This window comes from Rattus rattus, chromosome 5, assembly GCF_011064425.1.
Source record: "Rattus rattus isolate New Zealand chromosome 5, Rrattus_CSIRO_v1, whole genome shotgun sequence".
NCBI lineage: Eukaryota > Metazoa > Chordata > Mammalia > Rodentia > Muridae > Rattus > Rattus rattus.
The window spans coordinates 96734041-96806129 of record NC_046158.1 but is presented as its reverse complement, the minus strand read 5'-3'; the positions used below and the strand labels follow the sequence as shown (position 1 = coordinate 96806129).

The 72089-nt window shown below is 43.9% G+C and overlaps 1 protein-coding gene and 1 pseudogene across 2 annotated transcripts; both read right to left on the bottom strand.

Moving 5' to 3' along the window:
- Window positions 1-12231: 12231 nt before the first annotated feature.
- On the bottom strand, window positions 12232-59881 carry Bub1b (BUB1 mitotic checkpoint serine/threonine kinase B). 2 transcript variants are annotated; one of them, XM_032903923.1, is made up of 23 exons: window positions 59663-59881; window positions 58135-58281; window positions 53213-53272; window positions 52014-52158; window positions 45352-45548; window positions 42959-43125; window positions 40805-41019; window positions 40438-40529; window positions 38376-38605; window positions 34713-34825; window positions 33869-33984; window positions 32607-32656; window positions 30908-30965; window positions 29505-29613; window positions 25783-26045; window positions 24745-24878; window positions 23950-24090; window positions 23351-23451; window positions 18668-18817; window positions 17119-17261; window positions 15138-15312; window positions 14091-14197; window positions 12232-12725 (listed from the first exon to the last, which is right to left on the bottom strand). In XM_032903923.1, the coding sequence occupies exons 1-23, from the start codon at window positions 59674-59676 to the stop codon at window positions 12494-12496; spliced, it is 3159 nt and encodes a 1052-aa protein (XP_032759814.1). In that variant the 5' UTR covers window positions 59677-59881; the 3' UTR covers window positions 12232-12493. The 2 variants fall into 2 exon arrangements, with proteins under 2 accessions (XP_032759814.1, XP_032759813.1); XM_032903922.1 differs by lacking the exon at window positions 12232-12725 and having other exon boundaries at window positions 14068-14197.
- A 5543-nt stretch (window positions 59882-65424) lies between these two features.
- LOC116900958 lies at window positions 65425-67955 on the bottom strand (annotated as a pseudogene).
- Window positions 67956-72089: the final 4134 nt, after the last annotated feature.

Sequence of the window (72089 nt, the reverse complement as noted above, 5' to 3'; positions counted from 1 at the left end):
GGAACCAGCGGCCCTTTAGGATCCTTCCAGGCTTACAGTGGCCAGGTAGGAACCAGCAAAGCACCCATGCTACGGACTCAGTAACTGTTGGTTGCCCCACCACCCCAGTGAGCCAGCCACGGTGAGACTCCTACACTCGAGGCAGCCGGCTTCCATCACCGAGGAACTACCAGGTTCTCAGCACCACAGGTGTGATTCTGCTGCAGCCATTATTTGAAAGGTCACTTAATACATTTATTCATTCCCTTGGTTCTTGGTTCCTTGGTTTTCTGTAGAGAACACTGGCTAATGCACCCTCCTTTCTGGTTTGCTTCAAGGACATTTCCACACCCCTATACCGAAACGGCCAACACCTGGACCAGCGCTCCTCACTTTAGGAAACTTGACCATGCTCAGGTCATGTACACACGGCATAGCTGTTCTGCAGAAGGCAGTTTGGAGAATGTGTTCAGTGCAGAGCTCTGCCTCAGTTTCCCCTGGCTCTTCCATAACATCTGTTCCCATGCAGAGCCTCTTGAGCTTTGTCTGGACCATTTACGAGTGTTCTGCTATCCATGGGGAGCTTTGTCCCCGGCTCCCTTTATTGCTCCCCATAGCCCACACCAACTGATCCCTATCTGTGTCCAGGGCACCTCTGTACTTCTGTGGCTCCAGTTTGCCATGTTGAAGCGCTGGCGGCAAGAGCAGGTCTGTTCTTGAGATGAGATTCTACAGGGGTTCATCTCTGGGTGCTTGCACTATGGCTGCTGCTGGCCTTTGGGTGCTTAAATTCCATAGCATGTATTTTCTGGAAGATGTGACACCAAGTTCCAAAGCTCACCTGATTCTCCATATCCTACTGTTGGCAAGAGCATTTGTTCTAACCTTCAGGAATCCCAGTGAGCCAGGTGGTGGCTGCCCTGATGGCCCCTTGCCACCCGTGAGCTGGAGGAACAACTCCCCCAGCTGTTGTATTTTGCTTTCCTGCTGCTGGGATTGAAGTCAGCACCTGATGTATCTAGTCTTTGCTACTTTGTGGGTCTTTTCCCACGCTTTATCCCTTCTCCTACCCCTATTTCTTCCCCTAACACTAGTGAAGAAAGAAAGGATTTAGTGAAGAAAGAAAGGATAGAGGGAGTGGAGAGAGAGGGAGACAGAGAGAAACAGAGAAAGAGATCCCTGAATCTAATTTCTTTCTTTTTGTTTCTTCTTTGAGCACCAACTAGCAAACAACAAACAACTCCTCTGTGATGTCTGTATATGCTTGGCCTGGGAGTGGCACTATGAGGAGGTGAGGCCATATTGGAGTTGATGTGTTACTGCGAGTGTGGGCTTTGAGACCCTCTCTCAGCTACCCGGAAGCCATTCTTCTGTTTGCCTTCAGAACAAGATATAGAACTCCCAGCTCCTCCTGCACCATGCCTGCCTGTACATTGCCATGCTCCCGCCTTGATGATGATGAACTGAACCTCTGAACCTGTAGGCCAGCCCCAGTTAAATGCTGTCCTTGTAAGAGTTGCCTTGGCCATGGTGATGTTTAAAGCAGTGAAACCATAACTAAGACACCTTCTGAACGAACAATCGCTGACCCCGCCTTTTGTGAAACCATAACTAAGACACATTCTGAATGAACAATCACTGATCCCGCCTTTGGCATTTATATACCCTCTGAAGAGTTTCCAGAATTCTAAAATTAAGTTACACAATTGCAGAAACTATTTGCAGCTGGCAAAACCATGCTTGTGCTAGAGCATGAGGCAAATCATAGTCAGCTGCTTCAGACAGTCCAAAGCAGCCCACCATTCCTATACCTGGGATTAATATTTATGTGATTTTTAAAAGAAACTACATTTTCCCCCTTCTGTTGTCATGAGTTGTACTGTCGTCTGTGGCAGGAAGTTATAAACAGACATTTTTCAATGAAATCAGTACTTTCCAGGTCACAGCCAAGGTTTTCAGGAGGCCTCTCCTGCTCTTTTCTAATCCTTTCATCAGCTTTGATGGTGTGGTGGTTTGAATAGGTTTGGCCTCCATAGATTCATGTGTTCCAATGCTTGGTCCTAGGGAGTGGCAGTATTAAGAGGTGTGGCCTTTGGAGGCAGTGTGTCTCTGTGAAGGTTTTGAGGTCTTCGAAGCTCGGGCTTCCCCCAGTGTGGAGTAGAGCATCCTCTGGCTGCCTGTGGTGGACCGTCTCCTCTTGGCTGCCTTCAGATCAAGATGAAGCTCAGCTGCTTCTTCAGCACCATGCCTGCCTGAAGGCTGCCATGTTTCCTGCAGTAACAGACTGAACTTGTAAACTTCTGAAACCATGAGCCAGCCCCAATTAAATGTCTTCTTTGTAAGAGCTGCCTTGGTCATAGTGTCTCTTCACAACAACACAACCCTAAGAGAGCCGGTATCCACAGCAGCTGGCAAAAGCACACTTCTGCTAGAGCATGAGGCAAATCAGGGTCAGCTGGTGTGGACGGTGCGCAACAGCCCTGTAGCCCACACATGGGATTAAAACAAAAGCATGATCTTATACTATTTCTGCGTTTTTAAAAGAAACGAAACTCCAGCATTCTCAGTGCAGTCTGACTCATGCGTGCAAAGCAAGCACTGTGCTACTGAGTCACACCCTGCTCCCAATCTTCTTAAAAATTAATCATTTCTCTCCATTATGCTAGTGATGGATCCTAAGGTTGCAAATGTTAGACAAACACTGACACCGAGCTATGTCTCCTGTTCCCAAAGTGCTTTTAAACTCACCTCACTGAAGTGGGAGGAGGAGGAGGTGTAGAATTTGGTGCCAATCAAAGCCCTAGGAACTGCCCTTATCACTTCCGTTGCTTGGATACGGAGTGGAGGTATCAAACCCTCACAAACCCCTCCACCGCAAGACAAGCACTGGCCTCAGAGCGGCCCTCAGGAAGTCCAGTGTGATCTCCCCCTCCCAGTCACTGTCCTTTCTTCCTTACCCATCTTGTAATAATCCACTCACTCTCTGAGACACGGTAATAAATACTGTACACAGTACATCTCTTTTTTTTTTTTTTTTTTTTTTTTTTTTGGTTCTTTTTTTTCGGAGCTGGGGACCGAACCCAGGGCCTTGTGCTTCCTAGGCAAGCGCTCTACCACTGAGCTAAATCCCCAACCCCGTACATCTCCTTTTAAACTGTGTTACAATTGCTTTTGAAAAGTGTGTTATGTGTGTGACCCGGGAGCACGCAACCCCGGGTTCCATCTTCAGTGCCTCAGGAGACAGACTTGTGAACGGTGCGCTGTAAGAGGGTGGACAAAGGTGTGTGGTGTCGCACACTTTTAATCCCAGCACTCGGGTGGCAGAGGCAGTAGTAGGGTCTCTGTGAGTGAAGGTTGGCCTGGTTTACATATTAAGTTCCAGGAGGGCCAGGGGTACATAGACTGTCTGAAGACCAGACTCAGACAGACAGACAGACAGACACACGCAGGCACGCACACTAGGGTTTAGTAGGTGAAAGCATTTGCTGCCAATCCTATTTGAGTTCCATCCTCTGAACCCACATAGTAGGAAAGAACGGACTCCTGTAAGTTGTCCTCTGATCTCAACATGTGCACAGCATGCCCCCCCCTCTCTCTCTCACACACACAGAGAGAGAGAGAGAGAGAGAGAGAGAGAGAGAAAGAGAGAGAGAGAGAGAGAGAGACAGATAGACAGAGATATAATAATGTAGTAATAGAACCCCGCTAGCACAGTGGTTTATCCTGAGATAAAGGCTGCGGTGAAGCACTGAAGACCACTGGTGTGCACATGTGTGAGAGACCACTGGTGTGCACATGTGTGAGAGACCACTGGTGTGCACATGTGTGAGAGACCACTGGTGTGCACAAGTGTGAGAGACCACTGGTGTGCACATATGTGAGAGACCACTGGTGTGCACATATGTGAGAGACCACTGGTGTGCACATGTGTGAGAGACCACTGGTGTGCACAAGTGTGAGAGACAACTGGTGTGCACAAGTGTGAGAGACCACTGGTGTGCACATGTGTGAGAGACCACTGGTGTGGACATGTGTGAGAGACCACTGGTGTGCACATGTGTGAGAGACCACTGGTGTGCACATGTGTGAGAGACCACTGGTGTGCACATGTGTGAGAGACCACTGGTGTGCACATGTGTGAGAGACCACTGGTGTGCACAAGTGTGAGAGACCACTGGTGTGCACAAGTGTGAGAGACCACTGGTGTGCACATATGTGAGAGACCACTGGTGTGCACATGTGTGAGAGACCACTGGTGTGCACATGTGTGAGACACCACTGGTGTGCACAAGTGTGAGAGACCACTGACATGTGTGAGACACCACTGGTGTGCACATGTGTGAGAGACCACTGGTGTGCACATGTGTGAGAGACCACTGGTGTGCACATGTGTGAGAGACCACTGGTGTGCACATGTGTGAAGAGACAGCAAGGCTCCAATCAAACAGCCGGGATCCTGATCTTGAGAGATCTTCACAGAGCCTTAGATCAGTAAACACTAGAACTAAATCAACACACATGCTTATGAGGAGACCATCAGCTTTCAACACTGTAAAGCAGGGCCTTGGGGTAGTGTCATTTAGAGGATGGCACTGGCTCAGGGAAGCTAAGGTCACAGTTAAAAGACAGGTCCAGGGGTTGGGGATTTGGCTCAGTGGTAGAGCGCTTGCCTAGGAAGCGCAAGGTCCTGGGTTCGGTCCCCAGCCCCGGAAAAAAAAAAGACAGGTCCAATTATCCTGGCTTCAAAGGAAGCATTTCTAGGCCTAGTGAGGTGGTATACATTTATAATTCCAGCCTTAGGAGGCAGAAGCAGGGCGACACCGTAAGTTTAAGGCCAGCTTGGTCCTCACAGCGAGTTCAAGGCCACTGATGCTATACAGTGAGGCCGTCCTGAAAACAAACAAAAGTCAGCCTTCTGACCTCGCACTTTCCTGTCTGGCAGGAGTCACACCCTGAGAACTTCTGGGCAGGTGCAGACCTGTAAAGTCGATCCCTAAGATGTAAATTCTAACCGGATGTTAACAGAATCCATTTCCACCTCCACAGAGCTCACCTGAACCAGGAATGCAAAGCAAGCACAAGGCAAATGCAAGAGTCATTCAGCCTGTGAAAGCGCTGGCCGGCGTTCCACACCCTGGGACAGGGCATGACAGTCTGCATCCTGAGCAATGACTTTCTTATCTACGTGGTGATGGCATACCCTAGATCTGGAAGAAGTTAGTGGAAGTTACCTATTTTCTGTGCCCAGCGTATGTTTCTGACCCCTGTACTTAATGCATGGCAGCCACTCACCCTTGGCGTTATCTGGAGCCAACCTTGGTGAAACTTCATGTGCTTCTTTTTCTGCCTTTACTAGCACCTTAGTGTAGTACTACGTTTTTCAGTTTTAAAATAGAAAAGCTAAATACATATTCATCTCTCGTTTACAGGTTTTAAGTAGTTTTATTTTGTTCATAGCTGGGGTCTCACTATGTAACCTTGGCTGGGCTGGAACTCACAGATAAGAAGTATATGCCACCAAGTAGGGCGCCATTGATTTATTCTGCGACATCTAGTCCAGGCAGAATCCTGTTTAGAGATGGACCTGTATAGAAAGGTTCTTTGGAACAACTCCCATCTGTGTTGTCTGGAAATCAACAGTTCAGTTCGCAGGTCAGAAGGCAGTGGCAGCTTGATCCACTCACCAACACTTCACGGATATGTAAGCAGTCCAGTTCAGAAGAGTCGTTAGCAACAGTGGTGACAGGACCTAGCAGAGACAGCCAGGCCTCAGCCTCGGCTCCAGTCAGCAGGATAGACCCAGAAGGACACCAGGAGAAGATCTCAGCTGTGCCTCTCTCAGGGAAGTGAAAATCAGCAAAGACTCAAGACCCATAAGTGTTGCACAAACTAGCTGTATCAGCAGGCCAAGCTCTCTGTCACTCTGTCGAGTCCTATTTATACCCTCCAAACATCACGTGTCCTCCATGTGCCTTGCCTCAGCAGGTGCATCCAGTCGGCCTGAGCCCGAGGAGTCCTGACAAATGCAGCTCAAAGTGTAAGGCAGACCAACATTCCTGCCGTTAGCAAAGAATCCTTTACCATGTGTCCTTTCAATGTGTTTGCTTTAGCAGAACATCCTCTCTCCTGTGTCTGCTTCAGCTAAATGTTCCCTCACATGTTTGCCCCAGGAAAACACCATCCAACTGACTTTCCAAAGAACCCTCAAGTTTCCCCTTCGGTATGCGGTGCTGGGAATCAAACCCAGGATGTGGAGCATGTCAGGACAAGGACTGCCAAGTGAGTCGCATCCCTAGTAGTTGTTTCATGAAGTACAAGCCTTGCTTTGCAAATCTTAGGAAGAGCAGCAATTAGATGAGAAGCACCACAGGACCAAGCCGGCAAGTTAAAATGACTGACGCTGCAGCACACAGAGGCAACCAACTCAGCTGAGCATGCACCCGAATTAATTCTACATGGAGATAAAAAGTCCACGCCGCTGAGAACACTGTTCAGAGATAACTTTTTAAAAGGAGATAGTCTCTATATGCAGCTCTGGCTGCCCTCAACCTCTCTGCCCTGCTGTGCCCTACCACACCTGGCATTAACATAGCCTAGACAGTAAAGACATCGTAATGTGAGCTCCAGTCACTTAGCATGTTACGTCAGCGTAATAAGATGGTGTGCTGAAAGTGAGACCTAGCACTAAGGATAGAGATTAACCACAGAACCAGTATAATTTGTGTCTAAATTTGTAGCTGGACCCCTCCCAGGATTTCCAGTTTTGAGAATTATCCACATTGCTGGACACAGAGTGATAGCAGATACGCAGTTCCTTGCTTACAAGAGCTCTGCAAACTAGCGGTCTGCACAATGTCGCAGGAGAGGTCGACGTGAACTTGTGGAACAATCACTGCTCAGCTTCAAGCCAGCGCAGGAGGCCCTCAGGAGCAATGGCAGAAGCAGATGCTTCGGTGCAGGAAATGGCATGTTTACAGATGTTCATCCATCTCATCATCATACGAAGCCAGCTTATGAAAACGCAGGCTTTCATTGCAAAGTAGTGTTCTTAGATTACATTGTTTGTGTGTGTGCACGCACGCACAAGGACAACGTGTAAGAGGTGGTTCTGTCCTCCTACACTGTATGGGGCCCAAGAACCCAACTCCAGTCATCACCACCCCACACACATGCACACATGCACATGCCATAGCACACGTGTGGAGGGCTGAGAACAACGCTCTAGAGGTCTATTTTATCATGTGGGGAAGGTTCCAGAGATCAAACTCAGGTTGTCAGGCTTGGTGCTAAGCGCCTCTACTCACTGAATCATTTCAAGGGCCACTTAAGTATTCTGAGAAAAACTGGACTGTATGTCATTCAGTCCCTTGTTCGCAGACATAAGGAAATGTAATAGTAACAGAAACTGTGATTTTAGAAACAGCTAACAGGTCATAAAACATTTAGACACAAATGAATTTTCACCATACCGTGAATAGACATTCAGATGCATTCTCTTTAATGATTTTAAAATGAAGAGCTGAGGGCTGGCTCAGTGGTTAAGAGCACTCACTGCTCTCACAGAGAACCTGAGTTTCCAGCACCCACCCACATGGCGGCTCACAACCATCCATAACTCCAGTTCCAAGGGATTCAACAGCCTCTCTGACTCCCAGACACCAGGCATGCATGTTGTGCACAGACATACATGCAGGAAACCCATCTTAGGGTTCTATTGCTGCAAAGAGTCACCATAACCAAGGCAACTCTTATAGAGGCAAATGTTTAATCGGGGCTGGCTTAGTTTAGAGGTTCAGTCCAGGATCATCATGGTGGGAGCGTGCCAGCGTCCAGGCAGACATGCTGCTGGAGAAGGAGCTGAGAGTTCTGCATCTGGATCTGCAAGCAGCAGGAAGAGACTTCGTGCCACACTGGGCACAGCTTGAGCACAGATATCAAAGCGCCCCACAGTGACACGCTTCCTCCAACAAGGCCACACGTCCTAATCGTGCCACTCCCTATGGGCTAAGCATTCAAACTCACACGTCTATGGGGGCCATTCCTATTCAAACCACCACATACCCACACATATAAAATAAACAAATCCTTAATAATAAACAAGTGATAAAGCTTCCACAGTTCCCAGCCTTTTAACTTTTCTTTCTCTTTTCCTATTTTTGAGCTCGAGCCCTATGTAGTCCAAGCTAGTTTGAGCTCACAGAAACCCACCTGCTTCTGCCTCCGGAGTGCTGGGATTAAAGTAGGGCAAGCACACTTGGCAGCCTAGCTTTTAAAACCACACGCTGGAAGTGACTACTCGCCCTAGGTTCTGTCCTCCTTGAGGAGGCCTCCTGGAAAACTGGTGCCTGCTCATGGTGAGATGTCTGGATGTCACATGGGTCACCCCACTGGTGACAAAGAATCTGAGAAGCAGTGAGAGCAGTTGTGGTGGATCGAATATGCTTCGCCCATACAGAGTGGCACTGTTGGGAGGTGTAGCCTCGCTGGAGGATGTCACTGTGGGGTTGGACGCTGAGACCCTCCTCCTAGCTGCTTCCAAGCCAGTCTTCTCCTGTTTGCCTTCAGAATAAGATGTAGAACTTTCAATTCCTCCAGTGCCACACTTCCTGACATGATGCTAATGGACCGAACCTCAGAGCCAGTTGGCCAGCCTCAACTAAATGTCCTATGAGTTCCCTTAGTCATGGTGTCTCTTCTCAGCAATAGAAACCCTAAGACAGCAGTGTTCATCCACTATAGCAATGCTTTAGTAATACAAATTCTTAGAGAAATTTCTCAGCTGGAGAATACTTCTATTTAGAAAAGATCACCAAATTGGCTTCTAAGGATGAACCAATGTACAACTCACATGCTAGTGAGTGATCACTTTCTTAATCTCACTGTTATCTTTGCTTTAAAAATATATACACACACATATATTACATATATATTTAAAACATACATATTAGATTTTGAGCGTTTTGCCTACATGTATATATGTGTACCATATTCATGCCTGATATTCTCAGAGGTCAGAAGAGGGTGCTGAATGCCCTGGAACTGGAGTTTGATAGTTGTGAGCCACCATGTGGGGCCTGGGACCAAACCTATGTCCTCTGGAAGAGCTCTTAACCTCTGAGTCTCTCCAGCCTCTCACCAACAGTTTTCATTCTTGTAAATGATGATGTGGTTTCATTGTATGCATGAGAGTGACAAACTTCTCACTTAAATGCATTAGTAGGCTCTTCATTTCCTACTTCTATTCTGGTTTTCTTTTGTTTTTGAGTACTTTGGTAAAAGGTCTTACTTACAACTAGGTATTAGAGTTGAGAACGTAAATTCCTACCTTAGTTTAAGTAGTAATGAGACACAGAAAAGGGTTTGTATATACAAGCATACACAGGATCCCTCTGATATGTACAAGATAGTGAAAGGAGCTATGAAAAAACTACAAAGAGCAAAAAGGACAGGAAGTAGCAGTGAACCCATGGGATGCTACGGTGCACAAGGAGGCAGTGAGGACCTCTCTGGTCAAGAGATTTGAGAAAGCACCTTCTCAAAGAGAATAAGTCATCCACAGAACTGGGGAAGAATTCCAGGCAGAAAAAAGTACCCAGAGAGACACCAGTTGACATAGAATAAGGAAGCAGAGGCATCAGGGAAGAGACGTGGGGCCATGTGAGATGGGAAACTGAGTTCTGAGATGGCTGGAGGATAGAGGAGAAGCAAGTCACTAGAACCTGAGATAAGGCAGAGTACAGGTGATGCAAACACCCGCAAAGAACAGAAGACGCTCCACGGTTCCACACTCAGCCAGTACTGCACTGGAAAAACAAGGAACCAGGCAGAGCACTGCAAAATTGTCTCAAGCTGGCTGTAGTAGAACATGCCAGTAACTCTAGCAATTGGGAGAGGGAGGCAGGAGTTCAAGGCCACCCTGGGCTATATACTAGATTCAAGCCTGACCTACATGAGCTGTTATCTTTTATTCTTTTCTTAAGTTGATCTATCCAAATTGGTTTGGAAAACAAGAAGAACAAGAGGTTAGACCACAACATACGGATATAAAATAAAAGGTTAGACCACAGCAGAAGGATATAAAGTATATTCTTTGCACAAGGCACCAGAGGGGGTTGGAGGGGCTGAAATGGAGTTGAGCTGTGTCTGGGAAACACTGGAGCAGTCTTAGCTCACACTAAGGCACGATCTGAGCTGACTGACTCGGGACAGAGTTTGAGCTTTAGGTCACGGTTTCAGACTGGATGCTGTGCTGTCAGTCCGTCCTTTCTCACACTGATCTGGAAAAGGGCTTGTTTATCGTGGGTATGTGTGCATTTGTGCGGGCTCGTGTGACATGCTCAGGTAGGAGTCAGAACTTGGAGGAGTCTGTTCTCTCTTCCACCATGTTGAGGCTAGGACTCTGGTCATCAGGCTTAGTGGCAAGGGCTTTTACCCAGAATCATCTGTGTCTTGGTAAACACTCGGCTCCCATGCCTCTGACCTCATCAGATCAGTCTGTCACGTTAAAAACATGCTCAGTCGGGAGCTGTGTCTGAAGTCAGAATAGAGCAACTCTTGGCAGAGCATGAATGAATTCCTTGTTTTCTGTTGCAATGAAGAACACACCTTCACCGTTCTTGACATCAACACATTATTCTGAAGGTCCGTGCTACGCTGAAAGGCTTTCCTACCTACCTGAGATCACAGCTCAAGAAATAGGCCACAACTTCCTTCTGCAGGAGGGAAGGAAGGAGTTCACTTGCAGACTCGGGTCTGGCATCAATTAGGATGCTCTGACTTGTGGGGAGGGCACCTCTAACAGGGCCCCAAGTGAGGGCACAGAGTGCTTTGTCAATGGGGAGACCTTATTCCACAAGTCTTCCTCCAAGCAAGCAAGAGTCCTGTCCATCCCCGCGGAGCGCCCTTCTCCCAGGCCCAGCATGCTGCTCTTCATGCTGTGAGACCAGACAAGAGCCACCTGAAGCCTTTGCACAAAAACAAAGGTTTCTGTCTCCCAAGACAACGGGCATCAAACACAAGGCAGTCTGGTGGGCGGGCACCTGAAATCCCAGCCCTCTGGGGACTGTGACCAGAGTACTTGGAGTTTGAGGTCAGCCTGTGCCATGCAGTGATCCTAGCTCAAAAACAACAAAAGTAAAAGGGAAATGGACTCTGTGTTGGTTTCATGCTTTTGTAAAGAAAACTGAGGCAACGGCAGACATTGTTGACGACAGCACTGTTGGCAAGGTGACATTCTCTCCTCTCCTCAAAGGCTGGAATTGGCTGAGGTCGGAAAGCAGAGGGTGGGGATGGGAACAAACTGCAGGGTGTCCTGACTCCCCCACTCGTGCTTGTACTTTTAGAAACAAGGTTTGTCCATACAGCAACGTGGCTGCCTAGACTGAAGAGCTCACCAGGAAGAAGCTTACTGAAGGTAAAGTCCCTCAATTCCTGGGCAACGCAGGGCCCTGGGGCTAAGGAGAACGTGATTACAGAAAGGCAGTTACGGCATTTAGTATCTTCAGTATACGAAGCAAACTCAAGGTGCTTGGACTTATATTTTGGTTAAAGAAAATATTTATTTTCTTTTGATGTCTTTTAGATACAAAACATTTTTTTCTGGCTTAACCTGTCAAGTTTGTTTAATTGTTTCAGTTGAGAGATTTACTTAGGGAATCCACTGTCTAACAAACTTGGAGCAACAAGAGTGACAAGTAGAGGGGACTCAGACGCCAGCATGGATGGCTATCAGGTGACTGATATTTTAGCATGAAATAAACACATGACTTTCATTATCATTAGAAGCACAAGGCCTCGTGGAGCTGGAGCTCCCCTGGGTGTCCAGTGTCCCATCAGATTTACCATTCTCTAAATCAGTCCCCACCTCAGAGACCGCTTTCTGTTCTGACCCCTGCTTTCCTCACATCTTTTGTCCCCTCTGCAACCCTGTGTCCTGCATAAAATGACAGGCCGTTGAGTACTCTGTCCCAAATGGTTGGTAAGCACTTTAAGAAAACACTCTAGTGTGAGTATGAAACGCACCTTTGAAACGTAAGGAAAGTTGGCCTGTGTACATCACTTTACCTGCTTTCCTTCTGGACACCTGCTAGAAGGCCAGAGAGACCTGAAGAAACCGCCAGCCAGCTGACTGCTTATAACCCAAAGGCTCTACACCTAGGATACTTAAGTTTCCGCCGTAGAGTAATTCCTCTCCAAAATGAAAACATTTATCACATTAGTTTGCAACAGTGGACAGAATGCCTGCAGCAGAAATGTAACAAAAACTATTTTATTATAAAATACATGCTGAGAGGGAGAGTACATGTTACAAAATTACAAAAGAGAAAAGGCAGAAACCAGAGGGTTAAGAAGTAGCAATTTGTATGGAATCGCTCTGGAATAAACCAGATGAGGCTGCCAGAGCACAACCATCTGTTAAAATCTGTGCTACTGAGAGTAACCTCTGGTAAAGGACCAGCTCTAAGTAAATCAAATTACAGCAGCTCCAGACCAGTTTCCACAATACAGCCCTGGCTTAGGCAGGGTTCTGTAAGAGACTTGACTGCTTGTCTTGCTGAATGAGCCAAGCTTCCAGACTAATTACCTTCCCCAACTTCCACAAGGCTTTGTTGAGGTGGCTGTGGAATGTGGTGTCAAAAGCCCCACTCATTTCTGCTGCAAGTTCCCTCAGAATGAACACCGTGGACTTGTCTCTGGCATTCAGAATCTGCACAAAGAATTTATTCCACAATTCACTGTCCTTTAGCCTAAGAAAATAGAAAAAAAATTTTCTATCATGATCGGGCATGTAAAAATTAGAATTCTTTCTCAGTTCAACATAGCAGAACATTAACGCGCCAAAGTGATACAGGATAATACCAAGAGATCTAAGGTTGGAGATCATTCAAACACTCTTGAAAGGACAAGGAAGAACTACAAAGTAAGTCTACCATAGTGGCCCTGGACACACACAGAGGGAAATCCACTCTCTCCCGAGCCCACAGATCTCCTCTGGCCCTAAGGTGCAGTGACACGTGCTAGCACTTCTTCTCCACAATGTTTCCCTGCCAGCTTTCTCACTGCCGGTCATGAGGACATCACGCCCACCTCAGGCTCTGTCCTCCTCAGTTCTCTGAATCCTGAACTTGATTATGACTTGTTCTTACTCTCCTTGTCTCTTATCTGAAACATCTGTTGCAGAGAGCAGGGTTGACAAAGGCTAGCACACCCTGTCTATTTCTGCTTGTCTTAATTAACTACACCTAGCAGGTCCACAGTTAGCCTAAGATACCTGTTAACCCTGCACATCTCAAAGTATGCCTCAAGTAATTTCATTAACTTATTTATTTATTTTTGTTGTCTGAACCAATGTCTCACTGTGGAGCTCTGGCTGGCCTTGGGCCTCTGCCTTCCATGTGCTGGGGTTAAAGTCCTCAGCCACCATGTCAGGATCAAACCTATTTTTAGAATATATGCAAAAGACAAATGCGATTGGCCAAGTTCCAAATCAAATGAAGAAGAAAATACAACTTAATGTTTGGGAGAGGAAAGCAGGGAAGGGACATTAAATTTTTGACACTGATAAAAATTACTTGGTGAACGTCTGCTGGGAAGCCACTGGCAAAGCTGAGTTAAGGCGGTACCTAAGATACCGAACAAGTTCCCCAACAGGCCTGAGAGATCACTTATTCCGCACCCGGACACCGCTCCATGTCTTGGCTCTACCTAATCATTAAATAATAATCTAAAGTCAGCATACATTTGAAAACTTAACTCTCTTCAAAAGACAGTTGACTTTTGATAAATACAGCTATTAAAAAGACTAACACTAATTGGTTAGAAAACTCAACTTTCTAAAATGTTTCTAATATTTCTAAGCTAAGAAACATCCATACTCCTATATGACACGGTATACTCCTGAATGCCCCAAAGTCAGAGCAATCTGTGTCTTGTCTAATTGGTCATCCCTTCCCCTGTTCTAGGTGCTCTGCAGACACTAAAGTGAACACAGAGACATCACTGGAACCACAGTACTTGGTTTAAAAAACTCAGGTTGCCCTGCCACAGCAGAGACTGCTGAAGAGAGGGGCAGAGTATTGGGATGGCAGAAAGCCCGTAGGAGCGGTACTTACTCAGCGGTATTTTGGCTAAGTCTCCAGAGGAGTCCGTCCCAGAAGACGTGCAGGTGCTCCTTGAACAACAGTAAGTGTGCTAGGTCCGCTATACCCAACAGGTCTACCTGAAACCACAAAGCGCTCTGTGAGTGCTCTCTGCGTCCCCCACAAACCTATTTACACAGGGCTGAAAGGCACTGGCAGAGCTCAACTGTGTAGTTCGTGGCATCTGCTTTAGGAGATGCTCCTTATCCTTACAGGACAGGGAGAAGCTCCCCAAAGAAATGATCAGAGATAATTTAAGGGATTATTATCATGACTTTGCATTTTTGAGACAGAACTTTTCTGTGTAGTCCTGGCTGTCCTGGAACTCACTCTGTAGACCAGGCTGGCCCCCAAGTCAGAAATCTGCCTGCCTCTGCCTCCCAAGTGCTGGGATTAAAGGCCTGCTCTACCACTGCCCAGTTTAAGGGGTTATTTTTAAGAGCCAATGACAACAGATGGTCTTTGTAGATTACCTGGATCACCAATCACATCAGGACAATGAGTTCATTTGCATGGATGGACCCCAGCTGTGATTTCCTGTGGCCCACATGACCACTTCAGCTACACCATGTATCCAGTCAACAGATACCCTATGTCTAAAGCTAAGTCAGAAGATGTTTGCACATGATACAATCGTGAGGCACTGCATATCCAGCCCAGTGTCCTCATACACACACAGCACTGCATTCAATCCTCCCACATCTCTTGGACAAGGAGCACAGGCTGCTGCTTACTGTACAGTGAGGAGCCAAGAGAATGATTGACAGATGACACGGATGTCGAGGAACAGAAATGGCTGGAGCACTTAAGCCACTCAGCTATGTATTTACATGTGTATGTTTATATCCCTGAGCACTGTGACAGAAAAACGGTTAACTTCAAGTTGCACAGTGATACAGTATTTGAAAACTGGGTCACCTAAGCGAGTCAGTGCCAGTCAGTACCAGCGCTCACACCTTATCTAGACAGGAGAAGGTTAAGAATGCTCTCCATGCCTGTCCAGGCTTGTCTTCCACCTACCTGGTAGGGAGAAGAACAGTTAGCCAGGATCTTTTGTCCTTCCAGGACCTGTGCAGTCCGAAAGCCGCTATAGGCAAATGCATCCAGCTGCACCCTCATGTCAACACTGTAGGAAAAGTCCACTATCCTCACAGCATGGTCGTCCTTATTTGTGTAGTCATAGGGGTCGTGGATTCTGAGGAGATTTAAAAGGAGATTACAGAAACAGGCTGTGAAAGCAGCTGCATACGCCGGTCTTTTTTTCTTTTTGAAAGGACCGCAGGTGTATCTTAGCCTTGCCAACAGTGCCTTCCAGTGGTTAGTTATGAAAATGCATGCATAGACGTAATAGTGAGTCCAGCCCAAAGGGTTAAGACTGCTTTGGTCACAAGGAATCTAGTCTAACCCATGGTGCATGGCCACCTCAGAGCATTCTCAAGCTTACAGTATGCAGTGAGGATGGGCATTAGAAGTGAGCTCTAGGGGTTGGGGATTTAGCTCAGTGGTAGAGCGCTTGCCTAGCAAGAGCAAGGCCCTAGCAAGGCCCTGGGTTCGGTCCCCAGCTCCGAAAAAAAGAACAGAAAAAAAAAAAAAAAAAAGAAGTGAGCTCTGCCCCACTCAGGGGTCATAGCCCTTCTTGTCTACTGCAGCTGGTGGGTTTTCAAGGATCTACCTCTGAAGGTTAATAAACTTATAAACTTATAAGATTATTTTCTAGTGAACTGCTATCTATAGTGTAAAATTTCCTGTTTTGATTAAACCATCACCATGTTTTTACCTTTTGTTGTAACCTTATCTTTTACTTCATTAGAAAATACTTCAGAACACAAACTTACTATCCAGTAAGCGTATTTCAAGCATTAGTTACTTGCTATGACTCTCTAGAAACAATGAACCTGAGGGGACACTCTTCATGCCACCGACCTCTACAGCAGGAGGAATTTTTACAGCAGCTCCCACTTTTCCTTGGCATAGATCCAACTTAAACTATGGTTACTTAAAACATTTTTTTCTGAGCTTGAGAGTATTTCACAAATTAATAAGGAATCATGACCTTTCTCTGGTCCTCTACTCAGCTACTAGTATTGCCATGGGCAAAACCTCTCTTCCTCCTCTCCAGAGACCAAATCCAGGCTAGCTTCTCTCCCTCCCTGGGGATCAAACCCAGGCTAGTAATCACTTTACCACTGAGCCATATTCCTACCTTACATCCTCATTTTCCTCACAAGTTATATATGCAATAAACTAACTGACTTCAAAAGTCGCTTTTTCAGGGGCTGAAGATGTCTCAGAGGTTAAGAGCATTAATTGTTCTTGCAAGAAGCAGAGCTCAATTTCTATAATCCACATGGTAGTTTACAACCATCTGTAACTCCAGTTATACACGTTAAAGAAAAAAATATTTTTTTCCCCAAAAGTAACAAAAGGCTTTCTGGTTTTTAGTACTTATACTCTACATAATATTTCCTGTTGATTTTGTTAAATAAAAGATAACGTCCTTTTGCATTTTTCCTGGTGTTCGATTGGAGCCCAGGGCTGTACACATGCAAGGCAAGCACCCCCTCACCTATCTGTTCACACACACAGCACCTCTGTGCTCCCAGTACCCACACGGCAGCTTCACGTCCATCTGTCATTCCAGTTTCAGAGGTGCTGACTGCTGTCCTTGGTGGGTACCGGGCATGCGGACACATACAAGCAGGGAAAACCCCCTCACAGGCCTTCTTTTTTTTTTTTTTTAAGATTTATTCATTTATTATATATAAGTACACTGTAGCTGTCTTCAGACACACCAGAAGAGGGCATCGGATCTCTTCACAGATGGTTGTGAGCCACCATGTGGTTGCTGGGAATTGAACTCAGGACCTCTGGAAGAGCAGTCGGGTGCTCTTAACTGCTGAGCCATCTCTCCAGCCCCTCACAGGCCTTTTTATAAGGCATATGAGAATTATTCGTGTTTTTCTAAAAAAGCGGCCAATGAAGGAAAATAGAAAGAACCAACCTGTTTCGTAGAATCAGACTCCTTGGACTCAAGTCTCCATGCACTATCTCAGCTTTGTGCAGCTTCTCCACTATTGTCAAAAGGTTACAAATAATCAACACTATTATTTCATGAGTAACAAATTCGCTGTGTTGGAGAAGGTCCTGGAAACAGAAGAGAGAAAACTGTTTCCCAGGCTGTTGCATCTGTAGCATGCGCCCCATGACTGCTGCTGTGTTTCCTGCTGAGATGCAGTCAAGACCCCTGACCAGCAGTAACACTGAGGCCTCCTTAAGACAATAAGGATTTAGTCAGACCGTGGACAGAGAGCTAAAGAAAGGGAAGACGCTTGCTGCCAAGCTGGAAATCCTTGTTGATCCATGAAATTTATATGGTGGACAGAGAAAAAGGACTCCTGCAAGCTGTTCTAATAGCCACATGCATGTCCACCTACATGTGCACATGCACACACCTAAAGCAGAACATTAAAAAATTCTGTTGGTAGCAAAACTTGAAGAACACAGCAAAGAATAAAATGCTATATTGTGTTTATATTTTTAAAGGTTTCAGGGGACGCAGTAGAGGGAAGACCCAGATTTTATTTTGCTTTAAATGAGTTGATAATTATTCTAGTTAGGTGACCCATTCATTTCTCCTCCCTGTCCCTCTTCTCCATCTCTCAAGATAAAATGCTAGAAAATATCAAATAGGTACTTGATGGGAATACAGCTCAGGGGTTGTCTAGGCTGCATTGGGCTCTTGCCAATCCTCAACACTAGAAAGCAAGCAAGCATGCATACCCAAGAAAAGAGTCATCAATGCTTTTAGACTGCAATTGAACTTGTCTGTCTCTACAGATGGTATGTTGAGATACATCTGTAATCCTAGCACTTGGAAGCCTGAGGTAGAAAAACATCCATTAATTCCAGGCCAGCCAGGTCTAGGCACTTACCACCAGGCCTGCTGACTTAAGTTTGATCTCTAGAACCTATGCATCAGAAGAACTGACTTTATCCTCAAATCTCCATTTACATCTCACACACACACACACACACACACACACACACACACACACACACACACACACACACAAGTAAATAAAAATTAAAACTGAACTACTTCTTTTCTTTTTTTCTGAGACAAGGTTTCTCTTTGTGTAGCTCTGGCTGTCCTGGAACTGAATCTGTAGACCAGGCTTGCCTTGAACTCAGAGATCCACCTGCCTCTGCCTTCCCAGTGCTGGCATTAAAGGTGTGCGCCAACACTGCATGGCTGGTCTATTTCTAGATGATTGAAAGGAATTTCGCATTAAGTATCTTAAAATTTTAATTATATTTCTCTCTCTCTCTCTCTCTCTCTCTCTCTCTCTCTCTCTCTCTCTCTGTGTGTGTGTGTGTGTGTGTGTGACCACATGCTGTGTGTCTTGCATGCCATAGTGTGGGAGTAGGAAGCAGAGAACGATTTACAGGATTTAATCCTGGTACCATTCGGGATCACGCTCGGCCGTTAGACTTGGCATCCAGGGCCACACCTGCTGAGCCATCAGTATGTGCTTGATATTCTCACAAACCTGAAGGGTGGAGCAGTTTATATACTGGTACCACACAACATGGCCATCTTGATACTGACAGCAGCTGCAAAGCTGGTCGCAGTCCTCATTCAGACGCTCCTTTAACTTGAGGTTGATATAAAAATCCCACGGGAGAGGCTGAGAAGATGCCTGGAAGTCAGAAAACAGAAGGGCACTCAGAGCGTGCTGAGGGCTGGCCGACTGAAAACAGTTGGAGACAAGATCTCACAGAGTGGCCCAGGATGGCCTAGAGCTCTTCCTACAGTACAGTTAGGGGAGGTCCTGATACTAGGGTTTAGTTCCCTAATTGTTCTCGGTTTGTCAATAAAGAAGGCCAGGGTCAATTGCTGGGTGGAAGGTAAAGGCGGAACTTCCAGGTGCCAGGAGGAAAAGGCAGAAGCAAGGAAGGGGGGTGGGGCACGGGGATGGGACTTTTCTGTCATGCTCGGGAACAAGAAACACGCAGCAATCGTGTAAAATCATGTAAGCTGGGGCCTATAGCCCCCACTACAGGCGGATGGCCATGGCGGTTGGCAGGGGCTGGCTGATACAAACCACTACGTTTAGGGCAGGAGGAGAAGCAGAGATGAGAAGTGATGAGGGCACACCTTTCTTTCCAGGAAGGAAATCTGTGTTCAGCAACTGTGCCTAGTCGGCCAGCTCTAAAACAATAAAGCTGTCTGTGTGTTCTCTTCATGAGTGGATTCTAGGGTCTCGGGAATGGGTTGGTAACAAACCCCTCCTGGAGCAAAGGCAGGTAGAGAAAGAAGAAGCTGGGATGGGGCTGGCAGCAGCCAATCCTGGAGCCAAGCCAGAGCCAAGCAGGAGCAAAGCAGTCAGGAAAGGAAGCTGGGAGAGGGGTTGGGGGACGCTCGTGATAGCCAGGAGGGGCTGGTAGCACAGCTGCAGCTTTTAAAACTATAGGCAGCACAGTACAGCCTGGCCTTGAGCTTCCTGTCTGCCTCCTAAGATGAAAAGTGTATGCTAGCATGGCCAGCTGGAAAACACCGCTTAGTCATAAAGAATAAAATCATATTAATTGTAAGAAAGTGATAGAAATGGAGACTATGTTAAATAAAATGAGCCAGACACACAGACACACAGTCTGCTAGGATACGGAGAATCTCAATTCTACATGAAGGCAGGAGGGACCTATAAGGAGGGCAGCAATGAGGAGGCCAGGGAGAGTGGCAGAGGGGAGGAAGTAAAAGTGCAATCACACACACCCCAATATATGTTACAATAAAAGCCACTATTTTGTGTGCTAACTAAAACCAACTAACCAACCCAAAAGAAAAAAATAACAAAAACCTTAGAACTTAGGAGGCACAGGTAGGAAGACTAACACAAGTTTTGGCTAGCCTGGTCTATATATTCAGTTCCAGACTAACTTCAGAATGAGACCCTGTCTAAAACAAACCAACAAAACCCTTCGCATTTTTTCCAGCCTGTTTGAGTCACTGTTTCATTGCTGTGAAGAGATACCATGACCAATGAATGCAACTCTTATAACAGAAGGCATTTGCTTCGGGTGTGCTTACAGTTTCAGAGCTCAGTCCATTATCGTCATGGCAGCATGCAGACAGATCTGGTAGTGCTGGAAAACATCCTGATGCTCAGACAGAAAGAGACGCTGGGCCTGGCATGGGCTTTTGAAACCTCAAATCCCACTTCAAGTGACACCCTTCTTCCAACAAGGCCACACTTAATCTTTCTAATCTTACCAAAGAGTTGCACTCCTTGGTGACTGAGCAAATACATAAACCTATGAGCCATCCTTACTGAAGCTACCACACAGCCCCTCTCACACTCCAGTGAATGTGGAGTAAAAGATAATTTAAAAGCATAATCTGGCCAGGCGGAGTGGTGCATCCTTTAATCCTAGCACTCTGCACTGTGAGTTCCAGGCCAGCCAAAACTACATAATAAGATCGAGTCTAAAATGCCAAAAACATACGACCATCAACAAACACTAAAGCATGGTCTGTAAGAAAGGAGGACAGAGGGGCAATCCAGGTCTGCAAGCTCCAAAGTTAATGCACTCAGAAGACACAAGAAACACTGTCCTAGCAGCGGCGGGAACTACACGTCAGTCATGGCACACAGGTGCTATCGAGGAAAACCAGCAGCAGCTCTGAGTAAGGCTGTGTAGCTGCAAGAGTGCCTGAACCCCACTTAAGACTCAGTCTCCAGATTCTCCTCCTCTTCCTGTCATTTCCAGGTGTAAAACAACAGGCCTAGACTAGAAGACACCAAGTGCTGTGGGGGATGGGATGGGAGCTAGGAAGGAGCTTTTCTGACACACACGGGCCTTCCATGTTGCTTCTCTCCTACATTACCTCCTTACACCAGCAGTTGGGCATATTCTCTGGGCAGGAAATGAGAAGCCCTCTTTCAGAGACCCAGTTCACTCGAGGGAAGAGACTTTACAGTTGGTGGGTTTGCCAATCAAATGCCAGAACGACCTCATCTACAGTGAAGCCCCGTGGCTATCAAGGCCTCTCTCTATACACACAAGGCTTTCAGTTGGCTTTTAGTCACATGCCTAACTCTGAAGAGAGTCAAACAAAGTTGCTAACATGAAAAGACAGAATTTTAAACAGAAAAAAAGAAAATGGATAGGAAGGGAGGCAGATCAGGGACATGAGGGGGACATGGGGGGAACACAGGGGAGGGCATGAGGGGGACAGGACAAGGACATGAAGAGGACATGAGAGGGATAGGATAGGGACAAGACACAGACTGCTTTTCTCCTCTCTCTCTTTTAAAAGAACATCTTATGCTGGGTGGCAGTGGCAGCAGCCACACCTTAAATCCCACACTCAGGAGGCAGATCTCTGAGTTTAATGTCAGTCTGATCTACAGACTGAGTTCCAGGACAGAGACAAAGACAGACAGACAGACAGACAGAGAGGGGGAGGGGAGGGGGGAGAGGGAGAGGGGAGAGGGAGCACTGGTTGGTCTTGGTGCTCACAACCATCTATAATGGGATTTGATTTCCTCCTTTGGTGTGCATGAAGACAGAACACTCCTCTATATGAAATGGGTATGAACGTGACAGGACAACTTGTGGGAGCTGGCAATATTCTTCCCTGCTGGTTTCAGGGATTGAACTCAGGTTGTCAGGTTTGGTGGAAAGCACCTTTATCCACCGGGCCATCCTGCTATACCAAGAAAAACAATTTAAAACTTCATTAATATCACAGCAAAATAAAAAATATTCCCTCTATGAAAGAAATGTAAAAGCCTATAAAAAGAATAGGACTGTGGGGATAAGAGTCTGAGCCTGCAGGGTGTACAGTGCAGAACTCAGCTGTGGGCAGGGTGCAGGGTAACACACAGTATGTATATTATGTCAGTATTATAAGTGACACGACAGTGTTTTAAAGTCTATGGGAAGGTGTGTGTATGTTATCTGCAAAGACTATGTCAGTCTACACAAAGGACTTGAGGACACTCAGGTTTGGGTGCCTCGCACAAGTAGGGGACGCTTTAGAAGCAGTCACCTGTAGCTAAGAGACAATCAACTGCAACTACAGAAGAAAAAAGACAAAGAAGAAGCTAGAGGAGGAATAAAAATATTTTACTTTTAATTTTGTCTGTCTGTGGTGGGTAAGTACACTCAAGTGCAGGTTCCCTCAGAAGAGGGTTTCAGATCCCAGGGCACAGGTGGTTGTGAGCTGCCCACTGTTGGTGTGATGGATCAGGGGTAAAGGTGTTCTTCACCAACCCATATGATAAGAGAGAAACTGTCCTCTGATCTATATACACAGACACAAATAAATGCTAAACAAAGATATAACCGTACAGGGAAATCTATACCCTAATATGAGAAATTACGAATTGAGAAAGCAGAAAATTGAAAGAAACATGTTTTTCTTCAAAGAAAATGTCAAGACTGAAAATGTCAGACTGAGATGTGTACTGATTATGTGCCTAGCACACAGATGATAATAGACTTATATCAAAGCGCGGCCACATGCTGGCCACAAACAAGACTTCCAGGATCTAAAGACAGGGAGAAATTTCACACAAAGTTACTAGAATAAAAATGTGTCACCATGCCCATAATCCAGGTACACAGGAGGCAGAGACAGGATTATTACTGGTTTGAAGCCAACCAGGCCTACTTATAATGTCCTTTATCTTACAATACCAACTCCCACCGGGGTAAACTGTTCATATGAAAGCCCCACCGTACTTGTATAACTTGATGGCAGAGAGGCTGACTCCTGACCCCTTTTCCTTCATCCCTTCATACTGGTTCTTTTAATACTAGCCAAAAGCTAAAGGCTGTGAGGCTGGACCCCACCAATTGGGAAAAGACACAGTCACCACACACATAAGAATAAAAACCCAGTGAGCACTGTCTCTAGGTGTGCTTGGTCGAGGATCTAGCACATCCTTTTGTCAAGACCAGAATACAAGCTGCCCGGAGGGTGGCAGTCCACACACCCCAGGGCATGTTTCCTCAGAAAGATAAAGTCAAGAGAACACTTACTTAGTATGCTTAACACAAGAGTCTCTACACAACTTTCCCTCATTTCTTAGCTCTGATCTTGACCTAGAACAGTGACTAAGCCGACTTCTTGGTGTCTCTGATTCCAGGTTTTACAGTACCATAAGGGACACATTGTCTTCTTTGCTTATTTACAAGGTGATGAAATCAGAGAGTCATCTCACCTTTATCATGATCAGCTCTGCAGAGTTCCTTGGTGCCACCCAGAATAACCTGTAATCTTCACATGTTAGGTGCTCTTGTTTGATGCAGTAATCTTCGTGACCTGTGGAAAGGTTTGGTACCATCTTGAAGTCACTGTGAATATATGTAGATCCTTACACTTTACCTCCAGGCTTATGTGTGAGAGGTGCTAGTGTTTTTGCCATTAAGTGGCATCTAGAATACTTCTTGAAGTCATTTATATAAAAATCCAAAGGGGCCCCAAACAGATGGCATGGCAGTCAGAGGACTCATCACTCTTGTAGAGGACCCAGGTTTAATTCCCAGTACCCGCATGCTGGCTCACAACCATCTGTGACCCCAGTTCTGAGGGATCCAACAGGCATCACACGCATGCAGGCAAAACATTCATTAAATAAAATACATAAATATAAGAAAAATATTAAAAGAGGCAAATAAAAGTACAAATTTACAATGTGTTAACGTCTCTCATGCTATTTACTACAACCTAGGAACATTTAGTGTTCAGGGCCTGTGGCATTCAAGTCACTTATTTGTAAATGCTGTCACAGCAAAAGGACAGGTACTCAACACTACTTACCTAACTCAATTTCTTTCCCTAGTTCCAGCATAGGCATCGGCCTGTCTTCCACAGAAAACTCTGCAAAAGCACTTAGCTCTGGTAGGGATTTTAACAGTTGTAGGCGATAATGTGAACACCAGGGTGACTGAATAGCATTTTCTGGGAGAAAAGAAGTTGAAAAATATAAAAATTAATGTTTAATATACAGTAGTAAAGGAGCTGGACAGATAGCTTGGTAGTTAAGAGCACTTCTTGGATCTTCCAGAGGATCTGAGTTTCGCTTAATCTCACAGCTCACAACTGACTATAACTCCAGCTCCAGGATTCCTGATGCCCTTTTTTAGCCTTTGTATGATCTGTCTGTCTGCCTGTCTGTCTGTCTGTCTGACTCTCTTTCACACACACAAATATATAAAACAGATTGGGATTTGGGGGGTGGTGGAACACATTTTTAATCCCAACACCTGGGAGGCAGAGGCAGGCAGATCTCTGATTTCAAGGCCAGTCCGGTCTACAGAGTGAGTTGAGTTCCAGGACAGTCTGGGCTACACAGAGAAACCCTGTCTCAGAAAAACAAAACAAAAATAAAAACAGAGAAGATGGAGGGGAGGGGAACTCCAACATGACAAAGTGAACACTAGTGACCTGACGACATTCATTTGCCTTGGGCATATGAAATTATGCTAAGTTAGTGCTGGTTTCTTTGGGAAATAGCACAATTGGAGCAGTGTCAGTAGTTACAGGCCAGCCTGCGGAGGGATGGAAATGTTCACCAAGCAGACTCGGAAGCTGGCCTACTGGCTGGGTGGTTACCTGCTGCATCAGTAGTCAGCTCCAGCTTTTCCAGAATCTGAAAGCCTTTGATAGAGGATGTACTGGTAACTGAAGAAGAGGATCTGGAGAAGCCAGATGAGTGGGTGGCCTCACGGCTGTCTTCAATAATTGGGCTGCAAGAAACAAGAGTGAAACTGTCGTCAGGGACAGTATACACCAACTGTCAGAACTTTATATATTTCTTAATAAAGACCCATCTCCTTTTACAAGTGTTTTGCCTGCATGCATGTCAGTGCACCAGTCTGGGGACAGCACCCACAGAGCCAGAAGAGGATGTCAAATCCCTGTAAATGGAGTTACAGAGGGTTGGGAGGTACCATTGTAGGTGCCAAGAACTGAGCCTGGGACCTCTGCTGGAGCAGCCAATGCTTTTAACCACTATCTCTTTAGAGCCCAACTTTATACATTTTAAATTATAAATTTTAAACTGAACTCATCTTGTAATAGAATTTATTTTTATTAGTTTTGCTTTTAAAGCACATAATTTTTCCCAAATCAGAAATAGATAAAAAAAAGTTTTAGATCTATTATATGTATGCAAGCATTCATTCTGCTCACAACTCTGTGCACCATGCATGTGTCTGGTCCATGCAGAGGTCAGAAAAGGGCACTGGATACCCTACAACTGGAGTTACAGAGTTGAGAGTTACCATGTGAGTGCTGGATCAAACCCAGGTCCTCTATAAGAAAGTGCTCTTTTTTTCTTTTTTTTCTTTTTTCTTTTTTTCGGAGCTGGGGACCGAACCCAGGGCCTTGCACTTGCTAGGCAAGCGCTCTACCACTGAGCTAAATCCCCAACCCCAAGAAAGTGCTCTTAACTGCGGAGCCATCTCTCCTTCCGTCCTGAGTCTCATAACCATCATGAGCATGGGCAAACAGTGAAAGCTGACACCTGGTCACTGTGACTGACACTACACTGCACACTCACTCTTACTGAGCATGGGCAAACAGTGAAAGCTGACACCTAGTCACTGTGACTGATGAGCACACAGACCAAGAGAGCAAACGTGCAGTCACCTCAGCTTCTTTATGCTGAGAGTCTGGAGATGAACAATGTGCTGACCCTCAGTGGCCTTCCCATCCAGATCCTCTTCCTGCAACCCTTCCTTGGGATCAGAGGCGATGCTTTTCGAGGGCAGTATCTCATGGAACGGAGTAGAAGCAAAACGAGCTGCTCTAGCAAAGTCACAAGTGTCCTCAGGGTTGGGACAAAGAATTCCATTCCTGAAACCGGTGATGATGGCATCTTCACTCAAAGGTTCAATTTCTGTAAGTTCATCCTAAAATAAAACAAATGCACTTTAGCTAGCACAGTTTACAAACATGATACCACACACACGCACACACACACACACACACAGAGTTTTTAAAAAATGTAAGACATCGGATCATTGACATGGGATTTAGAAATAACAAACCAGGACCTCTAGTTGAAGACACTTTAAAAAGCACAGGACAGGGGTTGGGGATTTAGCTCAGTAGCGCAAGGCCCTGGGTTTGGTCCCCAGCTCCGAAAAAAAGAAGAAAAAAAAAAAAAGAAAAAGAAAAAGAAAAAAAGCACAGGACAGAATTGAGGAAAATGATTTTGTTAATGAAGAAAACTATTACTTCATCAAAAAATATACCTGGAGGACTCAACGATAGAAAAACTGCTTAATGTCCTCTCCCAAATAATTTTATCTGAGAGCTGAAGAACTGAGACTACTTTTCTCACTTAAAAAGTATTCCAGGAACTGGAGAGATGGCTCAAAGAGTACTTGCTGCCTCTCCAGAGGACCCAGGTTCAGGTCCTAGCACCTGTCAGGATAGCTTAGCTCTAAGGGGCTTGGTATCCTCTTCTGGTTTCCACTGATACCTCAACACACACAGACAGACACAGACACAGACACAGACACACAGACGCACAGATGCACGCGTGCGCATAAGTAAATAAATAAATAAATAAATAAAAAGCATTTAAAGTAAAATAAAATACTACTTATGGATCTATCTACCAGTTTAGACCTTTAGGATATAACTTGGGGAAGGGATGGTTAAAATATTCAGGTAATTACTTCTTTTAAAAATCTAGGAAGACATTACAAAGGGATAAGAAAGGAGGGGGAGAAAGAGGAAAGGAAAAGGGAGAGAAGGAAGAGGAGGCAGAGAGAGTGAACGAGGAAACCACGTTAACAGTCCGGCCCACCATGCACTGGGCGGCTTCTCCAGAGCACAGCATGTACTGCTTGCTCTTTTCAGTCACTGTGCTGTCCACAGCAACTGGGGACCAACAGTCAGAATTTCAGAATTACAGGATGACTTTCCCAAATTATTTAAAACAAAGGGGAACATAATGTGTGGATTCGTCTCTGGAAATTTAAATTTCACAAAACTAGAGTGGGGCCTGAGTATCTTTTTTCAGTCCAAGTCTCCTAGGCTCTTCTGAGTCAGTAGAAATTCTACATTTTGGATACAAAATAGCATTGACATTCACATCTAGCTACAAAATCCTGTGTACTTTATCAGATATAAAATTATCGAAAAGGTAAACAAAGAGAAAACTGTATTAAAGCCACGGTCTCATTTCCTTGGATGTGGAGAGGAAGTGCAGTCGCTGAAGCTCCTCAGCCACTTCCTTCTCCCCCTCCCCCTCCAGCAATGCCTGGGGCTCATCTGCAGGGTTTTCCTTCCCCACGGTTCCAACAAAGTGCATGTCAGTGCCAGTGCCTAAGGTCTTTTTATCTGACTTGAAGGCCTACATCCTGTCTTTCTACCCCTGGTTATTATTAAGTCTCTATGACAGTAGATAGAACAGAATAGGAGGGACATGAGGCAGCTCAGTGAGTAAAGCCACCTACAGCCAGCCTGGTGACTCAAGCTCAATCCCGAGACTCACATGGTGTAGAGAACTTCTGCCCTCATGCACACAAGCACTCCCTACACATAAACACAACAATGACATGTAAATAAAAAGAGAATAGAGGAAAAAATGGTTGGTCTACATAATGTTTCCATTGTCACAAAAGGCATGTTACCTGTATGTTGGGAAAAAAAATAATTCCAAGTATAAAAAGGCTGTCAAGGGCTGGAGAGATGGCTCAGCGGTTAAGAGCACTGACTGCTCTTCCAGAGGTCCTGAGTTCAAATCCCAGCAACCACATGGTGGCTCACAACCATTTGTAATGAGATCTGATGCCCTCTTCTGGTGTGTCTGAAGACAGCTACAGTGTACTTATATATAATAAATGAATAAATGTTAAAAAAAAAAAAAAAAAAAAAGGCTGTCAAATCAGTGACCCCCTCCCCCCTTAAGACTCTGAGATATACTTCATCACTTCACAGTGTGCATCTCAGTGTTCTAGTGTGTTCACATCAGTGTACTACTTTGGTAGAAAGTACAGAGCACTACCCGTGCCTCGCCTGCTATCACCCTCTCCATAATTCCTATCTATTCTGTTTTCTTATGGACACTCCGTGTAAATGGGAAATATTTACCATACGTTTCTTAATATCATACCAGATCCACACACTCAGTTTATGTTTCTGAGTGGAGAAAGTGATATTATTTGTACCAGGGAAGGAGAGCATGGAAGTCACTTTCAAAGCATTGCTCTCTCCAGACACATGATTTCACTTTCTCGAAATGCCTAGTTTCCTGCACTTACTGTGAGGGTCAACCGTGCTGTAACAAATATCAGTCTTCCACTCATTCCTTTGACTTGTCAAGTAATATGCCACCGTGTGGACATATATCTTACTTATTCATTAGTTCATCACATGCAGGTTGCTTTCTCTATCATGAATAATATTTCTATACTATCTGTGTATGAGTTTAGTTATCATGGGTATGTCATGGATGGGATATGCTGTGGCTTATAGTAACTATGTTTAACTAGTAAAAGAATTTATTCCCCAGACAGGGTTTCTCTGCGTAGCCCTGGCTGTCCAAGAACTTGCTTTGCCAGACTGGCCTCAAATTCAGAGATTCACTGTCTCTGCCTCCCCAGGGCTGGGATTAAAAGTGTGCACCACCACCACCACCTGTCTAGTAATTATTTTATGTGTATGGATGCTTCTCCTACATGTATGTTAGCATATGTGTGCAGTACCCATGGAAGCCACAAGATGGCTGTGGAATCAAACCCAGATTGGTCCTCTGGGAGAGCAAGTCCTCTTAACTGCCCCAGGTTCAACATTTTAAGGAATGACCAACGTGTTTTCCAAAAGGACTGTTGGTGCAATGTATGAAGGTTCTAATGTTTTTACATCTTTGCCTCCAAACATTTGTTATTATCTGTCTCTTAATTATAAACATTACAGTGGGTACAACATAGTATCTCACTGTGCCTCTAATTTGCATTTCCCTGGTGACATAATTATGAATATCTTTTCACGTGCCCTGGTCACATTGTGATTCTAATGTGGTTCATCTAAATCTCTGAAACAAGATCTAGCCATGTACTCAAGGCCTAAAACTCACTGCACAGCCTAGGCTGACTGTGAGATTCTCTTCCACTCCACTGCCCACTGAGGTTTCAACATCTGCTGAATGTCTAACATTTGTTTGAATTTTATTTTGTCCGCCTGTGTGTCAGGGAGAGTTATGCGTTGGTCAGAAGATAATTTGTGGGAGTCAGTTCTCATTTCACCGTGTGGGACCCAGAGACCAATCTCAGGTATCAGGTGTATCTACCCAGCCAAACGTAAACTTCTGAGCTATTGAGTGAGATAACTCACTAAGTCCACTTATGTTAACTTACACAAACATCAGGAGATATGTCCTCATTTGCAGGGATGACTTCTGTAGTTTTGAGAACTGTAAGGGGTCTTCGCTGGGCATTGAGAACCTGTGGACCATCTGTAGCAGGACTGGGAAAATAACATATTCCAGTTAGCACTCCCAGCTATTGCATATAGAATAACAGTAAACTTCTGATTTATGCTTTTTTGGGTTTTTTTTTTTTTTTGAGATAAAGTTGTATTATGTATCCCAGTTTGGCCTTGAACTCATGATCTTCCTATCTCAATCCCTTCTTCCCTTCCCTTAATGTGTACACCAAAGTACCTAGCCACCCTCACTCACAAGTCTAAGATATTGGGGAACAACATGGTTCAGTGGGTTCAATGCTTTGTAGTAGAAGCCTGCTAACTTGAGTTGTATCTGAGAGACCCAACGGTAGAGAGAGAGATGCAATTCAAAGCTGTCCTCTGACTTCCATATGTATAGACTGGCAAGGACACCCCCCATATATATATATGTGTGTGTGTGTATATATATATAATATATATATATACACATACACACATACACATACATATGTATATATACACACATGTATATAATATACATATGTATTAATAAATACATACAAAATATTTTTACAAATATTTTTACAAAATATTTATATAAAAGAATTTAAGATAAAGGGCTAGAGATATGGGTTAGTGTTAAGTACTGGCTGCCCTCACAGAGGACCTGGATTCGACTACTAGCACCCACACGGAGACTTATAGCGCTGCTTGGTAACTCTAGTTCCAGGGGTCCCAACACTCTTTTCTGGCCACCTTGGTCACACAAATTATGTACAGATATACACATGGACAAATACCCACACACGTTACTTTTTTTTTTAATTTAAATTTTTTAAAAATCTAATTTTTTTAAAGAGGACCACCTTCCTCCTCCTTTTAATTTTTTTTTTTTTTTTTTTTTTTTTTGGTTTTTTTTTTGGGAGCTGGGGACCAACCCAGGGCCTTGGCGCCCTAGGCAAGCGCTCTACCACTGAGCTAAATCCCCAACCCTTAAATTTTTTTATTTATTTAATGTAGGAGTGTTCTGCCGCATGCCAGCCTGCAGGCCAGAAGGTTCCAGATGCCCTTATAGATGGTTGTGACCTATCACATGGTTGCAGGGATTTGAACTCAGGTCCTTTGGAAGAACAGTCAGACACACTAGAAGAGGGCATTGGATCCCCATTACAGATGGTTGTGAGCCACCATATGATGGTTGGGAATTGAACTCAGGACCTCTGGAAGAACAGTCAGTGCTCTTAACCTCTGAGCCATCTCTCCAGCCTGAAAAATCTAAAATTTTAAGTTAAAAAAGTGTACATATATAGGAAGATCTATTTCTTTATAACAAACAAATACAATAAAACCAAACCTTTTGTCCTTTTTGTCTGAAAGAGACTCATCAAAAATGGAAAACGGCATACTGGGACCTATAGAAAGAGAAAAAAAGTTTTAGGAGTATTTAATTCTTCAAGAAAACTATAGAAAGTAATTAATTCTGTGCTGTTTTAAAAGAAAATCTATAACTAAAAATCGATTTTATTTTAACTATGTATGTATGTGTCTTGTATGTGGGTACATTACATACTGATCAGTGAGTTCAGATGTTTGAAGAGGTCAGAAAAAGGGTACAGCTTCCCAAAGCCACAGTGCATGTGTGGGGAACCAGACATGGGTCCTCCACTGCAGCACGTACTCCTAACCACTAAGCCATTTTTCAGCCTCAAATTGGTTTTTATAAGAGAAAAGGCCTATAAAGTAAAGTTCATTTCATAATAATTATCTAACCATGTGTCTACTTCTTCTTTGCTCCCAGCCTTGTTACCAACTCCAAATCCAGCCCGACATGGCTCTGACAGATTCAGAACACTTCATTTCATCTGCAAATGTTCTGGTATGTTTTCTAAGATTTATAAAAGGCTCTTTTATTATTTAAGACATAATATCTATATAACTAACAATCTCTGAATATCTAGCCGCTAGTTCTACATTTTAGAAACTGTTTCCAATGTTTTTTTTTTTTAAATGTGTCTGAATTGGAAATGCGTAATCTGCTCCGTATGCTGTCAGAGTCAAACGCCTGCCGTCTGAGACTGGTGAGGAGGCTCTGTCCATGAACCTGACAACCTGAGCTCCACATGCGCCATGACACGCAAGCGTACATACACAAATAAATAAGTGTACAGATAAATATGAGAATGAAGCCCAAATCTTCTAGTTTTCTATTTATTTTTGATCTTTCCGTGCTATCACGGGTCTTGCAGGCTATCATCCGTCCCTCTGTATTGAACATGCGTCTCCCTGCTTAGTGATCCTTAGATATTATAGGACAGACTTAGAGGACACTAGATTTATGTTTTACAAAAACTACTTTTTAGTGGCTGTTCATGTTTTTACCACTTAAAACATTTTAGTATGCTTTACGTGTTTCTGTTTAATATCACTGCTGAGCCGTCTTACCGTCCTTAGGCCTCCTTTTACTTATATTTTTCATAGCTTGAAGGTTTTTTCTTTAGTAGCTTTTATACAACAATCATTGATGAAGAAAAAAAATGAGAGGAAAAATGTGAAATCTTTTTCAACTGAGATTAACAGATGGGAAGCCTAATACTTTTAACATATTGTTAGCAGATAAGAAAACCAATCTGAATATAAAATCGTTTAAGACATTCCCCTCTCCAAGAGCTGCTTTCCTTACAGAGCTGACTGCTAAATACTCCTGCTACGTTTGCTTAAGTGCAAAATAAAATAATTACTTATTTTGCATATGTGTGAGCATTATTTGTGTAGTCACAGTGACTGTGTGAAGGTTGGTGGGTTCTGAGGATAAAAACCTAGGTGATTTGGGCTCTACAAGTGCCTTAACCTGTCAGCACATTCTGCTGGCCCTAAACTAAGTATTTTCAAAGAGTTGCAAAATCTTATGAAAATATTCTCTCAAACCACATGTAATAAACACTATATGACCATTGTCTTCTTATAATTATTTTATTATAATTAAGCAAAGCACACATTGTTACTATGTAATACATTTGCTGCATTTCTCAAAAACGCTGTCAAATACAACTTACCTTTGGTCTCAGGTTGTTCTTGCAAAATGTTCTCAGCAGGTGAGATTTCCCTGTGAAGAAATTTGTTAAAAAGAAAAATAAATGTGCTCAATACCCATAAGAAGAACCTTCTGTTTTAGAGAGAAGCTCACATTGTCCAGGGCAAGCTCCAGCTAACACAGTGGACAAGGGTCTGAACTGCCACACAACCAGCCATGTGCTTTTACAGTTTGAGGATTTTCTATTACATGGCCTTGCTCCTCATATTGAAGAGGAACCGTTACACACTGAAAATGCTATCAATATACTTGATAACACAAGAACAGTTAAGGCAGATTACAGTAAGTTAAGCCACCAATTTTATAAAACAGAAAAAACAGCACCACAGAAGGCACATATTAGAGTGAACAACAGATTTTTTTGTGTGGTAATTATTTGAGTTTTATTTTATTTTTTTTTAAGACAGGGTTTCTCTATGTAACCTTGGCTGTTCTGGAACTCACTCTGTAGAGCAGGCTGGCCTAAAACTCAGAGATCCACCTGCCTCTGCCTCCCTGAGCGCTGGGATTAAAAGCATGTGTTACCATGCCCGTCTTTGAGTTTTGATTTTAATTAGTATATATTCAGTGTACACAGCACTGGACTGGGGTTGATGAGGACATTTCATTCAAGTATGGAATGCACTTTAAGTATATGTCCTTATCCCACACTTTGCTTTCCTGAGACATTGTCTTATCAGACTTTATCAGTCAGATGGGCTTTCATCATTTTGTCTTGATCAGCTGAGTACTAGAGTTACAGGACACACACCAGCACATTTCTCCTTTTGGGGGTGGGGACAGGGCCTCATGTATTCCAGGCTGGGCTTCTGGCCTTGAATTCTTTTTTTTTTTTTTTTTTTTTTTTTTTTTTTTTTCGAGCTGGGGACCCAACCCAGGGCCTTATGCTTCCTAGGCAAGCACTCTACCACTGAGCTAAATCCCCAACCCCTGGCCTTGAATTCTTAATTTAATCCTCCTGCCTCCAACACCCCCACCCACCCCCACCCCCGGCCAAGTGCTAGGTTTACAGGTGTGTACCACTGTTGGCTCAATAAATAAAAATTTTTTACTTTTACCTAGGAAAAGTCAGCATCATATATTCCCTCTTAGCATGAAACCTTACGTTAACGTTTGTACAACTCATCGCTCAGGACTGCAAAAGGATAAGGAGACTCCAAGTGGGCAGAATCAAGTTTGTTCTATGATCTGTGAGCACTATGCCGTCCACCACAGTAGTCTTACCTAGGATTCGAGCTTAGTGGCCAGATGGAACAGGACAGAGGCACTCCCAACGTTTCCTGAGACTCTGAAGCAATCTCCAATCTGGCTGAGTCCTTTGAAAGCATCTTCTCTTCTTGCTGTTTACATTAACATAAATAAAACAAATGTCCCTCCCATACAGAAAATCCTATTTTTACGTTCTAGTGCTAATGTCTGCTTTACCACTTTCTATAGATATCTGCCAACCACATCAGACAAAAGGTCTCTTTTATAGAGAGAATCTCTTGTGTAGTGTATGGAAGCATCACCTACCAATAAAAAGCTGATTGGCCAATGAGCTGAGGCAGGAAATAGGAGGTGGGAGTTCCAGTAGGGAGAGAATTCTGGGATAGAGTCAGGCACAAGAAGAGATTTGCCCCAAACTCTGAGGAGACAGATACATAACTAACCACATGGCAGGACTTAGACAAGTTTAAACTAAATAATTGGGTTATGACCTAGTGGAATGACCCAAAAGTTTTGGCCTAGGCATTCATTCATAAATAATTCAGTCTCAGAGTCATTATTTTGGGAACTTGGACATGGGTAGAAAAGCCTGTGGTTACAGTCCTGCCAATAGCTTAGGTTCCTAGTCAAAGTGGTATGGTTGTACTCAGATGAACAATGGCAAGTATATATTAAATTTTAAAAATTAATCCCATTTGAATGGACCATGACTAAAACAGAAAGTTAATATCAGCATTAACAACAAAAATATAATTGAGAAGTCAATGAATTACCTCACTTATTTCACAGGTCTTTAAGAGTCACTTGTTAAATTACTTTCCTGCTAGTAGTATAACTAAGAAACTACCAAACCATTTACCTGGTCACCAGCTCTTTCTTGCTGAATAGTCTGCATTGCTTTTAGCTTTCTCTCCATCTCTTCAATCTGCTTCTGCATTTCTTCCCTCTTCTTTGCACTGGTCAGCAGTTCGGCTAGAAACAGGGAAATGAGTGGAGGCATTTCATCATGTAAACACTGCCTCTGAGGCTTATACCCGCAGTGCACATGTCAATACTAGTGAAAAGGAGAAAAGGAGAACAGGGCCCTCAATTTGAGGTCTGCTTCTCTTTTCTTTTATGTATCTAGTCTAGAAAAAATTACCTACTACGCACAAGTACAGTGGGAAATAGGATCCAATGATACAAAATCCTTGGCCAAAAGCAGCTAATATCTAAATATGTCAGAAACACACAAAGTAACAAGAATCCTTTAGCATTCTCAGCTAGCTTGGGCTACAAGCAAGACTTTCTCAAAAACATCAAAAGTATCTCTAAAACAGGGCATGGAATACCTGTAGCTTAGTTGGTAGAGTGCTTGCCTAGCATGAAACCTTGGGTCTGAAAGAACAAGGCACAGTGATGCATGCCTGTAAGCTCAGGACTTGGGAGGTAGAGGCAGGAAGGTTTAGAAGTCAATATCATGTAAGTTCAAGGCCAGACTAAGTTACAGGAATCTATTTCTCAAACAAACAAGAAAACACCCCCACCCCCAAAACAAAACAAAAAGCCACACCAAACTTGCAAGGGAGGAGGCCACTGATAGACCACTTGATCCACAGTGCAAACCTGAGACTCATACTTAGTACAGCAACAGCACCAAGGAGGGTAGAAAACTGTTCAAGAGATGTAGGTGGGGTGGGGGTGGGGCTGGAGAGATGGCTCAGTGAGCACTGGCCCTCTTCCTGGGGTCCTGATTCAATCCCAGCAACCACAAGGTGGCTCACAACCATCTGTAATGTGATCTGATGCCCTCTTCTGGCATTCGGGTGTACATGCAGATAAAGCACTTATACATAAAGTAAATAAATCTTTTTTTTTTTTTTTTTTTTTTTGGTTCTTTTTTTTTCGGAGCTGGGGACCGAACCCAGGGCCTTGCACTTCCTAGGCACTGAGCTAAATCCCCAACCCCATCTTTTTTTTTTATAATATTTCTTTTTTAAAAAGATCTACTAAAAATCAGTGATCTTTTTGATAAATTGCAATGATAAAGCTAAAAACTGAATGATGAGGGATCAGTCATATAGAGATCTAGGGAAAGTCTACTGGAAGACTACTACTGTATTGAAGAATCCAGAGGAAAAGCCAACTTGCTTGTAGCTTCTTAGAAGTAAAGCAGTAAAAGGTGGGGTTGGAGAGGTAATCATGTGGTATTGTGAAGAAATAGGCACTGGATTTGGCAAAAAGGCATCTGATGACCATGAACAGACAGAATACCTAAGGGAAGACTGGGGAAGTCTGGGGTTGGGGAGATGGCTCCGTGTGAGTGCCTGCCTGCCATGCAAGCCTGACAATGCACTTTAGAAGGGGGTTCCCCAGAACAAACTAGTTATGTAGATGAGCTCTGCTTTTATCAAGACTCTGCATAAGAACGAGGTGTGTGTGTGTGTGTGTGTGTTTGTGTGTCCGAGAGCGTGCGTGCCAGGTGTGGTAACTACCGCCTAGGGAAGCACTCGGGAAGGGTGGCTAAAAGGGAGAGCTGGGAGAGGGCAGCTTGCAGACCCCATGGAAGAGTAGCAGCCAGAGTGAGCGAGTGGATCCAGAGCTCGGGAACTGATAGAAAACATTCCTTTTTAATCTTACCACAACAGTTTAGTCATCAGGGGGTGGCACTACGCAAGGATTAGGAGCCTTGTTAAGAGTAGGTACAGCCGGGGTTGGGGATTTAGCTCAGTGGTAGAGCGCTTGCCTAGGAAGCGCAAGGCCCTGGGTTCGGTCCCCAGCTCCGAAAAAAAAAAAAGAACAAACAAAGAGTAGGTACAGCCTTGTTGGAGGAAGGATATTACTGGGGGTGAACTTTAGGATTTCGTAAGCTTCAGGTCTTTCAACAACTATTGCAGAAAACCAGAGCTGTAGATGTAAGACTTGAAAATTTGAGATAAAATTGAATTTATCTACTGTGATAGTTTGCATATGCTTGGCCAGGGAGTGGCGCTATTAGATGGTGTGGTGTTAGAGTAGGTGTGGCCTTGTTGGAGGAAGTGTGTCACTGTGGGGGTGGGCTTGAAGACCCTCCTCCTGCTGCCTGAGGATGCTCAGTCTGTTCCTGGCTTCCTATGAAGATGTAGAACTCTCAGTTCCTTCTGCACCATGCCTGCCTGGGTGCTGCCATGCTTCTGCCTTGATGATGATAGACTGAACCTCTGAAGCTGTAAGCCAGCCCCAATTAAATGCTGTTCTTTATAAAACTTGCATTGGTCATGGTGTCTGTTCACAGCAATAAGACCCTAACTAAGACATCTACCCATCCCACTAAACTTCAGCTCAGAGATTCCTTCAGCGGAGAATAAGATGTGTTTCACCTCACTTCCATACAGTAGGTATGAACTAAAAACTTTCCTTAGAAAAATGTTTTTATAGAGGTACTTTGTTAACGTGGCTCTTTGGGGGTACTTCCTGTGCCAGAGACTAACTGAACGCAGGTCTCCACACACACTTATCACTGAGCTTCACCCTTCAGCTTAGTTTCTATTTCTTCCCGGAAGTGCCACCTTCTACTTTCTGCCTGTGCTAGGGAACATCAGCTTTTGATTGGCAGGTGATTCTTTTACACAGTGCACAAGAGATTATCCCTACCCTTTATGTGCACTCACTCATGTTTTACGTGCATATGACTGTGTACTACTGTGTACTTGATGCCTCAGAGAGCAGAAGAGAATGCTTGGTGTGAACATGTGTTCTGGGTAGTGAACCTGGGTCCTCTGTAAGAGCAGTTAATGCGGGGCCATCTCTCCAGTCCTCCAGTTTGTGATTTCAAAAGGCAGTACTCAGTCTGGTGTGGCGGTATACACCTTTAATCCCAGCACTCGGGATGCTGAGACCAGCCTGGTCTACATAGTGAGATGAGACCCTGCCTCAAAACAAACAAAGCAAAACAGAGCCTCCCTCAGCTGGCCCCTTGCTTTGCAACCATGTCTTCTTCCCACATAGGCGCAGAGGGCCTAGTTTTCAGTAAGAGTATTTGAAGTCTACTTTACCCTTGTTCTAACACCCTAAGTTTCCGGCATTCCCTCTCCTGTGTATCAATCCATCCCACTCCATCAGCTGCCTCCTAACTCCCAGAACACACAGCTCTAGAACAGAAACTGCTTTCTCTCCTCCTCAACTTCCAAATCTTCCCTAATTTTAAAATGAGATGACTTAAAAAATAATAGAAATAAATACTCTAAGTGACTGAGGTATGACTGAATATGTTAATATAAAGAGGCTGCTAGAGAAACTGAGACCCCTGTTTCAGACAGCATCAAGAAAGGTGCTTGAGGAGGAGCGGCCCCATCTGCAGAGCAGGCACAGCCGCCTGCTGCTCCTGTGCAATGGACGCTCCTGCAGTCGGACAGCTCTTCTTCTACTCTTGAGAACAGGCTGTGTTCTCAACATAATGTTTTATGGGAGGAATTACACAAGCATAGAAACATTAGCACATGAAGGTACAAGGGAGGCGATCTCTCAGACTTGGAAAGTTATTTTCTTAGAACAACTCCCATACCTTCCCTTCGCTCTTTCAGCTTCTTCCGGAACACTTCAGCTCGGATCTCCTCAAAGGAGAACTCCCCAACTCCGGCATAAATCTTCTCCTTACAGTACATCATCTTCTCCTTCTTCTCCTCACACCCTTGCTGATGACTCTGAACTCTCTGCAAGGGGTCTCCTTCCTCTTTCCCTGGCTTTCTGGTGCTGAGAACATGGTTGATACTAGGTTCGATTTTACATGGCGTCCTAAGGAAAGGAAACAATTATCATTCACTCAAAGCCAGAGTGCATTATTTCTTTACTTCGCCCAAACAGATGAACAATACCAGCAGCAGGACTATTGTGATGTTTCTGAATCACAAACAAAGTGAGACTTGAAAATGGGGCTAAAATAACTCAAGGGTCACAGTAATTATGTCCAGAGCCCAGTGGTAAGGTATATGCTTACGTCAAGGAACACTAGGGTGGGAGGTGGGAGTTCTGAGGACCACCCCTGCTTTGAGGAGAATTAGTAGCAGGTTAGGGTCATCCAGTCCAAATGACCACATACTACAACTTCTTAAACCTGAGCCAAACAAACCTTTTCTGTGCATTTATTTTAATTTTTTGGAAGACAAAGTTCCTGTTTAGACCATGCTAGCCTTGAACTCATAGAGATCCATGTCTCTGCCTCCTGAGTGCTGGGGTTAAAGGCATTTTATACCTTTAGCTTCATAGCTCTTGTAAACTCAACATGATAGGTTTGCTTGGTCTGGTTGTTCAGGCATTTGTGAAAATGACTGAAAACTGCTTAACACAGCTAGGCTGGAGAATTCCAGCAAAGAATGATTCTCTTAACATGAAGGGCAACTACAAATCATTAAGAAAAACCACCTCACTGGGCATGAGGGAACTTGAGTATACAATCCCGGCATTTGAGTTGTCTCTGGCTTACACACACACACACACGTGCACACATGCACATGTGCATGCACACATACACGAGTGCACATACACACACATACACTACACACACACACACACACACACACACACACACACACACACGCACGCACGCGCACTAAAATAAATCTTTTTAAACAGGAGCCAGAGTGGAGGCACATGCCTAGAATCCCAGCATTAGGGAGGCGAAGGCAGGTGGATCTTGGTTGAGTTCAAGGCCAGTCTGGTCTACAAAATGAGTTTGAGGACAGCCATTGCATATAGTGAAACCTGTCTCAAAAAAAAAAAAAACAAATAAATTTAAATTTAAAATGAAATTGACATTAAGCTCAAAATCAATTCTATAAAGGTTTTGATGGCTTCCCGTGTTTTATGCTTACATGGAGTTCTTGCTCAATATTGTACTCGATTTGCATCTCTATGGTTCCTATCATGTTGAGTTTACAAGAGCATGGTCTAAACAGGAACTTTGTCTTCCAAAAAATTAAAATAAATGCACATATTAGCTATGAGGAAATTCTTACTTTGAAACATGAATTAAACCTAGTATTTGGAACTCACAATCTTTAAAGATTAAAGCTTGGGGTGATTATTTATCTACCATTTTGCAGATGTTTTTCTTATAACGAAAACATTAGGGGCTGAGGAGTTGGTTCAGCAGTCAGAGCTCCTGCTCCTTCAGAGGACCACACTGAATCCCCAGCACCCACATGGAAGCTCACAACTGTTTCTAACTCCAATCCCAGAGGATTCACTGCTTTCTTCTGACCTCTGTGGACACCAGACATGCATGTGGAGCACATACATGCTGGCACTCATACAGATTATTTAATCTAATTTTTTTTTTAAAGTGTTAAGGATTATGAAGGAGAAGAGAGACAACCAGAAGAGAAAAATAGAGTAAGACAAAAATTCTAATGACTGTCAGTAACAGAGCAGTGTCTCTCCCGTGGAGTATGGTGGTTATTTCTGCTACAGCAAGAGTACGTAATCCTACTAGTTCACTAGTAGCATAGGCAACAGATACAAAGAAGACAGGTTTCTCTGCCGTCATGCCCACCACCAGAGGCTCTGGGGCTCTCAGGAACTCTGCCCATCCTTGGCAATCCCTCTGCACAGGATCTGGAAGCACTCACATTACTGTCTGCTGGGCGCTCTCTTCCACATACGGAGTAAAGTTGGGAAGCACACTAGGTACAGATGTCACAGAGGCTGGGTTGCTATGAGGCTAAGAAGGAGAAAAAAGTTAAAACAATCAATTTACAAGTTTCTGCAGCAACTTATGCAGACCATCTCTAAATATTCTAGGAGTTAAGCACTGTTAAACACAGCCAGGCAGGGTGGGGCACAAGTGTAGTGCTAGCACTCGGAAAGCTAAGGCAGGTGCATTGAGAGTTGAAGGCCAGCCTGAGATTCACAGCAAGTTCAAGGTTAGCCTAAAACAAGAACAAACCAAGAGACCAATCAAGTCTTCATTACATTGCAAATACCATGAGTCCTTACCCTATATTCCAAGGGCCTGTCTGTGTTCCACGGGCCTGGCTGAAGCTCGTTCTCTTTGGCTCTAGGGACAGGGGGTGCCATCCATGGCTGGGCTACAGGCTTAGAGAGCTCCGGCCTAGAAGCACTATCAGCATTTTCATCAAAAACAGTGATCCTGCGATTGCTGTGTACTGGCTGAGGAAGTGTATTTAGGAATCCTCTGCTCTGACCTGGAGCTAGGGAGAAGGTGACAACAACAATGTCATGTAAAAGCTTTAAGTATTAACTTAGATGCCATATAAGATACACACATTCTGCTCCAAATTAAGAGGAATATTTCTTCAAAATGAGATTTAAAAGATTTTTTTTAAAAACCTTAAGTTAAGGTCAAGAGATGGCTCAGCAGCTAATACTACTCTTGCAGAGGACCCGAGCTGAGTTCCCAGTGCCCACATGGGGTGGCTCGTAATTCCTGAAACTCTAGGAACCCTCCCTGGCCTCCAAGGGAACCTGCACTCACATGCACACACCCATACACAGACCCACAAACATACTAATCATTAAAAACAAATACATCTTAGTTAAAAAAAAATAATAAATTCTCAATGATTCAACTAGTGACATTTTTGTACATTTTTCTTTACATTTCCCTTTGTCCTAACATTTCAGTCTTTAAGATTTATTTTCATTATTTCTAATTATGTGTAAGGGTGTGTCTGCATGAGTATGTGTATATGAGCATAGGTGCCCCTGGAGGTCAGAGGTGTGGGTCCCCTGGAACTGGAGTTACACACGGATGTAATCTGCCTGATATGGACGCTGAGAACAGCTCAGGTCCTCTGTAGGAATAACAAGTGCTCTTAACCTCTGAGCATCTTCTAATTCCTGAGCCTTCTATCCGACCCATACTTCAGACGTTTTAGGCTGGCTTTAAACTCAGATCTGCCTGCCTCTGTGTCCCAAGTACCATATGAAAGCAGTCCACTACTATACATGACCCTCACACCCTCTCTTTTGCTCATAACGTAAAGAGTCTCACATCTTCCTTCAGTCATCACTGTATCACTGCCTAACGCTATGTCATTTGGATGGTTAGTTTTCAGGTGTTTTGTTTTTGTTTTGAGACAGGGTTTCTCTATGTAACCCTGGCTGTCCTGGAACTCACTCTGTAGACCAGACTGGCCTCGAACTTGAGAGGTCCGCCTGGCTCTGCCTCCTGAGCGCTGGATCAACAGTATGTACCACCACACCCAGCACACTGTCTTAGTTTTATCAGAAATTAACCTAAGTATTTTTCAGTTTTCTATTTTATCTTAATTGAAATAATAGAGATGTACTAGAACCAAAATCACAGAGCCAGCACACTTACTAGGGGTACCTTCTATTGTAAGACAATTATTTCGAGCTTTACTGTGACGGTCATCATGGAATAGCCTGACAGTATACACTCCCTTTGCCCCAATTCTAGGCTCTTCAACCCACATTTTGATTGCTGATAAAATGAAACCAGGAAAGGGGTAAGGGAAACCCATCTGGTTAGCATGTCTGATGGTTATAATTTCAGGTAACCAAAGCTTATTTTCTTCCCTACTTTCTGGACAACCGTTCTGTGGCTCTAGAACAGTTTTGAAAAATAGTCACTGCTAATTAAAAAGAGGGGGAAAGTTTATGCAGGTGTGGGGTACTGCCTACAAATAATCCTAGCACTTGGATGTGGAAGCAAAAGAAAGAGGAGTTCAAGGCCAGACTCTAACATACAGCAAGCTTGAAGTCAAGTTGAACTATATAAAACCCTGACTCAGTACAAAAGAGTAACCATTTCTAGTGCTAAACAGCTGAAAATGCTATTACCTAAATCCTCTAAGGAATTAGTATACTTAAGCTTTATTTTGATAATACTACTGTATTACTATACATCTTTCATCTATTTGGAAATGTCACATCTCAACGCTCAGTCTCATTCACAGTCACAACATAAAGACTGCACCTTTGGCTTTCCTGCAGTCTGTGAATTAGCTCTTTTGGCTTTTCTTTTTGCCACCTAGTATTCAGGAAACTAGGGCAGTGTCCACACACGCATTTATGTGTATTTATGTGCTTGCTGCCTTCTCACATAATTTGCCTACTACAAGAGACTACAGGCTCTCCAGAGTAATATTTAACAAGCTTACCCACCCTTCAGAGCACCTCCAACACGGTTGATGGGCGCTCTGGCCATCTTCTTCCCTCTGCTCTTCAGCTCAGCGAGCGTGCTTCTTTGTGGTTCAGAGGACCCCAAGACCTCCTCCTCTTCATTCCCAAGGGCCAAGAGAGCTTGTCGAGACACTCGAGCCTGGAACTGTCTAAAGCAAGACAAAGGACAGTCAGCTTTGAATAGAAATGACCAGTTGTCATCAGACTTTCTATTTCTAATTTGATAATGTCAACAATAAGAACAAATAGAGAAAAAATACATAGAACTATTCTACAAAAACTTAATTCTCTAGGAATCAGTAGGCGAGCTTACGACATAAGGACTGACTAGATAACTTTGAGTCCTTTAAAATTTATATGTGACTAATTGGAGATGCTTTAAAAATCATCTAAGGACCAGCCAAGACTAGAAACTTGATGAAATTCAAGTTTCTTAGCAACTTTTTATTATACATCTGAAAATAATGTGCAGAGTTGTGTCAGGAGAAAATGAGTATCCAAATATCCTTCACCCAGGCCAACCAATTGTTAGAATCCTGCTGCATCCCCCTTCCCCCAACACACGTTTTTCTTACTCAAATGAAACGAGTTCCCATGCAACCTGACATTTTACTTTAACACAGCTATCTGAAATGTAAAAACTAAACTCCTATGCCGCTGCTACAACATTTTAAAGTATTAGAAAAACAAAGAAACAGATTGTAGGTGCCAAGTAGGACACATCACACTCATCCCCACCTCTCTCTCCCACATAAAAGGGAAAGCCATGACTCTGGAAGGTCAACAAAAGCAAGTGAGCTGGAGGAGCAGGACACACATGACCTCCATGAGCAGCAGAGGAACAGGACACACATGACCTTCATGAGCAGCAGAGGAGCAGGACACACATGACCTTCATGTCCTGTTTGAATGAAGGTTTGGGAAACCTTCAATTCCTTGAGAAACCCTACCTTTCTGGCCAACAGAGAGGGCACAGAGGTTCTGAGGGCCAAAACTTTTAGAAGAATATATGAGTGCCATATGCTGAAGACGAGGCACTTTTAACTCCTGCCTTTCAGCTCACTACTGAGCTATGTACATACAGGCTTTGGGAACTGAACTTTGACAGTCCTCTGCCCAAGTCTCCACAAACCAAGCAGTACAGTAGGAGACAAACAAAAACAGCATCCCAAAGGTCTCAAAGCTCAACGGCAATAGATCAACCACTGCTGTAAGGTGAGAGAATTGGAGACATCTGGAATTTAGTTTACGGAGACAACATCACTCACTCTCCAGAGACAAGGATCTAGCACACTATTAGAATGAATGCCCTGCATGTAATTCACAATCCCTTGACACATAGAAAAAAAAAAAAAAAGCAACTAATTCTCAAAGGAAAAAAAAAATACCAATATCAAAGATTCCAGATGTTGATGAGATTTTAAAATAGCTATTATAATTATGATTCGTCAGATAAAAACATTTTTTTTTTAAATTTTTACATGTCTGGTGTTTTGCCTGCCATGTGTGTGCCTGGTACCTGTAGAAGCCAGAAGAGGGCTTCAGACCCTCTGATCCTCTAGAATAAAGCCTCTATGTTGTTGTGAGGGACTATAGTAGACTAGACAGAAACAACACAAAAAGCTAAATTCAATGGAGCTTTTCAAAGCTGAAAATTTTTATCTGTAAGATAGTTAAAGAATAATGAATGAGGCCATGGGTTACATCTCCCAACACTATAATTCTTCTAAAATAAAAACTACTTAATCCAGGAGAAATAGACTTATAAATCATATCTATGTTACAAAATAACTTTTTGATTTTTTTTTGTTGTTTTTTTTTTTTTTTTTTTTTGGTTTTTTTTTTGGAGCTGGGGACCCGAACAGGGCCTTGCGCTTCCTAGGCAAGCGCTCTACCACTGAGCTAAATCCCCAACCCCTGTTGTTGTTGTTTTAAGACAGGGTTTCTCTGTGACAGCCCTGGCTGTCCCAAAACTCTTTTTGTAGACCAGTGGCCACAAACTCACAGATGGATTTGCCTCTGCCTCCCAAGTGCCTTACTCATAAGAGGAATTCTTAGAACCACAATTAGTTAAAGGAACAAACTCAAACGGTTACATACTGGCTGCTCTGTGACATCCTAGGAAATCAAAACTACAGAGCTGCAAGCAGGTGTCTGTGGGGTTAGACAGAACAGCTATGAACCGTAAAGAGCAACATGAGGGTTCTCTTACAGGGAATGGGATCACCCCACCCTGGAGAGTGGTAAAAACATGTAAGCCACCTAAATGGATTTTACAGCAAGTCAAAAGTCTTTAATTAAGTAAATCTAACATAGCAAAGCAGTCTTTGGATATTTAAATAGGCATGAAGGGAGGCTCTGGGGAAACAGATTACCTGTGCTGGGACTGCAGTCTGTCCAGGGGCTCAGCCTTGCGTTCAATCCCTTCCTGGAATACTATGTCTGCTTTCTTGAAATTTTCTCTAGCTTCGTACTCTTCAGCCCAAGAGATATAGAACTGGGCCAGGGAAATGCCAATGCCTTGGCTGTGTAAATAGCTGTACATATCCAAAGGCTCATTGCACAAATGCCCCTGCAATATAGTAACAGTAGTAACAGTTAACCAACTTCCTTTCACTTCTCAAATACGTGTTATGTGCCAAACAACCACTGAGGAAGCCACATGCAATTCCTGTGTTGATGAATACATATAGAATACACTTGGGATAAGGACCCAAGAAAGACACAAGAGGAAGAGATCAACTTACAAGTAGGCAAGGGAACAGAAGGCTTCAAACAGGAGGTGACATTTGACTTGGCCTGAACAGGGAACTGGACTCTAATCAGACACAGAATGGGAAACGAAGGGTATTTTCCTTATGTCTGGCAGAAGTAAGGGAAAGACAGTCTACCAAGTCAGGGCAAGATGGGGAATCCAGAGGAAAACACTGTCACAGATCTTAAGTGTCAAACTAACTGATTTTGTTTCTGTCTGAGAGTAAATATATTCTGGGCTAAGAGAGTTAAAAGCAAAGGCGAGATGTGGTTAAGTCTGTCTGGTTAAGAAACGTTGAGATCAGCTATAGTGTTTGTTGTTGTTGTTTTGGCTTGGTTTGGTTTGGCTTTAGTCAGGATTTCTCTATGTAGCCCTGGCTCTCCTAGAACTCACTCTAGACACAGGCTGGCCTGGACCTCAGAGATTTACCTGCCTCTGCCTACTGGGATTAAAGGCATGTGCTACCACTATCTAGCAAGCGTAGAAAAATTTAAAACCAAAAAAGAAAAATTCCATGTTTGACATATTTTTACATTTCTTGGCCATAAGAAAATTTTACTTCGCTGTATTTTTCTTTTATATCAATTGTGTGTGTGTTTGTGTATTTATGGAGGCATGGTCTTACTTATAGTCCGGGTTGACTTGGACTCACTGTGTAGAATAGAATGGCCTTGAACATGTGGTAGTCTTCTTGCTTTAGCCTCTCAAGTGCTAGTACTATAGACAGAGCCACCATACCTGGCCTCAAATTTTACTGAACAATAATCCAATGTCACCTAACACATGAAGTTAGAATAAGTAGCAAGCTTGATTCAGAATAAACAGTAAGTCTACACAGCGTGTGGTATTATGACTGATATCACTCTGTACAATTCAGCCACTCATGCCCCTAAACTATCAGAAAATCATCTAAATCAGAGTGTAAGCCTGCACTGTACAGAACTCTGTGGAGAGTCAGACACTGCAGGAAGGTTAACCAACGAGCATTTGAGGATCAACACTTAGAAACGGAACAGGAGGACGAGTAACTACTAGGTTTTAATGCAAACTCACCTAGTCAAGTCAGTACTCTTCAATGGGGAAAAGTCCCCAAAAGCACCCAATAGTATTACAATTAAAATAACTATGAGGACAGATATATTCAACTACTGCACGAACCTGACAGCCCAGGTAGCCACAGCAATTACAGCATGCAGCATTTTCCATGCTATTGTGTTTGCAATTGTTTTAGTGTATCTGTCTGTCTGTCTGTCTGTCTCCCCCCCTTTCTCTGGGTGAGCATGTGTGCTGGGGACCAGGACCCAGGTCCTTCTGCTTATACAGCAAGCACTTTACCAGCCCAGCCACCTGCCTCGCCTTCCAGGAGTTTAAGGAACAAATGTAAATTGCACGAAGAGATTTCTTAACAAATTATTTATAATTGGGCAAAATTAGAAGTTTAAATACAGAAAAATCGGTTACCAAATTAGAGCACGTCAACTAGACGTAACATTATGCATCCATTTAAAAATAACTGCAGCAGGCTGCGGGGGCGGCTCAGGCATGGAGAAAGACACAGTAACACACACAGGAAACAAGTAAACCCCTAGAGATCAAATTAGGCTAAAAGTAGTAAGTTGTTTTCTAAGAGGATTATATAAATCTACAGTGTAGTAAGTCACACTTTGCTCTCATGTTTATCTGTTCCTGCCCAGCAACACTAGATCAGGCCCTTATGTGTGTTCCTACTCCCTGTAACAATGGAATACATACAGCTCCTTCTGAATGGCTTTCCTTATACTTACACTCAATGGCCTCAAGCCTCTCTCTCCTCAGACAGTCTGCACAATGGTAGAGAGCATTGCCACCTACACATTATCCTGTCTCTAACCAGGGTGTTTCTGGAATAAATGAAATAGTCCACTTGAAAACCATGGACTGGATCAAGCATGCCCCCTAAAACCCTCACTCATACTGCACTCTGCTTTTGGAGACAGGGTCTTACCAGCTAGCTCTGGCTGGCCTGGATCCCCTATTTACTGGGCAGCCTCAAACGCTGGAGGATCTTACTGTTTCTAATTTCAAAGTGGTGTGACTACAGACTTGTGCTACTACATCCAGCTTCCACTTATATTCTTAACCAAAACCATCATTACTTCATAGTGTACATTTGCAGTAATTCAGTAAACACTTTTGTGGGTTTTTTGTTTAACTAAATTAGTGATGTTTTCTCATTATGATGCTTTAGGAAAACTTACTGACTGTAATGTCAGTTTAAGATCCAGGCTTTGGTCCTGCCATACAGATAAAGCTTAACAATTTAATCTCTGCGGCTTTCTGAGTGACCTTGGCTCTTGCATATGGCATAGGCAGTAAAGGCCAAATTATTCAGCGTAGAAGAACGCTTAAGACATAAGACATAAATAAAGAGACAACATGGCTAGATGAAAAGATTCAAAAGTTAAATGAACATTTTTGGCAACTTCTAAATATTCAAACTAATTTTCCCTCTTTAACTGAAAATACTGATTTTCTAGGAACAATTTTTTTCTTAGCTAGATTACAGAAATCATTTATAAAACAATTCTGACTAGAAAAATCTTTTCATAAAGAAAAAGAAAAGGTATAGTGTGAAGAATTCTTCAGTTACACCATTGACCACCCTCCCAAAAAAAAAGAAAAATCATTTAGCGTGTGTGTGTGTGTGTGTGTGTGTGTGTGTGTGTGTGTGTGTGTGTGTGTGTGTAGACTTCTACTTCATTTCCGACTGCCATTTTCCCCCACTACTGGGATTTGAACCTGGCACTGACCCCAGTGGTAAAGCACCAGTCACTAGGCAAGTGCTCTGCCCAGGTGCATCCCAAGCCCTCTTGCACTTTTTATATTTTGAGACAGGGTCTTACTGACTTCCCTGGACTGGCCTTGAGTATATTACATAGTCCAGGCAGGCAGGCTTTGCCCTGTGATCCTCCTGCCTCAACCTCTTAAGTAGTGGGATCACGCATGGGTCTATACCAACAAGTCTGCTTAGTTAGTTAGTGTTTATAGTATTCACTAAACACAGAAGTTGGCTGGAAAGTGGGTTAGTAGTTATGGAGATCTGCTCTTGCAGAGGATCCAGGTTCAGTTCATAGCACCAACTTGGAAGTTCACAAACATTTGGAACTCTAGTTCCAAACGATCCAATGCCCTTTAAAGGCACTGAATACACATGTACACTTACATACATGCAGGAAAACATTTATATAAAATAAAAATGAATAAACTTTTGTTTAAAAAAAAAAACAACAAAACACCCCTGGGTTTGGTCCCCAGCTCCGACAAAAAAGGGGAAAAAAGAAAAAAAAAAAAAAAAAAAAACCACACATAGAAGCTACTGAAAACTGATGGTTCAGTTGGTAAGGTGCTTACCACACAATCTCAACATTTTATTTTTTTCAAGACTTTTTATGTTTGCTTAGTTTATAAAACAGACTAACTAACTATACAGCCAATAAGACTGGCATCAAACTTATGATCCTTCAGTCTTAGCCTTTCAAATAAGAGATTATATGCATCACCAAGCCCAGTTCAAATGGTTATTCAAGTTTCTAAACGTTTACTCTTAATTTTTGTAGTATTGTTAACAGTTTGCAGAACTTCTGTGGATCTAGACTATGCACTTTTCTTCTTCTTCGCTAGGGACAGAATGCAGACTTTCATGCATGCTAGCGAGGCAGTGCTCACCCTCTATAACTGAGCTCAATCAGCTAGCCCTACGCTACGCTTTCCACCACATAATATCATTATTCCCTTCTTCTAACATCAGGACAACACAACTGAACAAAGAAAGAAGTTATTCTCATTGATTTTTAAAGAAATTATTACTTGGGGTGGGGGAGGGATATGTGCACACGAGTACAAGTGTCCTCAGAGACCAGAAGTGCTGACTCCGTTGAGCTGCAGTTACAGACATTTGTGAGTTGACTAGTTTAATTAGTGGGACCCAGACTGGGAGTCCTTTTTGAAGAGAATCAAGAACTCTAACTGCAGAGCCATCTCTCCAACCCCTGTAATTGTTATTTTTAATAACTCCAATTAAATAGTCATGAATTCCTAGAATTAAAAATAACTCGGGAAGTTTATTCAGTTTAACATCTGAATAAATCACATATAAGACTATTTTAGTGAGCAGGCTCAGCTGGTAAGATGCTTACCACACAAGCACAAGGACCTGAATTTGGATTCCCAGCATCCACATTTAAAAGCTAGGTGTGGCAGCATCAATGTAGAATTCCATCCCTGGGGAGGCAGAGAAGGAGGCAGGAGATCCCTAGAGTTCACTGGATGGCCAACCTAGCCAAAATGGTGAGCACCAGGATTAGTGAGAGACTCTGTCTCAATAAGGAAAAACTCAGTATTGTTGTCTAGCTTCCATATGTGTGCATGTGCACGTGTGCCTGAGAGTGCATGCACATGTACACACACAAATATTACACAGGATAGAATGAAGGACAAGAATCTTGATAAGCCAGCAGGGAGCACAGCTTCTGAGCTAAGAAATCAATTTACCGTTCTCTGAGAACAATCCTTTGCTATAAATACAGTCTTATACTAACTAGTATCTCTCAGGTGAATTCTAGCTTTTCACTAGAATGTCAAAGCATGCCAACACTCCACAGAAATAAGGATCACATGACCTCTTATATGTGATTTTGATGGTATTATTATTTTAGCTTTGCTATGTAGTCCAGGATAGCCAGAAACTCACTTTATAGTCCAAGCTAGTCTAAACTCAAGATTCTCCTGCTAAGAAAAACATGAATGAGTCACACCTAACTTATCTGAAGTTTACTAAGTCCTCAAGAATATATTTCAGCTCTAAATTTTGTCAGTTTCAAATATCAGTATTTCATTATGTAATGTGATTGCCAACAATTCCTTTTTTTTTTTTTTAAATTTATTTATGTCTTCAGACACACCAGAAGAGGGGATCAGATCCCACTACAAATGGTTGTGAGCCACCATGTGGTTGCTGGGATTTGAACTCAGGACCTTTAGAAGAGCAGTCAGTGCTCTTAACCGCAGAGCCATCTCTCCAGCCCTTGCCAACAATTCTAAACACCCTCCTTTTTTAAAATTTCTTTTATGGTAAATGCAAGAAAATTTGTCTGAGAGACCTTGGGATTACTTTATAACATAGATACTGTCATGGAGAAACAGCTCAGGCATGTTCTAGATATAAAGGCAGAGCATGTCAGGAGGCAGACAATTTTGGCTATAGTGATATCCTGGAAGGAAGATGCCCAAAGACCAATAAACCAGAATATCACCCTGTACAATAGTGACCCTCATAAAGGAGAGAGGAATTCTAGACTCACCAAGGAAGCTTGTCCTGTATGTTCTTCCTCAAAGACAGTTACGTGGTTCAACTATGCTTACAAGTAACAGACAAAAAACCCCTATATTCATTTTTTAAAAATCTAGAGATGTTACGATCAATCTTAAAGCACAAAGCCTTAGGATGTTACACTGTTTATAACAAAATCTCAAAAGTTCAATTTTACTAATAAAGACTCTGGAGTCAGGGCTGGAGAGATGGCTCAGTGGTTAAGAGCACTGACTGCTCTTCCAGAGGTCCTGAGTTCAAATCCCAGCAACCACATGGTGGCTCCCAACAACGTGTAATGGGATCTGATGCCCTCTTCTGGTGTGTCTGAAGACAGCAACAGTGTACTCACATATGAAATAAATCTTTAAAAAAGAAAGACGCTGGAGCCAGATGCTAGGGGGGAAAGGCTGCTGGCTCAAGAGAGGCAGGGAAAGCACCCGGCTGACTTTCCTCACAGCCAAATTCACAAAAGGAAAAAACAGCTCTCCTCCTCCACACCAGTCCCAACCCCTTCAGGCTGGATGTCCCTCTCTTCCACTTCCTGTGGGCCTCTCTACCTGCCCTCCTGGCTCCCTTCTACTCTCTGTCATTTTTCCTATGTTCACTCCCTGTCAACTGCTTGTTCCTCCTCTTGACTGGTTGACTTTATTTAATCCTGTTTACTATAAAAAGAAAATTCTTGGATTAAAGGTGTGCTAGGGTTAAGCCGCACCACAACTAGAAACAGGTTTTTCCAGTAAGTAACACAATCTCAGGGCTTACAGTGTGATCAAATAAATATCCTGCAATATTACATTTAAACCTTTAAGTCAAAGCAACTCAGTAGATCTAAAATACTTATCAATCCCCCTATAGCTCCCCCTTTGCCTTTTAACTAGATATCTTTACAGAAAAACTATCAATTTAATATTCTGAGTTCAGATGACACTCACCAATTTGATCCAGAGATTGAGAAACCGGGGGTCACTGTAATAGCGCTTCTCCCCTTGGAGGGCTTCTATCGCTCTCTCCAGTAACGTCGACATGTTACTCTCCTTCCCGCCCTGAGGGTAGTTCTGTTCTGTCCAATTAATATACCTGAATGAGAGGAGAAAGAAAAGAACATAGTTTGCATTGATGTATACTTTTGCTCTAAGTATACATTTTTATAAGTATACAAGTATTCTAAGGCTTATTCTGAATGGTTTATTTGCTTTATAGCCCTGGCTGGCCTGTACTCAAATATGTGGACCAGGATGGACTCAACTCAAAGGGATTTGCCTGCCTTTGCCTCCTGAATGCTTAGATTAAAGGCATGTCCCGCCACACCCAACCTATTCTGGGTTTACATATTTTATTAGTTGCATGTATATGTATATGTCTGTCTCTATCCTGAATGTGTACAGTGCCATTAGAGGCCAGAAGAGGGCATCAGATCCCATTGCAGATGGTTGTGAGCTACCATGTGCTTGCTGGGAATTGAACTCAGGTCCTCTGGAAGAGCAGTCAGTGCTCTTAACCACTGAGCCATCTCTCCAGGCCCCTCTATTCTGGATTTTAAGCAGAAATATTTAACATATTCAAAGTATGTTTCTTTAGAAGTTCTCAATGACTCTCACATATGAAATAAATCTTTAAAAAAACAACTCTGGAGCCAGATGCTAGGGTGAAAGGATCTGATGCCCTCTTCTGGTGTGTCTATAGACAGTTACAGTATACTCATATACATAAAATAAATGAATAAATATTCAAAAATAAATCCAGAACAGTTGATCATCTGTTAAAAGCACTGGCTGTTCTTCCAGAGAATTGAATTGGGTTCCCAACTCTTGTATGGCAGCTAAGCCTCTCTTACTTGTAACAAATACTCTAAGGAAAGAGATAGAAACACCTTCAGGTTGTATCATCCTCCAACCTTAACCGCCTCAGGGAAGCTGCAGTTTAACTATTGTACAACAAGTCGTTCCTTAGCATATGTAAAGTTCTGGCTCTATGTACAGCCCTGTAAAACAAATCTTAGAAAACCACCGTGGCTGTTCTGGAATGTTCTGCCAAACAGCACTCTCGGTTCCTTCCACCACTCTATATGAGAAATGAGGCCAAAACACTTATCTGTGAATGTATGTCGTTCTTTCCAGATAAAAATCCTCACCTGTCCCAAACATCCAGAGGGTCATTTCCAGAGTAAAAGCGGATTTCAGATTCAAACGCCCTGGAATTGAAACAAAGTATGTTAGCACTCACAGTTCTGACCGCCCTAGGAAGCAGGTCTCTTTTCTAAGTAAATTCACTTCTCAAGGAGTTCACCTTGACCTAAGGAACTAGACTAGAGTTTGAGAATTTGTTAAACAAAAAAAGAATAGACAGGGTTTAACTCAGTGGTACAGTACTCATGAAGACCCTAGTAGATTTCAGAAGGCAGCCTTTTTAAATGATGATGATGATGATGATGATGATGATGATGATGATGATGACAAAAATCACACAAATCAATTATGGAATACTGTTTAGGTTAGAGAGATGACTCAGCAGTTGAGAATGCTGTCTCAGTTACTTTTCTGTTGCTGTGATAAGACACCATGACCAAGGCAACTGACAGAGTTTATTGGGGGCTAACAGTTTCAAATGGTTAGAGTCTGTGACCACCACTGCAGGGAGCACGGTGGCAGGCACAGCTAGAGTGTTCCTGAGGGCTTATGGAGTTGATCTATAAGTGCCAGACAGACAGGGCTAAGGGGGCCTGGTGTGGGCTTTTGAAACCTCAAAGACCACTCTCAGTGACACTGCTCCTCCAACAAGGACACAGCTCCTAAATCCTTCCCAAACTGTTCCACCAATTGGGTAGCAAGTCTACTCTGCTTGCTCTTGAAGACTACCCACGTTTGATTCCAAGCACCCACACCAGGTGGCTCACAACTACAACTACCTACGGCTTTATTTATGTATGAGTGTCTGCTTACATGTATGTATGTGTGTGCTACATGTATGCAGTGCCCAAGGAGGCTGAAAGAAATATGAGAGTAGTACAGTTGGCTGTGAGCTATCGTGAGTGACTGGGAACCAAATTTGAATCCAGTGCAAATGCAGTAAGTACTCTTAACCACTAAGGCATCTCTCTAGTCCCACCTTTCCAAAAATAAAATCTTTCAAAACAAAACAAAACAAAAAGCAAACCAGAGCACCCAAGTTCAGTTCTCAGTACCCACATGAAGTGGATCATGATCACCTAGAACTCCAGGTGACAGGGATCTGATGGCCTCTGGCCTTAGCAAGTACATGCATCCACATACACATACCCAATTATACATATATGTCAATTTTAAGTTATAAAAATAAATCTTAAATTGTTGGGGGATGCGCTGTGTGAAGGTTGTCTTTGTATTCAATCGTTAATTCTATCCTGGCTGAGTACTGGTGGATTCTGAAATTGTCATTCTTATGGGCCATCACTTGCCTCAGTATTTTGTAAACATGCGAGAAGAAACTAGAATAGTCAGGCTAACTAAGTCAGATGAGCCAGTCTAAGTTGTAATAAAAATTCACAAGTCTGTGTCACTATTCATCTACTAGTGGGTCCAAGAAAGTTCAGCAAGTAATATTAAATAAACACGTAAAAAGAATAGTCACAGTTAAGATTCTGAACCGTATGGTGGTACAGCCCTCCTTGACACCAGAACTCAAAGTAGGGAGATCTCTCTGAGTTTGAGGACAGCTTGATTTATACAGTGAGTTCCTGGCTGGCCGGGGCTCTACATGAAAGCTTATTAAAAATAAACAAAACCCAGCTCTACATTCTTAGCTCAGACAATGGATAGCTACTTCTCTGCTTTCTGATTCTTCACCTATAAAATGGAGATCATAATATTACTCAGTGAGTTTGTTCCTATACATACTTGTGAAGTTTGTTTGTTTTAGAAACAGGGTTTTCTTTGTAGACCAGACTGACCTCAAAAATCATAGAAATCTATGCTGTCCTCTGACCTCCACACATACAATAAATAAGTACTTAAAAAACAAACAAACTTACAACCAAGATCAGGCCCAGTGACATTCAACTATGGATGGGGACAGACTTATGAGGCCGCACCCCTCCCTGAAACACTACCAGCAGTTAACGGTTGCTGGAAAGTGGGGTCACTTCTCTAGGTCATTGTTACTGTTGGCTACTCATGATCGAGTAAGCCATGACTCATGGAAGCAACCCTAGCTCATCTCAGTGTGGACACACACACACACACACACACACACACACACACACACCCTACAACCCAACAAAACAACAAAAAGACATGAAAATAGAAATGGTTCTTGTTGGGAATAAAGGAGTTGGGCAGGAATCAGAGGAAATAAGAGGGCAAAGGAGAGGATGTGAAAATTACCCAGATAGTTATATAAACATATGAAAGTGTCAAGTAATAAAAATATAAATAATAATTATTGTAAAGAAAACTTTAATCTGGGTGTAGTGGTGGGTACAAGCCTTTAATCTCACCTCTCTGTGAGTTTTAGCCCATTTTAGTCTACAGAGCAAGGTCCAGGACAGCCAGGGCTACATAAAAAAACCAAAACTGTCTCAAAAAAAAAAAAAAAATCAAAAACTAGAAAACAAACAGAAAACCCTTTAAAACATTCATAATAAAATAGCCAAAGCGTGGGGTTGGGTATTTAGCTCAGTGGTAGAGCGCTTGCCTAGGAAGCGCAAGGCCCTGGGTTCGGTCCCCAGCTCCGGAAAAAAAGAAAAGAAAAAAAAAAAAATAGCCAAAGCGTCCTATGTCAGTAACTGTAATTGATGCACAAGAGAGGCTGAAAGTTCAAGGCCAGTCTAGCTGCCACCGGGAGTTCAAGGACAGCCTAGGATACTTGGAGTTTTGTCCAAAAACAATAGATAAATAAACAAAAGAGCTTCTGACACAGAAGAATTATACCTCTAATAAAAAAGGCCAAGTATACAATCAACAATACAAAGCAGGCGTGCCCTTGCCAGGAATAGATAGTACAGGTTTTAAGAAGCCAAAATGGAGGTGGGAACTGGGAAGCAATCATAATATATTAAAGGAGGATTTTTCTAGTAGATCATCTGCCTTCATGGTCCTGGGATTAAGCTACTCTAAGGGTGGTAGTGGCGCCACAACAAGCTTTGTCAAATATCCACTGGCTTGATTTTCAAAGAACAAAAGACCAAACCGAAACGTCCAGCAACTGGTGAGTGGTGAAGAGTACTTATCAGCTGTGAAAAGAAACGCTTGACACATGCAACATGAGAAGTACTCAAAACTTCGACGAATGAAGGAACCATAGAGTCTACTTATAGAACATTCTACAATAAGCTGGTCCATCACCTGGGAGACTGCAGAAGGTGACTCACAAGTTGAGGCCAGCCTAGGCCACAGAACAAACAAACAACACAACTCCAAAGTAACTTATCATGATAGAATTCTATCTAGTCAGCAGGTGCTTCGTGGAGAGGGGAGGACTGAGGAGAATGAGGAGAGACCTAAGTAAGTTCTTATGACGAGATGCGCTGTCTCTCAGCACACTCACTGAGATCTGAGCACTCACTGTATCCAAACTATACTCCAAAGAAACTTCCAGCACCATGGGGATAGCTCAGTGGTAAAGGCATGCTTAGTGATCAGGAGGCCGGGGCCAGTCCCTGAGAGCATGAGAGCTGGAGAGATGGCTCAAGGGCTACAAGAACACACTGTTCTTGCAGAGGACACTGTGCTGGGCAGCTCACATCAGCCTTTAACTCCAGCTCTGGAGGGATCAAAGCCCTTTCTGACCTCCTTGGGAACTTGGACTCACACATACTCATAAACATACATATAATTGAAAATAAGTAATTTAAGGGGAGGGGGGAAGCAATGAATAAAAGTTATTCAGATGAGTTTTTATAACATTAACCAAAACAAGGAACTAGAAAAGGGAAGGTCATTAGGAATGAGGAGGTTTGTTCTGACAACAGAATTGCATCCAGATAAACCTGTCCTCATTGAAAGCAGCCTAGGTGAAAAAGAATTAATACATCCATCCTGCCAGGTGCCACGAGTCAGCAACATAACACCCAGCACGTGGCCACCTCAGAGCCTCAGGGTCACTGGGTACTCGCCATCTGCCCAGCATCTCAAGGCAGCCTTCTGCATATCCCTCACCACGGAAAAGATCACATTTCATAGTTTGATTTCCATCAAATGAGGATCATCTCCACACTCGCAGAGCCATACAATCATAAGCTGAATCTTCTCAAGCTTGGGGCTGTCTACACATTACAGCTCATACTTTGAGAAGGCAAGGGATGTCAATGGTAGTTGTAAATGCAAAAGGGCAGAGACTGGGATAAAACAGGGCAGGGGGCTGACAGCAAGGAGAAGAGTCAGACAAGTAGAGAAACCAGGACAGGAGCAAGTTCCAGGCACCAGAATAAGTATTAAAATAAAGGCACAGTGGCACATGGTGTCATCCCAGCACTCAGGAAGCAAAGGCAGGCAGATCTCTGTGAGTTCAAGGCCACCCTGGAACTTCATAGTGAGTTCTAAGCCAGCCAGGGTTACAGAAAGAGCCTGTCCCAAAAACAAAACAAAACAAAACAAAACAAAACAAAAACAGAATACTACTGTCTACAGCAAAACCATGAAAAGACTGTTTTCAAAGATCTAATTCAATAACTGTGGTTATACAGTACATTTTAGCCTGAAATAAATACTATCTCAGGCAATGGAAGAGCTTGCAGTCAGAAGACGAGAAGAGCGAGAAGAGATTCCCACACTAGCACTGAAGAGTATTCCTGAGGGCAGTGGTTCTCAGCCTGTGGGCTGGGGCTGCAACTGCAACACTTTTGGGGGTCAAAGGACCTTTTCACAGGGTCACATATCAGATATCTTATATATCAGATACATGACAGTAGCAACATTAGTTATTAAAGCTTAGTATTTTGTGGTTGGGGGTCACCACAACATGAGGAACTGTATTAAAGGGTCTCAGCGCTAGGAAGGTTGAGAAGCGCTGCCTTAGGCCTTCTGCAGCTTCACCCCCATGCCGTCTGTCACACCTGGGACAAAGCACCCCACTACATACCACTTCTGCTGCTGCAGGGTAGTGCTGCAGGCTGACTCCTGCTGTGCCAACGCTCCCTGAAGTGTGGCCATGATCCGTCCGTGCCGTAAGGGTTGTACGTTTTCTTTACTCAGTTCCCACTCATCTCCCTCCACGCACGTGGCTTCACTAGGAAGAAGGAACCAGAAATAAACCCAACGCCAACACTGTTACAGCACAACACTGTGACACCATCGTCAGAAAGGTGATTTCTGAGATCTGTGGGGTGGGACGAAGCTGGTGCATTGGGAGCATCGTTAATTCTCTCAAGGCTTCTAAGCCTACCACATGTTCTCCGCGCTTATGCTCAACAGAGGAGAGAACTTGGCAAGGGTGTGGTTGATAGTATTATGCGAATAAAGTTAAAGCCAGGGAAAAATTATTTTTAAAAGCATCATAAGTTTAGCAAAATAGATTTTTAAAAAAAGCCAGCAGTTTTATGTCACACGGGTTCCGGTGACAACGGATGCTAGCAGCAGCTTCCACTCCTGTTTCTAAATATGTACATGACTAGCTCTTTTTAAAAAATTATTTTTCTCTCTTTCTCCCTCCCTCTCTGCTCGTGTGTGTGCGCGTGCGTGTAAGTCAGAGGACAACTTTGGGGAGTTGGTTCTCTCCTTCCACCATGGGGGATGAGCAAACAGGTTCTCAGTCACCAAAACAATTATCTCTATCCACTGAGCCACCTCACCAGTCCATGACTAGTTCCTTCTAGTTTTGACCCAAATACTATCTTATCAGTGAGGAATCTCCCCCTGCCCCCACCCCCAAGCCTCATTGCTAGGTAATGAATCTAAGGCCTCACATACCTTAAGTGCTCTCTCTACTTAGTTACTCGCCCAAACCTTTCTGAAACTGCAAATTCCATCTCCCGTGCTGTTTGTCAACTCTTGCTTTACACTTTTTAATACTGATTCCATCTGATTTTAAATGAGTCTTACTGTTCTTCCCAGAACTTAAGCTTCACAAAGTCTGGGAGTGTGTGTCTTTCACTGTTCACCTTCAGTGCTCAAATGGTAGTCAATAAATCCTGTTCCGTGAATGACAGCTTATGACAGGGCGATGACCCAGTTATTATGAGTTCCATAACTGAAACGCATATTAAATTCTAACCTAGAAAAGATGCTCTCATTTTACAGATGAGGAAAAGCTGCAAGTGTTTCCTCTTTAGATCCCTATGCTACCAGCAAAATGAGAACACCTATTAGTTGAAAGCAGGAACTTTACAAATATCTTGAATTCTCCCAGAACTCCGTAAAACAGTATTAATATATGCGTGATACCCCGGTTCCCATACAAACATGTTCAAGGTCAAATAAAAACGGCTGAGTTGAGTTTCAGACCCAGATCACAAGGCAAATTCCAACTCTCCCAGTTTTGACCCTTGGCTGGATGCAGGGCTCCACGCCGTTGGGAAGGGGTTTGGGGAAGACCTGCTCTTTGCCGACCTCCGCGATCCTGCCCTCGCCAGCCGAGCACCCAGCTGCAACAACTTGGCTCCGGTCCTTACCTCGCCGCCGCCATCCTGCATTCCAAGTTCTTGCTCTCGCCCGTCCGCAGACCTTTTTCCTCGGAGTGCCAACTGTCTGAGCTTCCCTCAACCTTCAGCTAACTCTGGAGCTGCGAAGACCGTTACCCCGTACTCCTAAACAAAATCACTCGCCCGAACCCGTCTCAAAGAAACTACCTCACGCCCCATCACGCCAGGGCCGCCAACTTTCAAATTTAACGTCTCTGGACGCAGACGTAGCGTGGCCGCATCCCCGCCCCGCTCCTCCCAAAGCATTCTGGGGATTGTAGTGCATCCCGGGTTTAAGCCCGCGCTGCGCGGTGCATAATGGGAGTTGTAGTTTCGGGAAGCGGCCAGTGGTTGTCCTGGCACTGCAGCAGGCTCAGGCAAACTTCAGCTTTACTCTGTGTTTCCTCTTTAAGGCAAGTCTTCGAACCCAGGGAGGGACACCTTAATAACAAGATGTCTTTGAGTACATGTGCCTAGCTTTGCTCTTCTGGGTCCCTTAATTGTGCTCCCCTAGGTTTTGTTGGCTACGCCATAGATCTTCCACCTGTCCAGGGATCCTTAGGCCATTCTCGCCCAGCTGTTTCCTGTGGAAAGACTGTGTTCTCATTTTTATCTTTTACACAAGACCTGGTTTAGCACTGCACTTCCTTTCCCCCAGTAAGCCCTTTCACCTCTACAACTTCTCAACTTTGACCAACTTCCTTTAAACTCTTTTGGAAGTGTACCATTTGTTGTTCTCTCATGCAGCCTAGCCAGACGTCCTGTAAACTATGATATAACACAGAATACAAACAATGTAAACCCTTTTCTTGTTTCACTGGGGCTAAAGGTCTGGCCTATATCTCAGCTACTCTGGAGACTGAGATACAAGGATCAAGAGTTCAAGACCATCCAGGACAACTTAGTGAGCCCTTACCTCAAATAAAAAGTTCATTTTGGTTTTTGTTTGGTTTAATTTTGTTTGTTTGTTTTCAAAACAAGGTTTCTCTGTGTAGAGCCCTGACTGTCCTGGAACTTGCTCTGTAGACCAGGCTATAAAAGTTACTTTTATTCTCCTGTTGTGCTTGTATGGGAGGCTTACTACCTTCATCTGCTAACCTAGGCCCAGTCCTAGAAACTTCTAGCCTCTGAGACTTGTCGAATAAGCTCACCCTTTCTTGTTCTTACTTAACTCTACCTGGCTGGTTCAACTCAGCTGATCTGGCTCAAACTTCTCTCCCAGCTGACTGATTCAGTCTGGCTTCTCTCTTGGCCCCTGAATTGCTCTGCTTGGCCTCAAACTAACTCTAGCAATCTTTCCTATTGTCTAATCTCCTGTCTCCTTATCCTCTGGCTCATTCTGTCTTCACCTGTGTCTGGCTCGTTCTCTCTTCAATCTGCCTGTAAAACTCTCCAGGTAAAACCGCCTCCTTCCCCCTCCCTGCTGCTCTACTCTCTCCACTCTCCTGTATCCCTGTACTGCACTCTCTCCTTCCTGGACTGTCTGTCTCTCCCTTAAGTAGCTTCCCTTTCCTCTCTCTTCTCCTTCTCCTTAGAGGTGTACATAGCCTATTCTGTCAAATTTTACTCTGTTCGTGAGGGGAGGGGCAAAGAAGCAAATTATTTCAGGTCATCGCTACCCAGACCAGAAGCAGATAAACTAGTCCTATGAGCAGATAAACTAGTTTATACAAGGAGCTTCCAGCTAGGCTCTGGAGTAGAAAGGGAAGTCATGGGACTTTTTCTACAGAAGACAGTGAGCCTAAGAGAAAGGATGAGTTGGCACAATCTACTGATCAGAATGAACCACGTTCTGAAGCAACTGAAGTGTGTCTGTGGGAGATTTCCACCTCTTTATCACCACTGTCCAGTGAGTTTCCTCCCTCAGGTCTCCCCTCTTGGACCTGCATGCTGGCCCATCAAAAAGTGCTCCGTTTTCTCACCTAACCATCATATAGAAAGCAGGGCTAAATGGTGATGAGGTGGTCCTGAGAGTAGGTGTCTTAAGATACCAATACCTGTTATAGGAGACTAGAGACTTAGCGTTTGGTTGTTTCTGAAATGCTGGGTTATGTGACCAGCTCCCCTGAGGACTTAATCCGTCAGATTGCACCAGGAACCTCTAAGGGTGTCGGTATTCCTGATGTACGTGTAGGAAATGCCACCACTCAATAGCTTAAAGTGACACAAACTCATTGTGTTCTGGTCTGATGGGTGAGAAGTTTGACACTGGTTCTCCGGGTTGACCGAGGCATGGTGAATTCTGACTTGTTTTCCAGCGCTGCTGTGGGAGAATGCACTTCTCGTTTGATAGCTTTCTAGAGGCTTAACTGTCGTCCCTGGCTCAGGCTTCCCTTTGTATCCTCAAAGCTAGGGATATGACATCGCTTCAGCCCGGCTTCCAGCATTGGGTGCCTTTCTCTGATCATACTCAGGACATTTTCTCTGTTTTTAATGGCTCATGAGATCAGCTGGGGCTCACCTGGACAATGAACCCCTCAATGTAATTGTATCTTCTATTTGCCTGGAGTAATTGTCTCTAAGGCTTACAGCCTTCACCTGCTAATCCTACTGCCAGGCCCAGCCCTGGAAGCTTAAGTCTCCATATGATCTAATCTAGGCCTGGGAAGTCTTCTAGCTCTTCCCAAACTCTGGCTGGCTGGTCAACTCAACTGTCCTGGCTCAAATCTCCTTTCTGGCTGACTGATTCAATCTTGTTTCTCTCATGGCCTCTGCCTGAATTGCTCTGCTTGGCCTCATACTACCTTTGACATTAGATTCTAATGTTCTGGCTCCTTCTCATTCTCTGGCTTGTTCTCTTTCTGGAACCCTATAACTGTCATGGTAACTTCCTCCTTCTTCCCTCCTTCCTCTCTACACTACTCTCTGTTAAGTAGCTTCCTTTTCCTCTCTCTTCTCATGAGAGTTGGGCATTTCCTATTCTGCCACGTCTTTCTCTGATTCATCACTTTGTCTGCCACTCAATCATGGATGTTTCTTTCTACAAACTAGCTATTACCTTCATTGTTTGGGATGTGTGTTTATTCCAGCCAAAGGGATTAAAAGTATGTGCTAGGGGGCTGAGCCACACACAACTAAAATCAGGCTTTTCGGTAAATAACACAGGGTTCACAGTGTGATCAAATAACCCACAATGCCCCAATTCTAAACCCTAATCATCTCTGCCAGGTCCCTTTGGCAACATAAACTGACGTAGTCACAGGAGCCATTTGAAGAGTCATTACTCTACCAACCTCAGGTTGAAAATTACATTGGTATTTGTGGTCGTTTGAATAGGTTTGGCCTCCTTAGATTCATGTTTGAATGCTTGGCCATGGAGAGTGGCACTAGTAGGAAGTGTGGCCTTATTAGAGGAAGTGTGTCACTGTGTAGGTGGGCTTTGAGATCTCCCAAGCTCAGGCTGTGCCCAGTGTGGGAGATAGTTTCCTTCTGGCTGCTTGCAGGAGACAGTCTTCTTTTGCTGCCTTTGGGTCAAGATCTAGAACTCTCTGTTCCTCCAGCACCATGTCTGCCTGCATGCTGCCATGCTTCCCATTGTGAGGACAGTGGACTGAACCTGTGAACTATAAGCCAGCCCCAGTTAAATGTCCCTTTATAAGGGACACCTTAGTCATGGTGTCTCTTCACAGCAATAAAACCCTGAGACACCTCTATTGCCTCTATAATAATTTAATCATAAAGAAACCTTTCCATGCTTCTTTCAGGATAAATTTGGGAATATGTTACTTAATATATTGCCCCCTCCAGGGTGTTCTAAATTTTAACAGGGATTTTTGGTAGAAGAAAATTTATAAAGGAATAAATTTTACTAATAGGTGTTGCGTGGGGCTGGAGAGATGGCTCAGCGGTTAAGAGCACAGACTGCTCTTCCAGAGGTCCTGAGTTCAAATCCCAGCAACCACATGGTGGTTCACAACCATCTGTAATCTGATCTGATGCCCTCTTCTGCTGTGTCTGAAGAGAATGACAGTGTACTTCCATACATGAAATAAATAAATAAACCTTTAAAAAAACATTTAAAAAATATAGGTGTTGCGTGTAGTTTAAAAATGCATCTGCCTTTGCCCTGGACTGCAGCCATTCGTCTAGCCCCTCCCAAGACCCTTTTGTTTTTCCTGCCTTTAGCTCTGGGATTGTCCATTCACCATAACCCGGCTTCCTTTCCTACCTGCCTTTGCTCTGGGAGGGGTCATGCCACCTGCTCCCACCAGAGACTCTTGAATCCACGGATAAAGAACACACAGCTTGTTGCTTTTTAACTTGCCTTCCAGGCACAATTGCTGAGTGCAGATATCTCTCACCTGGAAAAGGCTGCCCTCACCAATGTATCAATGTATTAGCTCTGTCTCTTCTTCTGCCCTAAATTTAGTGGCTAGTCATGCCCCTGTGAAATGCCCTTGGCAAACCCCGCCCCCAGCGGAGGCCGCAGGCCATAGCTCACCCCCCAACCCCAGGCCTTGCACGGCAGAAGAGGCCTCTGTCCTTCCTTGTGTCTGCCCTTTCCCCCTGAAGTGGGACTTCTGAGTCCCACTTATAGGTTCCACCCAACAATTGGCCCCTGGCCTTCTTTATTGACAAATTAAGGACCACTTGGGGAACAGGGCAAGGGTCAGAACCTCCTCTTGCACCTCACCTTTTCTGTCCAATAATTTAAAAAAAAAAAAAAAACCTCTTCTCCCAGATATAAATTGAACAAAATCATAACAATCATGTAAATTACAGGTACAGGACACAAATGACACCAAGTCCATCACATTTGTCAATTAGATAAAAATATTCTACCACCATTCCTGCTGGGTTATGATTTTTTTTCTCTAGATCATGTTTAGATTTTAGCCTGTAACATCATCTGAAAAACATGTCATCCACTCTATAAACTCTCTCTCTCAATGTTAACTTGAGTTTGATTAGGAGACTAAAACTAGTTTTCAACCCCATCAGAAATATGAGAATGATTTCAACATCACCTGAGTTTATAGGAAGCACCAAACACAGCTTCTAAAACAACTGTAGAGACAGCTGACTACCTGGACAGCCCCTCATTCCTCAAAACCTTGGAGCATCAGACTCTGGCCTTCTAGTCGACTATTTTGCATAAAGTGTCCTTTTCCTGGACAGTATTGGTCTGCAGATGAAATAGGCAATTTCTGCCCAGTGGCTACCTTGCCACAATAAACAACCTCGCCTGGAATTGAGGATGCTCAATATCTTCTTTAAACGAAAAAGGAGATACTGTCAGGAGCAGATGTGTCTCAACATCAAGTGATTAAATGACATTAAATGTCACAGTGCACGGATTTCTGACATCTTGGAAGACTATCTATAATATATAAGGTAATCGAACTGTTAAACCTTGACTACTCTCAGCCATTTTTAATTGAAATATCTCGAAAACACCCTTTTGGAACTAAATCAAATCTAACATAACCATGAGTTTGCTATCTGGCCCTTAACTCTGATTGCTCAGTCATCTAAAAACAGTTTTGTAATAGTTATAGAAGGACTAGGTCCAAGCTTTGTTGTTTTGTTTGTTTGTTTTTGTTTTCTTTTTTACTTTTGTAAAAAAAAAAGTTTTATCAATTCTATTTTTGTATAAAACACAAGGGAGAAACCTGGCAAATCAACACCTGACTAGACTGCAGGGAAAAGGACTTTCGAGAGTCTAAAAACATACAAATGTGTCTTTTGTCTACAGCGATAGTCTATGCTTTCCCGCACACCCGCACTGGTACCCTCTGCCCCAGTTACACACCCTAAGCCGTTTTCTGCTGTCCCTTCTTTCCAATCAGAGACTTGTGGATGTGCGGGATCACACCACCCCCTTCACTTCAGATTGCAACCTGTAAGTGACTCGCTTTACTTTGAGATCTTTTTTTTTTTTTTTTTCTATTTTTCGGAGCTGGGGACCGAACCCAGGACCTTTTGCTTGCTAGGCAAGCGCTCTACCACTGAGCTAAATCCCCAACCCCTTACTTTGAGATCTTTAGAAGCATTTACCTGCCAACCCCAACACCTCAGCTGTGAGGTACTCCAGAATTGCGGCTCTGAACACAGCAGCAATGTCGCCCACAGGTATCCACGGCTTGTGGTGCGAGTCTTCAAGTGTCTGTGGATGCGGCCCACAGGAAACTGGAGCCCAGCTTTCTGTTATGGAGACACTGCCTTAACCTTGGCCTTCCCACTGTCTTTTCCAGCTTTGCCTCCAACCAAGGTCTCAGGCACGACGCCCGCCTCTGCTGCCCCCCGCCCCGAGCCCACCCGGCCCCTCCCGCCGCTTCCACCGCTGCCGCTGCCTCTTTCTTAAATGAATTGCATAGGCACAATGCCTATCTAAGAGTAACAATATTAATCTCAAAATATGTATCAATATAAGAAATTCATACCAATGAAAACCTGGGGCCAGACATAATGGTGTTTGCCTTTAGTCCTAGGATCTGGGAAGTGGAGGCAGAGCTTTGTGAATTTAAGACCAGCCTGGTCTACACAGACAGTTCCAGGCTGCATAGTAAAACCCTATCTCAAAATAATTTTTTTTTACTGGTAGAATTTCAAGCATGATGGCAATTTTGACAGCCTGGGACTGTTCTAGCAAGCATCTTGAGCTCTTGCATTTACTCTTGTCAAAGCCATGTCTTTCTGTGTGAGTGGCTCTTGGATGGATTTAGTGGTTACTTATGGTCTATTCAGTGTTGTGGGGGTGTGACTCTGCAATGGCAGATTTCCTAGTTTTACATGGGTTGTTCAAAATTGGCTTTGGCCTGACAAATTGTCCAAAGATGAGAACTCAGGGCCCAGGGTCAGAGTCCAATCCAGGGCATCCCTGAATTGACTGTTTATTGTACAATCACTAAAGGAGAGTTGTCAGGGATTGGTTCTAACACTTTGTTTTAATTAGGCTCTCAGAATCATATAGGAATCTGTGTGTTCAGAAGCTAAAGGAAGTCTGCCCCCCCTGTTGGCTTTGATTGGAAAATAAAGTTGACAACAGCCAATGGCCTTGCAAGGTGAAAGAGTCCCGACTTTTAGATTGCATGGGCAAGGAACAGGGGGGGAGAGGAAGCAAATCGCCATGACTCTCAGGGAGAAGGATTAGATTTAAGAGCTGCAGAAGAGAAAGCATCCTACACGTAGGTGGAAAGGGAATGCGGCCTATAGCGTGGATTTTTTGCTATACTTCTTTGAGCTACTGTCGAGTCGCAGGAATGCAGCTATCTTGGATCAGTGGAAAGAAAACACACACACCAATTAATCTTGAAATGCCTTGGCTGATTCAATGCCTGGGCACTCTTAAATCTCCCCCTGCTATCCCAGGCCCAGTCGAGGCAGTGGCCAGAAGCCACTTACCCAAAAACTTACATGGCTTGATGGCTTTATCTTTTCCACTACGGCACCCCCCCCCGCACCCCCCCAACACTCCTCCCCCGGTCTTCTGATTTGCCCCCTCTCCCTAACTTGCAGGAACCTGGAAGCCCTGCCTCTTTCTTTCTGCCCAGCCATCAGCCACTGGCATCTTTTTTGATAGATCAAAACCCAAATTGGGGTGAGGACCTTAAATATCAGTAAACACAGATCAAAGCATCAGAACAAACCCCCTACAGTGGCTCTTGGGGGTGGGGGGGTGGGGGCTGCCCAGAAGGTAACAGGGCAGCAAAGGTAAAATATAGATTTAGAAGGTGCTAAACCAGGAATACCGGAAAGAAATGTATGCTACAGGGAGGATTAGGCAGAAACAACCTGCCATTGAGCTAGTCAAGGCATATTAAAATTAGCTGGCATGTGTGTGTCTTTCATTCATAAATTCAGAGAGTTCTTGGGCAGGTGTGCATGTGAGACCCGCCGGGAGCCAAAGTGGTCTAACTAATTCACTGCTACAGAGTCTCTCTGGAGAAAGAAGTAAGGTAGGGAGGGGGAACAGAATTATGGATAATGAAACAGTGTTCAAAATCCGTGAATACTACATCTGGGAAAGCAGTGCTACTCTGGGGTCTTTACCCTGACGACAGATCAGCCAATCAGAACAGCAGATACTAGTTGAATGGACCAATGATTAGGTGTCTTGAGGTGGGAGAACCAATGAGACGGAGGTATAATGAGCCAACCTACTTGTTGCCAAGAAGAAAGGAAGTGGACGGTGGGAAAGCACATTGGCCCAAGACTGAGGGCTGCTGGCTGCTTGCTGCCCAGTTGTGTCTCCATAGAAGCTGTTCTGACAGTGTACTACAGAACTCTCCACAAAGAGATGGGGTTTTCTCTTCAGTACACTGGAAACTCCTTTCTGGATCATACTTCTGCTTTTCTGCAGAAATACCCTACTTTCACGGTCACAACACTGGAAATCTCTTGACTCCAAATTTCCACTGATATATGCAATAAATGCCTCTGCAGAAGAGGGAGGTACCAATTATCAACTCTCGGACATCTGGCAGAAGAGGACCAAAAAGTCAGAACGGACCACAGGCTGAGAATATGCAAAGCCATAGGTCAGGGTTGTAAAGAGAAAATAGCAGCCTTTAATCTGATCACTTGGTGTGATGGTTTGTATATGCTTGGCCTAGGGAGTGGCACCATTAGAAGATGTAGCCCTGTTGGAATAGGTGTGGCCTTGTTGGAGTAGGTGTGTCACTGGGTGTGGGTTTTAAGACTCTCATCCTAGTTGCCTGGAAGCAGTATTTTCCTAGCAGCCTCCAGATGAAGATGTAGAACTCTCAGCTCCACTTTTACCCTGCCTGCCTGGATGTTGCCATGTTCCTGTGTTGATGATAATGGGCTGAACCTCTGAACATGTGAGCCAGGCCCAATTAAATGTTGTCCTTATAAGAGTTGCCTTGGTCACGGTGTCTGTTCACAGCAGTAAAACCCTAACTAAGACACTTGGGAAGTGGAAGCGAGAGGACCAGATGTTCAAGGCCATCTTCAAATATACAATGAGGTCCAAGCTAGCCTGGGCTACAGGTGACCCTTTATGGAACAAACAAATTAGCCTCTCTTTATCAAAACTGAGAAAGGAACAAGACGAGATGCAGGGTTAAGTAAGTTCGGGAACTGACAGAACAACGCTGATGTCGTTTCACCTGTACATCAGTGCAGCCACTAATGTGCACTTGGCAGATCTTGCATAGTCTTAGTCTTTCCCCGGTATCCCAGCTTTCCTGAGTGCATGCCTGTCCTGTCTATTTTTTTCCTCATTAACACCCCTGTTAGGGTTCCAGGATCAAGGCAAGAGGGATGCACAAGGGCAGGGGAGTTGCTAGCTTCAGGGCAATGTAGGTTATATAACGAGATCCTGTCACAAAATACCAGGGGCTGTGTGTGTAGCTTAGGGGTAGAGTGCTTACCCAGCACATGAAAGGTCCTGGGTTCCAACCCCAACACTACAAGTCCATTGACAGAAAGAAGCCTTGCTGTCCTAATTTACCTGGAGAACTGTGTGCCAGACCTCTGGAGGTCCCACGGAAGAGCATTGGAGTGTCCCTGTGACTCCATGCCCAAGGACACCCTACCATTTACCACTCAATCTGTATTCCAGGAGCTGATGATGGTAAACTCCCTGGCTAGGATGGTTCCAAGATGAATCAGCAAATGTGGGTGGTTGACAGGATGCTGGAGTGTTGAGTAGAGTGGATGTAGCCGGCTCTCATGGCCTCTCTGCTAGGCAGGTTTCCTTGGCTCAGCTCCCTCAAGACATCGCCTCCCTAGGATTGGTGCACACTGTACGAAGCTTGCCTCTGACATTCTGAGAGGCCATCGGTGTGGGGGTGGGAAGGACATTTCTGTCAGCCTGGGCTCCTCAGTGCTCTTCTGAGGAAAGGGCAGAAGTGAGAGATCCCCATACCATTGGAAACAATACGGTCTGGCTGACTGTAGACAGTAACTGAATCAGAGTTATACCTATACCTATACCATTTTCCCCAATGTCTCTTGTCTCTGTCTCCTTTATCTCCCTCCTCTCTCTGTCTCTCTCTCACTTTGATTGGAGGATAGGCTAGAATTGGCCAACATTGAACTTTGATTGACATAACCTTAACAGACTGAGGAGCATTGGAGATGCTGTATCAGGAGCTCTGGAAAGGCTGTTCAGGAGACCCTGGCCCACCGTGCCTGTGATCATCCACAGATGATGACCCAGGCTCAGTACAGTACATCACCACATTATTTCCCTCCCCCATGGGCTCTTCAGGATGCTGCTTCTGGGACATTTTGCTGCATTCCCTTTGGCACATTCTCTAGGCCAAATCAAAGAGAAAAGAATCCAGAGGCAGGTACATTACAAAATTCTCTTCCCCTACTATCCAAAGACACAGGCCTCCCTGAACCAAGTTGGTCCTGCTTCTGGCTTCTGTCCAGCATTTGGCTTTGACTCCTGTATCACGTACTCTTCTGCACTTCTGATAACACAACATTGTTGGGGATTGGTTCTAATGCTTTGTTTTAATATAACTCCCAAAAGCCACACTTCCAGATGCTGAGGGTCCCTGCACCCAATTGGCTCCAATTGGTAATAAAGATTTGTCATACAGCCAATGGCTGGGCAGGGAGATGGAGGCGGGACTTTTAGATTGATTATGGGCCAAAGGAACAGGAGAATCACCATGACCTGGAGGCAGAGGGATGAGATTTAAGAGATGCAGGAGAAGTCATCGAGCAATGTAGGTGGAAAGGGAATTTGGCCCTATGGAGGATGGGGGGAGCTGCCCAGAAGGTAACAGGACCACAAAGATAAAATACATTTAGAAGGTATTAAGCCAGGAATACCGGAGAGGAGTGTGTGCTAGCTGCAAGGAGGTTTAGAAGTGCCCAATCGGGGTTGGGGATTTAGCTCAGTGGTAGCGCTTGCCTAGCAAGCGCAAGGCCTTGGGTTCAGTCCCCAGCTCCGAAAAAAAGAAAAGAAAAAAAAAAAAAAGTGCCCAATCATTGAGCTAGTGAGAGCATATCAAAATTAGCTGGTTTGTGTGTGTGTGTGTGTGTGTGTGTGTGTGTGTGTGTGTGTGTGTGTGTGTGTGTTTCATTCGTGAATCAGAGCTCTTGGGTGGGTGCAGTGCACACGTAACCTGCCGAGGGCCAAAGCGGTCTAACTGATTCATCACTACACACCACGACCACAGGCAACTTATGGAAGAAAGGGTTTATTTGAGCTTATGGTTCCAGAGAGAGTGGAGTGAGGGTGGGGTGGCTTGGTATCAAGCAGCTTGAGCTCGAAGTTGAGAGATCATATCTCCACACACACAGAAAGCAGAGGATGGGAGAGGAGAGAGAGAGAGAGAGAGAGAGAGAGAGAGAGATGGAGTGAGAAAGAGAAAAGACTGAAAGTCCACTGAAGCTATAGATTCCCAAAGCTTTCGCCTAGTGTCATGCGCCCTTGTGGATTGCAGTCTATATGCAGGTGAGGGCGGGCACAAGATAAGGCTAGAGCCTGGGATTGGGTGGTGGATAGAGGAAGAGGAAGAAAGAGATCCTCGTGACTCTAAATAGGCACAGGTAGCTATGAATAGATTAGAATAGAATAGAAGGATTAGACAGAATAGAAGGGATAGATTAATATAGGACAATTTGTCCAATCAAGGTGGGCAGCTTGTATCAATATCAGTTGGCTCTGAGCACATTCTGTGGGCGTTTGTGGGTTAAGAATTTACTGATATAAATCTGACTGATAAATTACAAGCCTCTAGAGTTTTGATTTTACTGGGTTATGGGGATTTGTGACAGCTAGCCACAGGGGGCGGATGTCTGGAAGATACAGCAGTGGTTCAGAAGTAGGCAAACCAAAACTGGAAAGACCTGGGTTTGCAGCTCCCAGTGGAGGAGGGGAAACCAAGTTACTAGAGCATAGCCAGGGATAGCGTGGATTGACTTTTTTTTTTTTAATTTTTAAAAAGATTTTTTTAATTTTATTTATCGATGGTTGTGAGCCACCATGTGGTTGCTGGGAATTGAACTCAGGACTGGAAGAGCAGTCAGTGCTCTTAACCACTGAGCCATCTCTCCAGCCTGTAAATTGATTTTTAGTATTACACACACTTCTTCCAGCAAGGCTCCATTCCTTAAAGGATCCATAACCTCTACAAGCAGCACGGACAACTGGAGACTAGAGTTCATATACCTGAGCCTATGGGAGACATTCTCATTCAAATCACTACAACCTGAATCACTGCAAATCAGCAGAAAGGAGCTTTGTTTTCCTAACTTACCACCTTCCCACCCATGGGAAGAAATTGTAGAAGCAATGGGCATTCCAAAAGAGAGGTGAGAATGTTTGGTAACTCTTGTCCATGTTTTCAGCTGGGGAGCTGTGCAACCTACAGGCTAGCTCCTGCCAATGGGAAGATGTATGTAGATCCCATGCGGAACATAATTACTTATGACTACTATTGTGAGGAAAACTCCTGTAGGATGACAAGCCTGTGGGCCAGAGTTTCTTCTG

Excerpts from the sequence above, each read along its gene's own strand:
- Bub1b (XM_032903923.1), bottom strand. Across the intron at positions 53,273-58,134 it reads ACCCTGCAGCAGCAGAAGTG|GGCGTTTGAATCTGAAATCC; the intron begins GTATGTAGTGGG and ends TTTCAATTCCAG. Across the intron at positions 38,606-40,437 it reads AGCGCCCAGCAGACAGTAAT|GACGCCATGTAAAATCGAAC; the intron begins GTGAGTGCTTCC and ends TCCTTTCCTTAG.